The sequence below is a fragment of the Lissotriton helveticus genome, chromosome 4_1 (genome assembly GCF_964261635.1).
Source record: "Lissotriton helveticus chromosome 4_1, aLisHel1.1, whole genome shotgun sequence".
NCBI classification, from domain to species: Eukaryota; Metazoa; Chordata; class Amphibia; order Caudata; family Salamandridae; genus Lissotriton; species Lissotriton helveticus.
In genome coordinates, this window is record NC_136063.1 from 225,291,118 (window position 1) to 225,363,206 (window position 72,089).

Consider the following 72,089-nt stretch of genomic DNA (forward strand, 5'->3'; position numbering starts at 1 on the left):
TTGTACTGGCCTCATCGCAGACTGCATCTTCTCTCAGCCCTGGTGCCACTAAGTCTGTTTCCTGACATTCATAGACACTCTCTGGTTGAACTTTGGTGGCGTCTGAGTCTATGGACTAGGGGCTAGTTTTCATCCTCATGTAGCTGATACCAACTTGGTGGTAATAACGAGGCAGTAGCATTTCACTCCTCGATTTGCCACTTTAGGATGGCTACTGCCCTCTGCATCATGCCCTGGAGGATACCTGCCACTATCCCCAGGAGCCCTCCGCCACATGCAGCTTGGACATTGACAAGGGCCCGTTCAGTCCGCTTGGCCCTACCTCAGTGCACCGCAAGTCAACGTCCCGTGGCGGTGTGCCTGTGCAGGCAGCAGTGCATCCGGGGCCACTAACTCTGTGCAGCTCATGTCACGGACTCTGTCTACTGAGATATTGGATGGCCTCTGAGACAATAGCCTTGGGTCATCAACGCCATGTATATCGGGCCCTGCGCTGTTCGCTGCCTCCTGCCTACATTGCGGTCCACCAGCGCTCACACATCAAATCCAGTCTTGTCCGACCCGGACGTTGCATCACCGCAGGAGGCACACACCACCACTGCCAGGACCACCCCCAAACACCAATGGCTAGAGTCGAAAGAGTCTTACTGCCAGACTATCATAGTTGCTCACACCTGTTGTGGATCCCATCATCTGCCTGATACCCTGCTCAGCACTCCAGATGCTACTAACTCAGTGCACCACGAGTCATCGTCCATTTCTGTTTTAGTTATGTGCTGTGGAGAGCTCATGCAGCAATGTCACCTCTGGCAGTGTGGGAGACCTGGGCCGATGATGAGGAAGATGATGCAGGTGTGACACCCCCCACTGCAGCTGCATCAGGAATAACCCAAAGGGACTCAATCCTAGACATTTTCTTCACATGAGCGCGCTCAGCTCCAGTGCCCCAACCTCAGTGCATTGCAACTCATGAACACATCTGTTCATTAGGTGACCTCTGTACTTGTCCGGCTACAACCATGATGCTCCGACAGCAACCTACAGCTACGCTTGCGCCACCACCAGCTCTCTGCACCAAAATGTGAAAAACCCTCAATACAAATAATTGAACTTCCACCATTAAAGTTTCGCCGCAACCCTCGCAGGTGCTGCGGCCAACGAGAACACCTTCAATTCCGCATACAACCGCCGCAGAGAGTCAAAAATAATGATCCCGACCACCGGAGCTTCTCGTGACCGGTTAAGCGTTGGCCGCCATGTTCTCCCTCCTGTGTGGACGTGTTTGTGTGTGCGTGCAGCGGAGGTGAGTCAAGCTATCCTGGCTGAAGACGGCTGAAAATCCAAAACCGGTCCTAAAATGCTTGATTCTGGTCCAGGGAAGACATGGCTTGGCAGTTTGGGCTTGACTGTTCCCATGAGGCACAGGGTCAAGACTGATTTGCATATGGCCATGTCTGAACTGGGGTGGCTTGGTGAGCAAAATAACGATGGATTAAATCCAGATCTGTGACTGGGGGTGAAGGTTTTGCCATTGTGCAACATTCCATCCATCATCTTGTGTGTTTTGCTGTTCACCCTATGTGGGAAGTGTATGCCCAGACGTGGGTCCCGTGCTCACTAAGCCACTGGAGTCAAGCTATCCTGGCCGAAGACGGCTGATAGCCAAATACCTGTCCTAGGATGCTTGATTCCGGTCCAGGGAAGACTTGGCTTGGCAGTTCAAGCTGTACTGTTCCCATGAGGCAGAGGGTCAAGACTGATTTGCATATGGCCATGTCTGAACTGGGGTGGCTTGGTGAGCAAAATAACGATAGATTAAACCCAGATCTGTGACTGGGGGTGAATGTTTTGACATTATGCAACATTCCTTCCATCATCTTGTGTGTTTTGCAACTCTCTAAAAGTCAGACAAAAGCTGTTAACTCAAAAAATAAAATAAAAAGGAAGGTAAAAATAGAGTCATAAAGACAGTTTAACGCTAAACTTGCACCCTCACTAAAAGATTACTTTAAAACAACCCCCAGTACATTGATTTTAAAACCTGTAGAGTTTAGCCCCATTGAAATTGAAACGGGCAATAGTAGCGTGTGTATGTGCTCCACATTTCCAGAGGGCATTTTAAGTCCTAATAAATACCAAGCTTTAGCAAATATGGCAGCAGAAGATGGCTCGAAAGATGTTGTGACTATAAACCATGAAGATGGGCTAAAATCCACTGCTGATGGCACTCGATTCGAGGTTAGTCAGTATGTTGTGAAGGAAGTGGGGAAGGATCCCGCATATTAAGATACACTAAGCTCTTCAGTTTTAGGTCTCTTACAATCCTTAACGGTTCAAATGAGTAGTAGGTTTCAGGTGTCAGAGCAAAATCAAGCAGACATTAAAGCATTCTGCGAGGAGATGGAAGATAAGTTAGATTCTCTGACACTGAGAAAGGCGGCAATGGAAAGTAAGGTCGAGGAGCTTACCGCTAAAGTCAGCGAGAATGCTAGAGACCTCTCTAAGTTGAAAAAACAAGAAATAGGCATGCAGGACAAGCTTGAATCAATTGAAAATTGCCAGTGAAGGAATAATTTGCGACTACTCTAAGTCCCTGAAGGAGCAGAAGGAGGCGATGTAAAAGGCTTTGTAGTTAAATTGATTAAAGAAACAATTAAAATTGACTGCACAGAATAGCCTTTAGCTGCGGACATTCAGAGGGTGCATAGAGACCCGTTTAAACTTAGCCCAAATAAAACCAGGCCCATAAAAATCCTGATTCACTTTCTGACTTATAATCTAAAGGACAACATTTTAAATAAAGCGTTAAAAGTGAACACACTGTGTGCGGAAGGATTTTCGTTTCAAATTCGATCTGATGTCTCCTCTATTACAGCTTCAAAACAGTGGGAGCTGGGGAAATTAATAGATCTTTTTAAACAATCAGGTGCAACAGCTCAGTTAAAATTCCCCGCAACCTTAAAAGTGATGTTTAATAACAAGATGAATGTTTTTAGAAGAGCTGAGGAAGCGGAGGCATTTCTACAGTCTATTTCCAATCAAGGTGGCAGATCAGTTCCTCGGCAGCTCGCATAGGCCCAAAATGGATGATCAATGAATAATGACCAAATAACTAATGACTAATAATGTAGACGCAGAGAGGTGTATATATTTGAATTCTTCATTATCCCAACCACAAAGGGAGTTCTCCTAGACCAGAGTAGGGCCATAAGAGATGGTGGGGGGGGTTCTCCAGGGGAGCACTTGGAAGGGCAAGGGGGATTTTGGAGTTACGGCACTGGGTGAGGTGCATAGGGAAAAAAATAAAAAGTAAAAATTGTCCAAATTGCCATATCACTTTTCATATGATGTCTCATAGTTATTTGAGGAATAACAAGGATGGCCATAACTGATTCAGTAACATAAGAGTGATGTCCTGGAACTTAAATGGTCTTAGGGTGAAACCTAGGTTGGAAAGAATACTTCAATATATTAAGGATGCTGCAGAGCAAATTTTCATCCTTCAAGAAACTCATCTTACTGAATTGGAAATGAAGGATTTATGTAAAAAGAGGAAGTGGATTTGTGAAGTAATATGCACTTCACAAAGCAAAACAACTAAGGGAGTGGCTATAATCATTAAAGTTCCTGCATTATTTGTGGAACATTTTAAGGCAAATAAAGGGGGTAGATGGGTTATTGCTAGAATAAAATGTCATACATATTAATTTATGATTGCAGGGTACTATGGTCCTAAGTTAGATGATTCTCTTCCCTTAAAAGATTTACTAGCGAAATTATTACCTTTTCAGGACCCTCTAATTCTGGCGGGCGATTTTAATTTAGGTTTGGATCCTGTCTTGGATAGGTCGGTAAATAGTAGATCAGCCCAGAATCGTAGGACGAGATCGTTGCTAAAAAATACAATGAAACATCAAGGCTGGATGGATATATGGAGGGCAAGGATGGGTATCTGGAGGGGATGCACCTTTCATAAAAAAAAGTATAATCATAAATCCAGATTAGATTTTTTCCTAATTAGTACAGAGCTGAGAGAATGGGTAAAGGAGATAAGACACGTAGGGGGCCATCTTTCAGGTGTAGAGACAAAATATCGAGTTTTTTTATCGACTAGACATAATATCGAGCCAAAAATATAGAATAGACATAATATCGACTAGACATAATATAGACTACCAAAATATCAACTAGAACATTTTAATATCGAATAGAATGGACATAATATCGAATCAAAAATATAGAATGGAGATAATATCGACTAGACATAATATAGACAACAAAAATATCGAATTTTGGGTAAGTTAATATTCATTTTTATTTTTTGTGTAATATAATTCTGTAGCGGGTTGTGGGTTTATAGGGGAATAGGGTGGGAAGTAATTTAATTATAACTAATTAAATATGTTATTTTATTTATTGTTATTTATTTAGAATTAATTGTTAATTAATTATTAATTCGTAATTAATTAAAATATAATTGGTAATTAATTTTAATTGATTAATGGATAAATATTTCACTGGAGTTGGAATAGTAATTTTTACCCCTACGCTATCCAACGCTTTCCCTACTGTTGCACTGTTTGGAGTGGGAATAGTAATTTTTACCCCTACGCTATCCAACGCTTTCCATACTGTTGCACTCGCTGGAGTTGGAATAGTAATTTTTACCCCTACGCTATCCAATGCTTTCCCTACTGTTGCACTCTTTGGAGAGGGAATAGTAATTTTTACCCCTACGCTATCCAACGCTTTCTCTACTGTTGCACTCGCTGGAGTGGGAATAGCAATTTTTACCCCTACGCTATCCAATGCTTTCACTACTGTTGCACTCTCTGGAGTGGGAATAGTAATTTTTACCCCTACGCTATCCAAAGCTTTCCCTACTGTTGCACTCTTTGGAGTGGGAATAGTAATTTTTACCCCTACGCTATCCAATGCTTTCCCTACTGTTGCAATCTCTGGAGTAGGAATAGTTATTTTTAACCCCTACGCTATCCAACGCTTTCCCTACTGTTGCACTCACTGGAGTGGGAATAGTAAATTTAAACCTCTCGCTATCCTACGGAAAAAATATTGTATATGTTTTGTTAATAATATGTATATATATATATACATATACATAAAACCTGAGCACTGAAAACTGAATGTGGGCTTCGACTCTGGTGTTCCAGTATACGACTAACACGCCAGGAATTGTACATATATATATATATATATATATATATATAATAAAAAAACAATTTTTAAGTTACAATAATTATTTATTACGTTTATTTAAGTATTTTAAGTATGTTTAAATTAATTATATTTATTATTATAGTACTTTAAAATAACTTTTAAGATATTTTAAAAAATCGATATTTTGACGGTCTATATTTTTTCCTATCGATATTTTGGAGTCGATATTTTGGTACTTACCTGCTTTTAGATAGGAAGTTGATATTCTGGCATTCTATATTTTCACCACGATATTTTGGTAAGTCGATATTTTGACTGTCGATATTATGTCAGTGATCCCATCTTTCAGATCATATACAAGTCATATTATCTCTCAAACTCCCAAGTAATCCGATTAAAAAGAGATGGACACTAGATTGTGTGATTTTGTTAGATCAGAATGTAATTACTAGTTTAACAACTGACACAGTAAGCTACGTTCAGACTACCTTGGAAACTGCATCTATCTAAATAGTTTGGGATGCTTATAAAGCCTTCTTGAGAGGTAGGCTAACTGCCATTCAAATCACCAGACAAAAGAAATATAAGGCAGAAATAGGAAATATTGAACGCAAAATTCAGGATCTAAAGAATGAAGCCACCCCTCAGGAAGATGCTTCACACACACTTAGATCAGAGCTGGTAGAGCTGCTAGATGCTAGGCTTAAACAAAGGTGGGAAGCAAGTAAGCTAGCTAATTTTGAATATGGAGAAGGGTGTGGCCGCCTTCTAGCTTGGAAGACTAAAAACGAGCAGGCCAAAGCTAACATAAAAAAAATACTTTTTGAAAATACTGGGAAACTATGTAAAACGCCGCGAATAAAAAGAAGCTTTTTTTGGCCATTTCAACAAAGTTTATCAAGAGGATTTAACATTACAGACCAAAAGTATAGAAGCGTGGTTTGAGAATATTTCCTTCAAAAAAATCACTGATGTAAAGTCTGATAATCTCAATAGACCAATAAGTCAAACTGAAATTATAATGGCAATAGATTCAGGGAAAAAAGGGAAGGCAGCAGGGCCTGATGGTCTCCCAGCAGAATTTTATAGAAATTTAGGAGAGGTTCTTGTTCCGGTAATGGTTAGTTTATTTTCCCATATCTTTGAAAAAGGGGGGAGATTGCCACCCTCTTGGGATGATGCATTGGTAGCATTAATATTGAAACCAAATAAGTTGCCCCGACAATGTGATTCATATAGGCCGATCTCTCTGCTGAACTTGGACTATAACATTTTTACTAAGATGTTAGCAGAGAGAATGAACGGGATCATAACTAATTTAATACATGAAGATCAAAAGGGATTTGTGAGAGGTAGATGCATTCAGGATTTAACATATAATTTATTTAGGGCCATAGATATGGCATTTTTATACAAAACCCCAATGGCTATTATTATGCTTGAGGCCACAAAAGCGTTTGACCGGATTAATTGGTCCTATTTAAATTTCATTTTAAACAAACATAACTTGGGCAAAAATGTCTGTAGGGCAACCTTGTCAATTTATCATACTCCAACAGAAAGAATATTATTAAATAGCAACCTCTCCTCCCCAATACCAATTCAAAGAGGGACTAGGCAGGGTTGCCCCCTTTCACCCCTGCTTTTTAATTTCTATATTGAACCGCTCACTGAGAAGATTCGAAGGCATGACCACATACTCCTTTTTAAGTGTAAAAATTGGGGGGAAAAATGTCACTATATGCAGACGATATGCTGATTTAGAAATGGCCATTATATATAACTTAGCTGAGCAGTTTGGGAAGTTCTCGTAATACGAGATAAATCAGTCTAAAACTGAATGCATGGCATGGAATGTGGATGTGCAGCCTACCAAGTATTCTTTAAAAAAAGAAATAAGATATCTGAGTATCAGGATCACTCAAAATATCAATGATTTAACTGACACAAATTTACACAAAGCGAATAAAGAATTGTCAGAATCCTTAAAAAATTGGCCGCACTTACCTTTGACTTTAATCGGTAGGGTTGACCTGGTCAAAATGATGCCCCTGCCAAAATGTATTTTTCTTTTTCAAAACATACCTCTAGCATTTAAAGAAACTGGATTGAAGAAAATTCAGGCAAAGATAAACTCTTTTATTTGGGCTTCTAAAGGAACTAGACTCTGGTATGAAAAGCTACGACGGAGGAAGAACAAGGGAGGCTTGTGTGAGCCCGATCTGATATATTATTCATGGGTATTCCTATTAAAAGCAGGGAAAATGCATATGTGGGAACCAAATAGCTCAGACATAGGCACAATGTTAAAGGCAATGTTTAAAGATGTAATGGGTGGAGATCAAGCTTTTCTATATAAATTTGGAGATCCACGTTTTAAGTTAGGAAACTTCTCAAGATAAGTTATTTCAGTGCAATGGCTCCTATATGGGACACACCAGGGTCCCCCGAATGAACTAAAGATGTATTAGTGGCACCACATAAAGCAGCGGGGCTTAATTCAGGGGCCCAACTCATTTCAGAAGGCAGCGTGTTACCATGGGAAGCTCTTAAGAAAATACGAATAACCAACTTTCTAAATTCAAGTATATACAACTAAAAAGCTGGTCCCAGTCAAGCGGCTTTGCAGTCATTAACACAAATGAGATGGAGTCAGCTTTAAGAAAGAATCAACAGAACAAGAAAGAAGTGTCAAATTTATATTGGCTTCTAATTGAAGCCAATATAATTGAAGCCAATATAATTGAATTGGCTTCTAATTGAATTGGCAGATGAAGATTGTATCCTTCCAACACAACTGTGGGGAGAATGCTTGCCGGGTTCCAGCACAGTAACGTTATGGCAAATATCTTATGACCTACTATATTCTACTGTATATGCTGCCAATTTAAGAAGAACATTTTCTGTCTCCACAGAGTGTATTGGTCACGCTACAAGCTTTCCAAGTTTACGAAGGGTGCAGTTCCCTGCTGTCCAAATTGCCAGTTGGATAAAGCAGATGACGAGCACATTTTCATAAGTTGCCAAGGGGAACATCTTTTTTGGAGTTCAGTCACTAGAGGTATGACGGAAATATTTGGTTTCGAAATAGAGGTGAGCATCTTATTGATATTTTTTGGTTAACTTCCAAACCATGAGCTATTAGCATTGGATAAAAATAAGTTGCGTTTCTACCTTAATATATTAGCTCGGAGAGAAATTTGTAAGTGTTGGATCAAATCTGTACCTCGTATCTTCTTAGATTCGGGTAAATTCTATTAAGTATGTAGTTAAATTGGACACAGCTAGGATGACAATTAAGAGTGAAAAGAAGAAGCAGTTTTATATAGCATGTAAGACCTGGCTGGGTAATTGCTAATGAATAGAGAGTCATGTCCAATGATTAAGCCTCTACATGGAAATACTTTACTACTTGGGTTAGTCCGGATGGCCACTCAGTTAGTAGAGCGGGACAGACTGAAACCAAGTAGCTCTGTGTAAAGTGCTTCCCGTTTAGACCAGAGGGTTTACGTTGGTGCAAATCAGTCAGGGGTCCACAGTGGACATCAAATATCTCTGGAATTGTTTAATGGCATATGAGGACAAAAATATTTTGTTTTTAAAAACAAAAAAAAATGATGCTCCGCAGTTGTCTCTGTAATGCTGGTGTTTTCTGTTTCTGTTTTAATAGTGTTCACTTTTGTAGTTGTTGCCAGCATCAACAACTCCATGAGGGCTGGCTTACACTCACCCCACACACATCCAGCACTGGCATCACTGTATATGTGACCCTGCCAATAGAGGGTCCAGCGCACATGCCAGTAGCCTGTCACACCAACTATCTAAGTGTGTCTGTGTGGTCATAATGTATGCATGAAGGCCCCGGGCCCTACAACAATACATTGTGCTGTATACAGTAGATGCAACCATGCCCCCGCTGGCAGCGGGTATGATCTTGGATATGTAACTTTGTCATCAGCCACTCAATACCTAAGAGGAGTGGACCGGGCTGTCGTACGGTGGTCCAGCGTGGGTGTGTGAATGGTAATTCCGGGGCTCTGGGCGTAGTTCAGTATAGGAAATGTGCAAATGCATGTGCCGCAGTGTGGGTCTCCTTTGTGGGGTGTTGGTGGTCCCTCATGGGACTTAGACACCCACGTATGTGATGTAGTACAGCTACCATGAGCTCTGGCCCCACCTTCACCTGTTCGGCCACCTCCTTTTGGCATTCTGACACCTGGGTTTTGCATGCAATGTGTGTCTCGGTGGAGTGTTGGGAGCCAGCCGTGGTGGTGGGTGATTCCTGCTGCGTGGTCTGTGCAGGCACTGGGGTCTCCTCTATGTAGGGTGGGAGTTGATTGCCTAAGAAGTCCATGAGCTGTTGTAGTGCGTCGGTGTCGAAGGTGTGGTGGTCATCTCCAGCATCACTGATGAGTTGTCTGGTCTGCTCTGCTGGAGGTGTTTGTTGTCCCTCTGCAATGTGAAGGGGAGATGCATGTTGCCATTGTATTGACATGTATGTTGGTGCATTGTTTTTGTTTACATTTAGACTGTATGACAATGTACATTGTGACTGTTTGGGAGGTGCTGACAATTTGATGTGGGACAGTAGACATTTGGACTACGTGACGGATGTGAGGTTGCAAACGTACATTTCGATCTCACAGTTTCCTGCTATGTTAGATTTGATTGGCCTGTTTCTGCGCATGAGCGGACCCAGTTGTGTCCTCTGTTCTGCTGTGTCGGGGTTGCACTTTGTACCACATTGTGGTGGGATGTGCTGTGATGTGTGTGTGCTGCAGTGTGCCACGGGGATCAAGGACATGATCCTGGGTCATTGTGGGTGTGCAGTGTACTACACATCGTTGTGCATGTGTGTCATGGTCCCCATCTCCCACGTCCCCCAGTCCCTGGTCGTTACAATGTTGATGTTGTGTCAGGTCCTCTCGAGCTGTGTCCTTACTCCCACCTCCTTGCACCGTCTCCACACTGATGACTGTGGCCTCCATTTCCTCTTGCTCCTCCTGTGGTGCAGGACTCCCACCTCCTGTCGCCGTTGCTGCCTTCCTGTTGGCAGTGGGTTTGTGCTTGGTTTGGCTTTTCGCATCATGCCAGCGCCTCTTGGCCTCCTCCATTGACCTCCTCGACACTCTGATTGCATTCACGTTAGTCTAATTGTGGGTCAGTTGATGGTAGTGTTCTGTCACCTCTGTGACGCTGATCTGGCTTCGCTGCGGACTGCACGCCGTCTTCCACTTGCCCTTCACTGACCCCGAGGTTCCTTTCTGGTGGTCTGTGGGGCTTGTGGGGTTTGCGTAAGCCTCTGCACTAGGTTTGGGTGCATCCATGGTGCTAAGCACTTTGAATTGTTTTTGGTGTGTTCCTTTTGTTGCTTTTATAGTGCATTTTCCTGCCTGATGAGTGGAATTTGCAGGCTTGTTGCTGGTTTTCTTGGACTTTCAAAGTACTTTTAATCCCAAAGTCGAATTTGGACATAGTTTTATTTTGAAACCAGCATGTAAGACAGGCAAGGCTTTAAAATGACAACTCTGTGGTCCACATGACTTACAGGTAATCTGATATACTATACCGCAGTGTTGGGTCAGATAGAGATAATGGGTGTAGTTAATGCATAGAGGTGGGCTGCAATATTGCCTACTTCACTGTTTCAATATACATTTTTGTTTATCTGTTTGTGAGCATTTGTAGCCAGCCTACAGTAAATTCTTAGGGGGCTAAGGTGGCACTATGAGTAGATGTTAATTTTCTATAGCTAAGGAGCAACATATGTGTATCCCATCACATGCACATCTTATCATGGATTCTCTGCATGGTGAATAGGAGAAAATAATAGGACAGTCATAATTCCTATGTGGAACCTGATTCAGCTATCATGACCAGTAAGATGATGTGTAGCACTTCTTTAACTAAGGTGATGGTTTATGTGGCACGGTTGAATGATGACCATTCACATGTTTTTCTGTAAAATATTTTGAAGGAGAAATGCAAGATTACTCCTGGGGCTCTTTAAAATAGATAAATAATCAAAAAATTGTTTTGCTTCTCCCACACATTTTTTCTGTCTTTAGATTACCCAAACCTTCTCCCGTTATAAATATATGCAAATAACAGGTCCTAAAGAAGATGGAGATCATTGATATTGTCCATTGAAACGTACGTCGGCCTGAGAGTGTGACACCCCAGACATCAGCACAGCAATCGAGGGTTGATATTGTCTCTCCATTTTTGAACCATCTGTGCATGCAGTGTTGGTCATGCAGTGTTGGTCTGGGATGTGGTATGGAAGTATGTAGTATGCTAGTGATATGGCTGTGGGTTATATTTCAAAAACAGATTCATAATTGAGTCATGACAATGTAAGAGATAAAATGTTGAAAAGAAATTAAATGATGGAATGTTAATTCTCCATTTTTTATACATATAAAAAAATAAAAATTGAATAAAATATGAAAAAATAGTAATTAAAGTTGTTGTGTGGAGATTAGCATTTTTGAGGCCCTAGTTAAGAGCTTGGGAGAGTCACCAGTAAAGGAATATAGGTCATGTGGGAGTTGCTTAGTAAATTTTGGTCTTTTTTCTACTTCTCCCAGACCTTCAAAGTAGATATGTGTAGGGGGGTGCCTTCTCAGGTTTCTCCCATAGCCCAACACTGGATTGTCTTATTGCACTTAATAAGTGCTCACTTCAGTTTGTGACGGCATATAGAAATACTGTTTAAGCTCAAATTAATTGTAATTTGAAATCCTCTTTAAAGGTATGCCAGATTTTAATTACTATTCTGAAAATACCACTTTTAGAAAGTTGTAATTGTTATGCCTAAACCAAAAGTGCCTTTTGCAAAGGTGCAGGGTCATATGACTGTGAATGGCTCTACTGCTGTGGGTTGTGTAATACTTCCAGTCTTTGAAACAAAAGAGGTCAAGGTGTGGAGATAGAAGGCCTTCCTAACAGGATGGCTGGGGGAGAGTTGTGTTCAGCCCTGACAGTTTGGAGTTAAACCCAGGGGAAGAACTTACCAGAACCAGGGGGTAGGTCAGGGATTTCCCCCACACATAGGCTGGCACAGGTGTAAAAATGGGAGATTCAGGACCTCTCATCAGAACACTCTTGGGGTCAGATATATCAAAGGGTTTTGCCCATACTGTGTCTATGGGGAAATGTGTTGATACATATGGCCCTTGAACATGTGGAGGAATCGGAAGACGGACTGCCCTGCTTTCTGAAGAAGGTACAAATGTTTCGCTTTTTTGAGCACCTGATTGTTGAGCTTTTACTGTGGGGAGCCTCATAAGTTAGGACTCACCCACAATGAACTCATAATGAAAGAGACTGCATGGGGAATTTACTGGTGTCCCCCTGGCTTGACCAGGCCACTGTGGAGCAGCTGGAGTAAGGGAAACGGGGCTGGTTACATGCAGAAACAGGTGTACATGCGTGTGCACACGTGTAAGGGCTGCTCTGGGGAGATTCCTAGCGTGCTCAGTCCAGGAGCAGCTACAAAGTGAATGGTGTGGCAGGACTAATGCAGACTTGGATGGGGATATGGAATAGGCTTTATACACTGGGATGGAACATGCCAGGCAAAGTCTGTGTGTTTTACTATTTTTCACTTCATTATTCCCCTATGGGGGTGTTGAGCCCATGGGCTAGAGTAACTTTCATAAGGCCTACAGATTACAGACACGCACTAAAGTCCACTGTAACAGATGTGAGAAGGAATATTCTGCAGAGTCCAAAGTCATATTTGTACTGCTTTTAGGTCAACCAGAAATGTCACATTTCTCTGAGTCAGCCATAACCAGGGCCTGGCTCAGGGCTGACCTCAGCAGGACGGATTGATAACCTTTCTTCCTCAAGCTAAGGACTCCTCTCCACGAAGAGAACGTGGGTGGGGCTACAGGCTCATCCATCAGCAGCTATCACTGGGTGCCAGGCACCAGGCTGCACCAAGGAGGGAAGGCAGCGAGGGTGTAAAGGGCTTTTTCAGAGACCATGTGGCAAGAGACCCTGAACGACGGCATTTTGAATAAACCCAGAGGCTGGGAAGGAAGGATGGAGCAGGGACAGTGAAGTGATGTGTCGCTGTTTGATAGGACAAACAGAAACTTGCTGCCTGCCCCCTACTCAACTTTTAAAAAGTGCTTGCACAGGAAGAGAAGCTTTCTCTGGGGTGTGGTCTGCTGAGGCAAAGGGTGCTGGAGCCTGGAGCAATGGGCATTTGGAAGGAAGAACCCCCTGACTTCCTCCAGGATGCTGAACAGTGCCAGGGGAAGAGTCCAGGACCAGTGCGCAGAAGCAGAGGCCTCAGCGCAGAGAAGAAGAGAGGCCCAGGAGGAAAGCAGGCAAAAGGCTGGTGCAGGAAGCCTGTGAAGACAGCTCCCTGCTAAATCCCCCCTCTCAGAGACCCAGAGGACAAAGGAGAATGCTCCCAGGGGCTGGAGAGCGCCACCCGGAGTAAGAAGACGCATACATGGAGAAGATCGGACACCTAGGGCCTGAGATATGACCCCCGTAAGGTAGGTGACCTTTGATCTTTCATGGGACCGACGACGAAGCACGTGAGGCTCCGCTGCCGGTCTGGAATGGGCATCCGGGGTAGGCCAGGTCCCGGAGGCTGCCCCCAAATGAAGTAAAGTTGGGGCGTGAAGAGTGCAGGGGGAGGGTCCTGGGATCCCAACTCTGGGCCCGTGTGAGGAGGAGGAGTGCGGGGAGTGCCATCTTACCCCCGTGAAGAAGAGAAAGGGGCCCGGGACCCCATCCCAGGGCCCTGCTGTGGTTGGGGTGAGCCATTGCGCACCCCGTGAAAATGGGCCGAAGGGGCCTTGGATACCATCCCCGGGCCCCGAAGAAGAGAAAAGCTGGGGAGCGCCATTTCGCTCCCCATGAAGACTTGTGCAGGGGCCCTGGACCCTATCCCCGGGCCCCAAAGTCCTGGCGCGAAGCAAGGAGAAGGCGGGGGGAGTGCCGTCACACTCCCCCAAAGTCCGGCCAGGCCAGCACGATCCTCTGTGCCAGCTCTGCACGCGAGGGTGCTGGCCGGGCAGGGGAGCAGGCGGGGGCAGCTGGGGGTGGGCTCCCTGGCTGCCCTCCAACGCATGAGCAGTATGTGTGGTCCCGGGGTGGGACCAGGAACCCAAGAAGGAGGAGCCAGGGGCCCGGGTGGGACCGGGCCCCCAACAATCGGCAGGAACAGCCTTTGGTAGGCTCCCCGAGACGCATACTCCTCACCTGGGGCTCTGGGTAGGACCGGGCCACCCAGCAAAGAGCAGAAGCGCCACAGCGGCATCACGTCTCTCCCCAGCACAGCAGGAGAGCCGCTAATCCAATATTCATACAAAGGAGTACAAAGCGCACCACAATGCCTTGCAAGGCATTTGGAAATCTAATATTTTGGTGCCTGGTGACCCCCAGAGGAGGGGGGCACCCTCATGTGTGAAAAGACATGCAGAGGGAGCTGCAGGCGCAACGCAGCCTCCCCCAGCACAAAGAACAGTCCGCCCATAAGTTTCATGAGGCCTCTGAAAGAATAACCCCTCAAGGTCTCAGCCTGCATTTAAACATATCCTGGGCTGGAACTTTTTTTCTACAGCTGGAGGTGTATGGGAAACTGCATCAAGGAGTGAAAGGCTGATTTGGGGATGTCTGGAGAAGGGCATCCCCTGAAGGTAAAGAGATGTAATTGCACCCGTAGTGCATTTGCTAATATTATTTTTTTAGAGGGACTGAAGGTCACATGTGTAATGTGAAGAGCCCGTATAAGGTGAAGGCAAAGTGGGGTTATGTTGCCAGACATTCCTGCTAGTGTCTCTGGCTGTATATGCGTAATCCTGTGATTTCATCTGTGATCCCTTTAGGCGCTGTAATTGCAATGCATTCTAATGATCTACAAATGTGATGAGTACTGTCCTTCTAAAGGGATGCTTGAACATGTATTCTTGCTGCTGCGCTTAGGTGAAGAACCCAGACTGCTAGCCCTTAAGATGTAGAGAAGTATAATTCATGGTCAATAGGAAATGCTCAGTCGGGGCTATGTGTCACCAAGGCAGGGTTACCTATTTTAAATGCGTGTTGAGGTAAAGGGGTGAGTCGCCACTGGGATGGTGCCAGTGCGCAGGGCCCTCGCTCCAGTATATGTTCAACTAACTACATTGGGGGCAAGATGATGTGCATATACGGGAGTGGTGGTACTAGACCCCACCCCCCCTGCGGGAGGGGTGGAGATGTTATGCAATGTCACAAAGTAATTCCAACAGCTTATGTATATTGGTAAATTTTTGCATAGTATTGAGTAGTGTCTGTGTTTAATAAATGTACTCTTACTTTTATAAAGCAAAGTACAGACTGGACAATCAATTATTGAGTGTTATTGCTGCGCACCTGTAATGGCGATTATTAGCCCACACCACCTCCCTTGAGTAAGCCTCAGACTGCTCTGCGACTCTACCCTCTGAGAGTCAGGTGCTACAATTGGGTGTTTGGTTCCAAGGGAAGGACAAATGTAGTCATGTTATTTGTGCAGGCCTCACAGATGCTGCCTCGTTTTTCAACATTCGGCCTGCTTGCCTTGAACCCAGGCTCCTGAGGAGTGATTTCAAGGGTCAGTTCTCTCACATTTTGCTTGAACAACAGGGGCACAAGCTTCCAGAGGCCTCCTTGCAACCACCAAGCTGACTAGGACTAATTGGACCTGCCTGGGCTCTGCTGCTGACTTCTGCTGGAGTGAGTCCTGATCTCCAAGAGGTGCCCCTCAGGTCCTGGACTCTTGATTTGCATCAGTGAGTACCAATGTGTAGCTCCAACAGGATCTGCTCTTCATGTTGATAGCATCCGTCCCTGATGACTGTCAATGGGAAGCTCCAGTGAGACATGCTCTTCGCATGACAATGACACCCGAATCCGACTGCCAATGTGAATCTCCAGTGACGACTGGTTCATTGCACTACAGCAGTGACCGTCAAAGATGCCTGACATGCTCTTCCTCTTTGTAGTTCTGAACTCCCCAGGTCAGAGTAAGGCAACTCAGTGATTTGCGCTGCATTGCTTTACTCCAGATATATATGGAGCCAATCAGAGCCACGCAAAGTGGCCTTCAGTTGCTTCATAAGGATAACTTAAGATTTGTGTCACTCTTGCACTATGTTGCGTGGTGCAAGAGCAATCCAACCAGCTCAGAAATAGGCTCCGGAATCTCTCCCAGGAAGGTGAAATCCACACCTTAACTCCTGCCTCAGCTTGAATGGGAGTCATCAGCCAGCCAAATGAGTTCAAAAATCTATACAATACATGCTCAGCAGAGATCAGAGGGTGGCTGCCCTAAAAAACTTACAATGTAATGGGCAGTGTGCAGATGACTGGCCAACAAGCTCACTCCCTCTCTGCATTCCATTTCTGAGGTCCAGACAGAGGAATGGTCCCTGCACCAGTTAGTGAAGTTTGTCACCCCCGAGTGCAGAGCCACTGAACCGCTGCCCTAGGGCCCCTAGATCACGAGATAACCTTAGTTTGGGCTATCAACATCGCTAAACCGCCAATCATTTACTAAAGTATATGCTTGGTTCTTGTCTTAGGTGTTTACAAACATTAGATTTGTGAATAATGAGAGTTACAGTATGATAGCAAAGTATTGCTTTTGCTTGAAGGATTGTAAATGACTCATTTTTAAATGTACTGATAAATATCAGCCAGTGATTTGATAACCTTTTGTGAATCCCGTTGCTGGCTTTCTATGATTCCATAACTGCATTGTCGTGACATTGTGTTTTTCATTGCAGCATTTTGCCGACGTTTGTGATCATCTGGTGGTCTTGCACATAATAGGGTGTGCAAAGAGAGGGCCCTGTTTTTTCAGTTTTACCATTTTACACACCTTAAATTTTTGCCAGCTTCATGTAATTGGAAGAATCATAAAAAATGCACATATAGGTATATACATTGGGGGGCTTTGGGTCAACACTTTTCACCCATTGGTCTGTTACACTGTCATTCCTATTTTTCTTCCACCCACCACAGCATACATGGGTTTACAGGTCACTCCACTTCAGCCACTGTCTCTTTTGCACTGTGAGCAATACAAGGGTAGTCAATCGGATCACATCTGCCTAAAAAGAAATACACTTGGTGGACAGGGCTGAAGGGCCAACATTTTAATTCATCAAATTTTTTCATCTTTCCATTTTGTATCATTATTTTTAGTAATCCTCACATATTTTAACTAAGTCTTCAGATCACAGTAAATAAAATTCAATAGTATATTTTCCTTGTGTCACATAGAGGAGGAGGAGGATATGTAACCTAACGGCCAAAGCCGCTGACTTTTGGAATAGGGGAACGTGGTTCAAGTCCTGAAATCAGCTCTACCTCCTGTTATTCTGGACAAATTACTTAATCTCTTCATGCATAAAAAAAGAAAAATCTGACTTTATGTGATGTAATATGGTGCTTATATAAAGCCCTCTCATGTCCTTGAGCCAATTGTGTGCTATATGAAAACTGCAAACTAAAAAAATGTAAAATATTTCCAGTGATGTACATTAAAACTAAAATGTGATTCTGTACTTGTTCTAACTACATCTGCCTACTAGGAGGGAGCCATACTGTTTTATTAAAATGATATGTGAGGGTTATACTCTTTTTTGCTGCAGATTTATTGCAAGTATATGGCCACTATATTTAGATGGCAACATGTTTAATTTTCCTTCTTCTTTTAATTTGTGTGTCATTGTTGGGATGGAAATGCCCCCTGCATGGTAAACTGGTGTATACACCAGCCATGAATGCCCTACTGCATGTATATCTTATATCCTGACTTTTCGTTTGTCCCTGACTTCTTGCTAGTCAGCGTGTGTGGAGACCTGTCATGAAGGGGAAGTAAAGAGAAATGATGCGAGGAGTGCTGTAAGGTTTCTACAGTTCTTTATTTTATCAGCCACCGCTCAGTGTGAGGTAGCTACATGCTACATCTCAACTGATGCCCTTGCTAAATTCTCATTGCTGTTTCCTGTCCCTTTTTATCTCTCTTGCCTCAAGCTGAGGGCATGATGAGACAGCCGGCCAGAGAGCCCAACTCTGCACCTCTCCTCCTTTAAACATGGCACAACATTATTACAAAATCAGATGTCTTCAATAAGTCTGCAAGGTCTAGACACCCCTCTGCCAGACTGGGTGGTCAGCATTGGAGGCATTAGCTTTGTCCACCTATAGTCATGCAGAACTGGAGTTGGCTAATCAGGTCTCGCTGCTAAAGTTGAGAGGTCATCAGGTTCTTGACTGTGTTGGGTGGAACGGAAATGTAATGCATTTCGGGTTACGGACTTTCCGGGGTGAAACACTGTGACCATGCTTCCCTTAACCACTGTGACTTGCGATGGTTAAGAGTTGAAAAGGTTGTCTCCTTTCTTCTGTTGCTTTTGCTTGGCTACCACCCAGTAACCTGATTTCAAAAGTGCCTCCTGCGGCCTCCGTCTGAAATCCGCATGACCTTTAATTTTCATTTTCTTCTCTCGTCCATGGTCCTGACGACATCAGTGCTCTTGTGTCACTCTGACATCCACTGAGGTAACTTGGTGTGCATGAATCGCCCAAACATGAGTGTGGCTAGATTTTCTCCCGTTGGTGAGTGAGCAGTGATCTGGTATGTCCTCAGAGCCTGACAAACAGCTTCTTCAACCAAAAGGCTCTCTTTGGTGGCTCTTTACACACTTCGTTTGAGCATTTCTATAAACTATTCACCCATTCCTTTGACTTGCGGTTAGACCGTGTTTATGCATTGGTGTTTAATAGCAAGGCATTTTAGAATGTTTTAACTTCTCCAAGGGTGAATTGTGGCCCATTTTCAGACTGTTAATCATGGGAGAACCCCAAGTTGCAAAGATGTCATTCCAAACTTTGAGAGCCTTGGCTGAACTAGTGGAGGAGACCATCATAACCAGTGGGAACCTGGAATATAAGTTGGTCATTACTAAGAGGTATTTACCAGATTCTAGTGGGCCAAGGAAGTCGACCACTACCCTCTCCTACACTCCTACTAGTATCACTGACATCTCCAGTGGCAAAGGGCCAGCGACTAGCACTAAGCAAACGCATAGGTGGCACTTTCGAAGTTCTGTTTCCACCATGACATCTAGTCCAGGGAACCACAGTCTATCTTGGAGTGCCCTCTTGGTGGCAACTATCCCCTGGTGTCCTTAGTAGGCTAGGTCAACCGCTTGTTTGCAGTGTTTTAGGGATCACTATCCGTGACCCTCTCAGGATCAGTCCTTCACAAGTGACTGCCAGTTCATCCCTAATGTAGAATGCCCTGTTTTCCTCAGAGTCATCACTGCACTCCTTGCTGTGCTTCCACATGTTTTGTTTGATGAGGTGCCTTGCTAGGGTGTGGTTACTTGTGGCTTTTGCTTTTTTAGGATTGGAGAGAGCATTAGGTATGATTGTACTGGCTGTGAATAATAGGTATTTCTCAGCCATGCATGAATGTCTCTTTAACAAATCTTGAGGTTGCGGGGAGAAGTAGTCAGTGGGACTGTGCTCCTTGCCAGGTTTTTGGGCGATGAGCTAGTCATATTCTTGGAAGCGTATTTCCCACTGTTCAATCCTAGGGGGCATCTTGGCTATGGTATTCCCAAAGATGGTGTGGAGGGCCTTATGATCCATGATGATATTGAATTTCTTAACATACAAGAAAATGTGGAAGTGTTCATGTGCCCATACCACTGCAAGACTTCCTTCTCAGGTTGAAATTATGTTTTTTCAGTATCTGAGAGGCTTCTGCTGGCATACGCAACTATGCGATGTTGGGCTTCCGGGGTTCCAGAGGTTTGAGCTTGAATGGCACCAAGACCTACTGAGTTCGCATTAACCGTCACTGCAGTATGCAGCTTGGGGTTGAAATAAGCCATGACGGTGACCTTGGGCAGCGCAGTCTTTATTTGTTGGAAACTCTGCTCCCTGGGCAAAATTACGTCGGAACATGATAAAAAACGTGTACAAGTATTAGACGTTTTAAAAGAAAATTGTCTTTCTGTTAAACATAATAAATGTAAAATTGCTAAAGAAAATGTTACATATCCAGGCAATGAAGTAAGTGGGAAAGACGTAGAACCCAGGTCAGAATTGGTAGAAGCAATAAATAATGTATCTCCTCCTAAGATCAAGGATGAGACGAGGGCCTTTTGGGGCATTTTTGAACTTCATTCCAAATTTGTTAATAACTTCTCTAGCAAAACATAGCAATTTAGCAATTTCTAAACATGAAAAACTAATTTGAATAGTCTGATGAGGTCAAAATAAAATTCAGGAATTGAAAGAGGATGTTTGCAATGCACCACCCTTGCAAGGTTTAACACAACTCTCAGAAGTATTGTCACAATGGATGTGAGTGGGTAAACGATTGGGGGTGGTACTAACACAAATTGACTCTGATGGGGAAGAAAATATAGTTGATTTTGCATCCTGTTCACTCTAACCCACAGAGGTGAAGAATTCAATCATTGAACGAGAGGCCCTTGCATGCATATGGGGTTTGAACATTTTAAGCAATACATTTGGGGTACGCTGGTAACCTTACATAGAGATCGCAGAGTCCTACCAAAACTTTTGACCACCAAGGGATTGCATAATGCATCCTCATGTTTGGCACACATGCCAATAAGGTTGTTAGGATTCAATTATGAGGTTCTGTATGTACCTTTGGTTAAAAACAAGATTACAGATTTCCTTAGTCTTCTTCCATTATCACTAAAGGAGGCAACCAAAAGTGACCAGGAGGATGTTGTATTGCGGATATTTGTGAAGATAAAATCAAAATAATATTTTACAGGAGGAATGGATGAGTGTGCACAGAAGGATGCTGTTTTAAACCACATTTTGAAATGCCTGCTGAATGACAGCTGAAAAAAAAACATTTAAGCAAGAAACTACAAATTCTTTCAGAGTTAAGGCAAGAACTTTCCATCTTAGGGGCCGAGTACGATCTCGCTAGGAAGGCCTCTAGACGGGATCCAAATGAGCAAATCTGATTCAGAGCCTATGTTTCCGACCAAATCAGACTCCAATCCGAACAACTAAGTACGATGCGTAGTCTTGTTAGCGTCGACCGAATTGTTTCCAAACCCGATCCTGTCAGTCTGACTCGTTCGCAGCCGAACTGTGCCGTGCAATGCAGTTGGCACTTGAACAAGCAAGTTTAATGCACGATTCGGACAGCTGTATCGACTTAGTCTCAGCAAGACAAAACGGCTGTGGAAATGAGACTTCAGGGGGGCTGGGGTGGGCCCCCTTCACCCGGGGCCCTCCCAATCATTCCCATGGGAGTACCCATGCGTCCCCCCATTCCATGCATGCACAGTGTGGCAGGCACCAAGGGGTGCCCGCCCGCCACAGGGTATACGCTTTTCCCCAACCACCAACTCATTTTGCTACAGGAGCCTGTGTACGTGTTCAGTATACAGGCTCCCATAGAGTTCGATGGGATTCCGAGCGAACCAAGTCCGTCACTATAAGGGTGCATCAGAATCGGTTGCTCGGACTCGTGGAGCACAATTCGCTAGGTAAGCCCTCTTGATCCTAGTCATAAGGAGGGCTTTCCTAGCGAGATCATACTCTGCCCATTAGATAGGAACATTTTGAGAAATGGTTAATTGGTGTCTCCCTCAAGCCATAGAGAGAAACTACCAAGACATTCTCATAAGGAACAAATAGGTATTGTTAAAGCCAACTTTAGAGTGGCACACTTTTGTTGGTGGCTGGGTATGGGTAAGACACTTGAGAAATTGTTTAGAAATTTCAAGTTGTGTAATAATGTGGAGAAAACCCAGACTACCATGAATTCTCCTTCATGTCCAGTTGGTATGACCATCATGGGTCTGATAAATGAAAGCATAACACAGACATTTCTTGTTATTATAATGGATTATTTCTTGAAGTGGCAAAACGTTGTTTCAAAGGCAGATTCTGAAGTGATTGGGAAATCTGCCTAAATCTCTTCTTAGTGACAATGGACACAAAATTGTGTCTGATTTATTTAGGTCATGTGTTAGGAGGAATGTTTATCACTCATACAACTACATCTGTAACCTTCATGCTGGAAATGGGGCCCTACAGCGCTTTAAACAAGTGATAAAAACTTACCATACCGCTTGGTACTAATGCAAAATTGAATTGGAGAAAGGAGGTTATGGTCATGGTATGGAGTACAGGATAACTTCATGTGTAATGATAGTGCTATTTAATTCATAAAAAGCAGAACAAGGGTTACTAAAGACAACTTTTGGAGAGTAAATTGGTCCCCTACAGAAGTTAGGAAAAAAATAATTTGTGCTCAGGATGTGTACGAGGAGTATTATGATAATAACACAAGTGCAAGCAGTATACTGTGAAAATGGGCTGTTATGTGACGGGGAGGAAATCTAGCGTAGTTAAGAAAGGAGAATGTACATTTTCAAAACCTTTACAGGTAGAAAAGATATTGGGAAATGCACTTCTTATACGTAATGGTAAAGTATGGCATGTGAGCCATGTTTCCTTATGCAGGGAATGTGTTGTCATTGAAAACACGAATGTTAAAACAAATTAATATTGGCTATTGCAGAATAATACCAATGATGTAGGGAAAGACCCTGGCAATTTCAAGCCATACCAGACCGGGAGACCTACCTGCTGGACGCTCGACAGCGCCTGGGGCCCAAACGCTGTGGTCTCGCCGCTGCCACTTCACTCCACCTCGCGGCTGGCGGCTGGAGACTACAGCTCCCAGGGAGCCTAGCGCCTACTTCCTGCTGCAGCACGCCCGGAGGCGCTACAAAATCAGGACGCTCCCTCGGTGGAGCAGGGGGCAATTTCAAGCCATACCAGACCGGGAGACCTACCTGCTGGACGCTCGACAGCTCCTGGGGCCCAAACGCTGTGGTCTCGCCGCTTCCGTTTCACTCCACCTCGCGGCTGGCGGCTGGAGACTACAGTTCCCAGGGAGCCTAGCGCCTACTTCCTGCCGCAGCGCGCCCGGAGGCGCTACAAAATCAGGACGCTCCCTCCGTGTCGCGGGACGCGCGCGGGCGACGGCGGGCTGAGCCCGGGCAGAGGGCGGGCCATCTGTGGCCATCAGGGGTCAGCAGTGGTCGGGTCGGGCCACCCGCCCTTGGAATCAGGATGGGCAAGCGCAAATTAATCACCAGACAGGAGGAAGGTAAGAAAGCCAAGGAGCCCCGAAAGTCGGAGTCCATCATTTCCTACCTAACCTCTGCTGTAGGGGCTTTAAACGACCAAATAGCAAACGTTGAGAAGGAATTGGGACTAGATTTACTTACAAAAACTGTGCCTATTCGGAATGCTGAACTCTCACCAAGTAACGCTGCCCACATTCCTCTAGAGCCAGACATCATTGTTCTCAATATGCTCCAGGGTGTCCAGGATAACCCGGTTGCTGTGGACACCTTAGAAACAACTTGTCCGGGGTTGATAAGGCCACATGATGAAAGTACTAAAAATACCAAGATAGACACCACAAGGAACAAATCACCAACACAGACTAAAGGGGGAATGGCTAAAAACCCGGGCCTTGGGTTACCGGACAATGTTTTGGAAATTATGGAGGAATTGATTGAATCTCATTTAGAGCCTGTGCTTGTGAACATTGGCAAGGACATTGTGGACTCCCTGAACCTTTGTGTGGCTAACATTGTTAAGAAATGTGAAAATATAGATAATTTCCTGAAGGATTTAAGGGCCAATTTGATAGGTCCCAATTATGGCAATCTCCTACGTGTAGAACAAGCTAGGATTCCCAGACAGGATACAGATAATGATAATACCTCGGGTGAGGACTTGCAGAATAAGATTGGATGTCTTAACAAACAAGTACTGATGCCAGATCCTACCCTGGGGGTTCAATGCCATTCCTTATCAAATGAGGATAAGCATTTAAAGTCTTTAGCCAAAGATCGACATACCTCACATCTACCCAGATTGCACCTTCCCCCACAAGCTGCCCCCCTAGTGGTGGTGTTGTCTGGTATCCCCCCCTTAAAAAATGGCACTGAGGAAAAGGAGATAGATCTTCTACACAGAACCAAAAGGTGGTGCTCACAGTTCAGTAGTGGGAGCACTGACATTTCTACGAGTATAATCCCTGTCAGAAGGGTTGAGTGGGTGGGGAAACGGAAAAAGTCCATCCCAGGTGATTGTGTGGTTGTAAATTTCAGTAAACCAAACAATGGAGACACCCTGCTGTGGGATGGTTCAGAGCTTGATGGATTAGGCATCAGGCCACTACCTCTGGGTTATTTTTATCCACCCTCTCTCCCATGTACCACAGCAGGTCGACACATAGCTCCCTCGACATATGGGCCCATAATGAATGATAACAAAACCAAAAACCATTCGTACCAATCACATCATGCATCCTTAAGGGTAGCAGAATTAGGCACGGTTAAAAAAAGTGGCACAGGAGTCAATTCAGATATAACATTATCGAACAGATTTTCTGCTCTATATAGTTTAGATACAAATGATTGACAACTACCCCATAGTAATATGGACTCGCCCAGAAATGTCAAGATCGCCCAACCCAAAACCTCTGGCCTGTTTAAAATAATTAGCTGGAACGTGGCTGGATTAAGTAAGAAAGTCAGGGATGACAGTTGGCTACAATACGTGAAACAACATGAAATCATAGCCTTACAAGAGACCTGGGCCACAAGTGATCTCTTTTACCTAGATGGGTACTGTAGCTATCAAGCCAAGGCTACCCCCGGTCTGGGCGGGAGATCTAAAGGTGGTCTATATATTCTAAATTCACTCAGACTCCCAGGTTCATTTACTGATCTAGGACTGCTTTCAACCAACCTACAAGGTCTAGAATGGTGTCGTCCTAAACACCCAAAGATTCTACTTTAGAATTTTTATAATGCGCCAGAGAAGGACACACATCACATACACTTGAATACACTGGCCTCTTTTTTAGATCATTATAAAGCAACACAAAATGCTTTATTCGACGTAATCCTAATGGGAGATTTTAATATACACCCCTGTGCCTGGGACTGCTTGGCTAAACTAAATACAGGTCCACCTGGTTCAATCTCTACCCACTTCGAACACTCGCCCCAGGGTGAGTTGTTGGAAGAACTCCTTGCTAATACCAATTTATACGAAGTTGAAGGTTGCGGTGGGGAGGAAAGGGCCCCGACCTTCGTAGGAAGAGAGGTGGAGACTGTAATCGATTATATTTTCGTTTCCCCTGGCATAGTTTGTGAGTGTTCCTCTATTGAGATTGCAGCCTCAGTTTTTAGTGATCATAATGAGGCGGAAGGTAAGGTGGTTTTAAATTCTTTTTCCAATATTTGTGCTCAACTTAAACTCCAATTGAAATGTAAAAAGAAGGGGGATGGCCTTGTCCAGCCAAGGTGGTTTGATGAGACTGCTCAAAAGTCCATAAAGATCTTATCTATGCATTAAAGGAAAATCCAAGAAATAGAGAGCTGGTGGCTGCACTTAGGAAAAACTATAAATTAGCCACGGAGAACTGTAAAAAATGCATTAAAAAGGAGGCTTGGGAAGACCTCTTCTCAATTGATTTACTTAGAGACAGCTCAAAATTTTGGGCTGTAATTAACCACCCTTACTTTACTGATACAAACAACAAGGTGCTGGACTCCGTGATCCCTGACGAGGCATGGGTTGCACACTTCAGCAAAATATATGACAGTGCTGAAGAGTATATTTCTATAGTTAATCCCATAGAAAATGGAGCAGCCTCCTCTTTAAGCTTCAATGAATTGGAAGTACATAGGGCTATTACAGAGATGACTAAAAACAAGGCCCCGGGCCCAGACGGTGTGCCCGCAGACCTTTATAGGTCCCCTGTGGAGTTTTGGACTAAAACACTCACAAATATATTTAACTCCACAGTCATCTCGGGGTTCCCCTCATCATGGGCAACTTTATCTATAATACCCGTATTTAAAAAGGGTTCAAGAAACGACCCTGCCTGCTGCAGGCCGATCTCTCTGATTGACTCTGCTGTTAAAATCTTGGGCAGAGTCATTCTGCAGAGACTCAGTGACCATCTGGAAGAGAGGAGGGTCCTTTCTGATTTACAATATGGGTTTAGGGCTGGAAGGGGCACCCTAGATCAATGCCTAAACCTCCATATGTTAATAAGCAAATATACCCTGGCTAAGGAGGGTCATTTATATATGGCATACATGGATCTTTCGTCGGCTTTCGACTTGGTCAATCGATCTAAACTTTTGGCGATTTTAGCTAACATAGGGATAGACCCATCTTTGGTAAATTACCTAGCGACCCTGCACCAAGATCTCCGTGCCTCTATCAGAACTAATAGAGAGGGAGACACTACTAGCATCTTGGCACCCCTCCTATTTACCTTATATATAAATTCCCTCGAATCTGCCCTGAAGGGGTCCACATCTGATGTCCCCCGCATGGGGGAGTACACAGTTCCGGTGCTCCTCTACGCGGACGACGCAGTATTGTTAGCCCGTACTGGGATGGGGCTACAGAGACTCCTGGATGATTTTGGGGTGTTCATGTCTTCCCTTGATTTACAGATTAACAACAAAAAATCGCATGTAATGATTGCAGGGAAACGTTTAAAAAGTGTAAAGGTAAAAAAGTTCCTATGTAATGATGAAGAAATCACCAAAGTTCCAGTCTTTACCTATTTGGGGGTCTTGTTCGACGAAAAGGGTACCTGGAGGCCACAACTAAACGCTAAAGGCTTAGCTGTCACTAGATCCACTTCTGCTCTACTGGGCTTTGCGAAACGGTTAGGCTCACGTCCAATAGAAGCACTACTGACAGTTTACAAGTCAAAAAGCCTTTCTATCGCCAGGTATGGTGCTTCATTATGGGGCTACCTACCACAAGACAAACTACAGGTGGTAGAAAATAAGTTTCTCAGATCCCTCTTAGTGGTCCCCCAATCAACTCCAGTGCTTTCAGTTCATACAGAGTTGGGTCTAGGCTTCATCAGTGATCAATTACAGCTAGCTCCTTTGATCTGTTGGGCCAAGACCTGGCTGAACCCAGAAATCAGTCTAAATCACTCCATTCTAATAGACTGCCTAGCACTGGATAAAGCGCACAAAATTCCATGGTTGGTCTATATTAAAAATATGTTTTATAAATTGGGTAGGCCTGAATTATATTCCGCCCAAATACCATCAAGAGAGTTGATGTGCAATGGATTAAGAATAATTTTCTGGAACGTAGGGTGATGGAACGGGAGGAAGTAGAGCTCCAAAAACAGGGAGTAAGAGCCAATTATATACTACAGACTACCCCGAAATAGGAACCCTACTTGTCCATTGTGTCTCGGCCCTTCCATCGTAATCTCCTTGTAAGATTTAGACTGAATATTATTCAATATTCCTTGGGGAATTACCCAGTATGGGGTAAATTAGATCCTTCTACCCCCTGTAGCTGCGATAATTTTTCTGAACAAACCCTGATGCACTTTATTATGTTTTGCAGCCACTACGAGGAATATAGGAAACAGTTTTTACTACCTATTCTGAGAGAAGCAGGGTTTATACAAGTTCGACCCGCTCTCCGCTACCTACAGCTCCTAAGTAGCACTAAAGTAATATTCGGAGTTGCAAGTTTTTTAGTTGCAGCTACACGTATTAAGTCTAAACAATTGAAGTCAATCGTTCCATGATATGCATTTAAATCTACTGACCATTAGCCGTTCTGATGATTTGCATTATTGCACTATCCCATGCAATTATATGAAATTGTTCTCTTTTATGCTCCTCCTTTTTAATTAAATTATTTACATGAAATGTTTTTATCATATGAAATTGTTATTTGTATATTTGTGCAGGAAATGCTTTTATGATTTTAATTAATCGAATAAAGCTTGTATTGACTTGACTTGACTTGACCCTGGTAATGTCCAGGAAAGCAAAGATGTAACTTCCTATTTACTACAATGATCACCTTCCTCATTACTGTCAGAAACGAGCATTAATCCTCTGCTCAATTAAATAGCTAATAGAATGTGTATGGAACAGGTCACGGAACAGAGGGGATAGTGCGAAAGGTTTTGTTAATGCCTAAACAAACTGTGCAGACTCAAATATTATATACATGAATAACGTTTGCTATGTTATGAGATTATATCGCTCTCCACCAAGGGTACTTCATATTCTTTCATACAGAAATGTGTTCTTTTTTTGTGTTATCAAGATAGTAGGTTCTTCTGTTTGATGCACACCAATATATGTGCGATTTTTGTAATAAGGATTGTTGGCTTTTATTACATTTTGCTAGTAATGTAAGGGAGAGGAAAGTGGGTATTGCTTGCTCATTATAGGATGCATCACATGCATTGTGATGTCAATTTAATGTTGAAGTTGTAATTAGGAAGCAGCGGAATTCCAATATGGGCATTTAGAAAAGGAAAGGTGTTGGAAGAGGAGCTAATTGTATACTCTTGTTCCAGGTTCCTACAATAAAGTGTTTGTACAATTATTGTGTTTTTGTCTTGAATGATTACACTATAATGCATAACGCAGCCTTGTGTTGCCTTGCATTGAGAAGGCATTCGATGGGCGGAGCATGGGCATTCCCATGCATCCACCCATGGATTTTATTGCATTTCCAGATTTACTAAAGCTAGTAAACCTTGGTATGCCTCAAAAAGCTACTCCTTTCCCAGTGAGGCATAACCAAGAGAAATATGTTTATTTCTCCTTGTTACTTCTTCACATTCTGAAACACATCTCGAAAGAGGAGCATGACTCTAATGATTATTTTTGTGCAGGTAGTTATGCCTCCCTGCACAAACAGAATGCTGCCCATAATGCAGGCACCCTTGCACCCCCATGCGAGAGTGCCTGCATTGGCGCTAGGCAGCATCATCCATGCCAGCCCAGAGGGAGAGTTCAAGAGAGCCATATCTTAATCATATGGCACTTTGCAGCTGTCTTCTATTCATGCAATGCAGCACAGCAACTTGCCCAGCTGCCCTTCGTTGCTTAAATTTTAAGTAAATCTGCCTCCATGTATGTAGGCTCAGGATGCAAGATGGGACTTAAACCAAACTTGTCTATGACACAGTACTTCATCCAAACTCTTTGCATAAGGCCTCCAGGGATTTAAGTGAGTTCTATTCAAGCAGGTCTTCCACCCTACTATTACCATAAGAGGACTAAATAGAACAATGTGACATGACACCACGAATCCGGAGGACCATATTCTAGCAGAATGAGACCCCAATGAAGAGGTGCCAGCATATCCCCACTGTCCTGTGTGCTCCCACCCACTCTTCACATGTAGGCTTGACCATTGGGAGTGAAGTACTATTGTTAATGGGATGTATGTCATACAGTCAATGGCCTCTGAAAGTGGCTGCGTCACGGAGCATGGTATGTTTAAGTCTGGGTCTCCTTCCCGCCCACACAAACATCTATATTATATTATTCATCAGTAAAAGAAATCGGGGATGGAAATAGGCCAAATACCCAGGAAATAATAAAATGTTGGTGCCACCACCATCTTGACACTTGGTCCCTATAAAGATAGTTTTAAGAATCACAATCCGGCACTGTTATTCACATGTTTCGTTAGAAGAAGTAGCATGTTGTACTCATCCTTGTCCTCCTGTATCCTATTGATAAGTACCCCCGGGTATTTCTGTTTGATGTCATCCATCATAATCCCGGTCCCTCAAACATTGCCCTGGGATGATGGACGGTGTAACTCTTGCTCACTTGATTTTTGATGCCTGAAAAAAGGGAAAGTATAAAATCAGGAGAGCATCTCCAGTAATGTGAAAATAGGGTCATAATGGTTACCAAACATATCATCCATATATAGCAGCAATATAGAACATCCCCAATAGTGATCATTGTTTTAATATATACACATTAAATAGGCCCTGTAAGTAGTTCCCAGGCCAACAATATTAGGAGAGGGGCAAGGAGCAGTCATCGCTCATGCCTCTAGAGAAGGAAAAGGAGTCAAGAAGGAAGCCTTGGCCTTCAGTTGGGGCAGATGAGTCCATAAACAAGCACTTCACCTTAGAAATGAAATAATTGTCTAAGTCCACCCTCTCCAGGGTACTAAAGAGGTATCTCCGTTTCTTCTGGTCGAACGCCTTTCTCACAGATTATCCAAAGAATGCTGGAGAGGATTTGTAAGAGGTTCTTAAAAGAGGGTATAGACGCAAAGCCCACAACAGATTCACGAATGAGCCTAAGGATGACCTTCCTCAAGAGGTTCACTGGTACCTCTGGCAGGTTATTCATGTTGGGGTTGCTGAGAGAACTAGGCCTCCAACTGGAAAAAAGCAGTGGGTCTTCACCACGTTTGGGTATAAGAGCCTCAGTGCTTCCATCATTCTAAAAACCAGAATAGATGTTCCCATGCAGTCTCGAAACCTGGCTCTTTGGATGACCCCAGCACTGAATGGAGCCACCCCCTCCCCCTCAGCGCCTAGAGACCCTCACGGTGAGTAGTTGCGCTCTATCGACCCTGATTGATTGTATGAGCAAGTCTGGTCTTAGTTACATGTCTAGCACTCTCAGCATGGCATTTTCGAAATCGACGTCTTGACATGCCTTTGTAGTGAACATATTCACAATACTTGTGTAAACAGGTGTGAGAAAACTTCACATTTCAAAGTGCACACAGTAATGCTATACTTTTAACCTAGAAATAGATAAGCAGTATTACTTATATTCAGGAATAGCATCTTTAGCCCGAACAAATATAACTTGCTTGATAACAACCGCGTATTGACTTACAGATAGCAATTCCGCACTAGTTACACATAATGTACAGTTACTGTATATCATAATTCATCTTCAATACTGTACCATGGAACCATAATGCCGCTTATACATCAAAGTTGCCCTCTTGTTACTATGGGACATATTTATCAAGCAAATTCCCATTTGCGAATGCGAATTTGCTAAATGGAATGTATTAAGCAAAATGTGGTGCAAAATAAGGAATCAAATTTGCGATTCCTTATTTTGCAATTGCATTTAAGGAATCCCAAATTTTGCGATTCCTTAAATGCAATGTATGTAGCAAAAAAATATAGCAAAATGCCCTTAAGGAATCGCAAATTACCACCAACTTCTAGTTGGTGGTAAGTTGCGAATTACTTGAAAAATGCAAATTTTTGCATTTTTCAAAGTGCCATGTGACGCACATACATGCCCTTAGGGTATGTATGTGCGCCACATGTGCACCCATGCATATTTCAGGGGTGCAACAGGGTGTCCTTTGGACACCCCTGCACCCTTAAAATTATTCTCAATTTGCGAGTAGCAAATTGCGAATCGCAAATTGAGAATAACTTCCCATTCATTCCTATGGGCTTCCTGGCCCATAGAACTAAATGGGAAAGTATTCCTTAATTGCGATTCGCAATTTGCTAATCGCAATTAAGGAATTTTAAGTAATCGGGAAAAAAAATCGATTTTGTACATACATACCCATTTGCGATTCACAAATAGCGATTTCCTAAAAATCGCTATTTGGGAATCGCAAATGAGTATCTTGATACATATGGCCCTATGTACTTTATTGCAGAACTGCTTTATGCTCAGGTCAATATAAAACACATATGGCCTAATTTTCATAATGCAACAATGACAAGTGATATATTCTGTATTTCCTGTTTCTGATGAAATACTTAAAAGCATCAGACCCATTTATATCGTGGATTTTTGTTGGGACGTGATGCTAGTCATTTGTGTTATTTTGGGGGGCAGAGAGGTGCACAGACAAAATGCGGAACAATTAAAAGATTGCCTTTGCTAGCTTATGGAATGGTGGAGCATGGATGGGAACAGAGGCTGAGAAATACTTCATTAGAAAGGCTGACGTTAGGAGGCAAACATACAGAAGAGAGGCGTGGGAAGGGCGGTGCAGCACATTTATCGGTTAGAAAACATCTTTACGCCTCCACTAACAATATAAAAAAGATCTTCAGTATAGCAGCTCAAAATGGCCGTCGAGGGCAGGTGATTCAAACACCGCACTGAAGAACAATTTACCCAAGCATCAGACAATCAGCCATTTCACGCACGGGTGGCCAGCGATAAAGCCTGGGATAAGTCGAGAGATTGTCGCAACTGACCAACAAGGTGTTTGCAGAGATTGAAGAATGATTGACAATTTAACTAGCTTCAGCCTATATTGCAATAGCAGTCATTCAGCAGCAGCTATTTACTGAACGGGATGAAACTCCAAGATGACAAACTGCCAAACGCGTCCATGCAGGTGTGAGGAAAATCACCCTGCTGAAATATTTTAATGTTTGCAAACAGATGCATGTAAAGAGGCATGCATTTCCTTCAGATCTCGAAAAGTGACCCATGCGCACATACCTTTCTTCCCAAGGCCAGCACTACATGAAGTGGTGCTTTTTTATCCAACGATATTTCAGTGGAAACACTAAATATTTCTAACAAACCTATTAACACACGGGCTTGCATTCAGTGGTTAATTTGTAATATAAAATGTGCCGAGCCTCTCCTCAGGAGGCAGCGCTAGGAGGAGAAATGTGATGGTCAAAATGCCTCCTGACTAGAGCCCCTGCACTTATTCTGGAGAAGACTTGGCCTAACGGTCAGAGCTGCCGATTTCGGAACTGGGGAACTGGATTCGAGTCTCGGCATGGCTCAACATCCTGTGATTCTGGGAAAAATCATGTGCCTTGAATATGAGTGTATCCTTAATTGGTGGTATAGGCACCAGTGCTAAACATTAGGTGCCGGTGCTGAGCACCGGAAAGCACCTGCTCACATTAAGCACTGCTTGCATTTGCGTTCTGGTAGAAATCACATTCATTAATGTTCTTATTATTTATTCGTAGTTAAGGCTACCCTAGGAGAAGGTTCATGAGCACAGTCATGTGTTAAGACAGAGTTGCATGCACCTCTAGGTAGAGGCTGCCTCATAAAAAGGAGTAACACAGCGTAGATGGGACATGAAGCAGTGACCTCGTTTTAAGAACGTGTTATAAATAGGTAATCATTTGCCGAAATAACTTTTAACAAAAGCTTTCCACACTCAGGAGAGGAGTGATTGCCACCACGTGCTGCCCGATTGTAACTCCCTGTTTTTTAGGGATGTTTTTTAGGTCTTGCCTAGCAGTGTGCATGCACTGCTAGGAAAAAGACCTTTAGCCATTGATGCAGCTTTTGCCCTAAAAACGTGCACGCATTCCATTGCCTTTAATGGCAACGCGTGCACGTCTGGCAATTCCCTTGCGGGAGCGAGCTTTGACACCATGTGTTGGTATTTAACTTGCAAACATATGGTGCCCCTGCTCGTTCTCGGAAGGGAAACAGGCGCAGGCTCCCTCCTGTCTTCTCTCCCCCTGCTGCCTCATTCTTTAGCGAGAGCAGACCTCGTTAAACAAAGGAACTTTCATGGATACAAATATTTTATATTGATATAAATCACAGAAATGAATCAATGGGGATTTTATCCCCATTGATTCATTTCTGTGATTTATATCAATATAAACTATTTTTTTATGAACATACCCTTTCTTTGCTGTGTGCTTTCTACTTTTTAAATTTTAAATAATGAATGTTTTGATACAAAAAAAGTTTTTCTGATTAAGTTGTTGGGTAATCCTGAGGGTACACTGGGTTCAAATGAATGGACTAACAAATAGACTAAATAATTGAGTCAGATTCTGAATAGATTCCCTTGTAGTCACCTTATACTTTGATTACGAATTGCCCAAGCCTACAAGGGTTGATTGGGTGTCCACGTCTACATAGACTGTTACCATTAGTGGCATCCATTTTCATGGAAGTTCCTTATGTCAATAAAGACCCCTAGTATCGTAGGGCCACCGGTTACTCATGATTGTCCTCCCTTATGCCAGGACGTTCCTCCAGTATGCCAGCGTTTTGCCACAGGTGCCCCATACCACAGACTTGCTCCAGTATGGCAGCACCATCATTTTCCACAGATGCCTCTTTGCCAGGTATTACTTCTAGTGTGCCAGTGTGTTCCGGGTCCTGTGACCGACCTGCAAGTGTTACACGACGTTCTCACTCCCTTACGTGAACTCACTCATTCATATTTACTTGAGCTTATGTATTCATTATGATTCATTATGATTCGCATTTACTTTTACGTGCACTCAGTTATTGTCTCTCTGACTCAGTCTTATTCTGACGCAATCATACTTTCTCACTCATGTTCACTCACTACCACTCCCTCTCATGCTCAGTCTGGATCTCATGCACTCACTCATTGGCACACCTTTATTCACACTCACTTATATTTACCCTTAGTGTAACACCCCTATACTTTCTCACACAGTGACTTTCATTCGCTGTTAAACTTACTCGTTCTCACTTATTTACACCTCGCACATTCTCACTCCGTTACGTTCACTGTCACTCACTCTACCTCAGCCACACTGCCTTGCACTCTGTAACACTCCCTCACAATCATTTTTATTCTTACTCACACATTTCTGTAGCGTCCTGCTACTAATAATGACAGCCTACGTGTGTGGTTTAACAGAGCCTTTATTCTTGCTTCTGACTCCAACCCTGTCCCTACTCTAACTAACTCTTCCTTTGTCCGCTCCTCCTCTTCCTGTCTTTCCCTAACTCCACCCACCAATAAACTAGAGTGCACACAATCTTACATCTCCCCCTTTGTTAGCAAAATAGAAAAGAAAATCTAACTTGGTCATTGTTCTTCAATTAACCGCACAGGTCGTCGGATATCGCATCTGGGTCGTAGGACTACACTCGTCCCAGAATCAGTTTCAGCATGAGTCTCTGCCCTCTGTACTGCAGCTGCATTACCAGATTCCTCTATGTCCGGTCTCTCAGTCATTTTGTGGAGGGCATCTCTGACGGTAAGAGTACATCTTTGGAAGTGCGACACATTCCTAGTAATTATCCTGTTCTCCGATTCAGCGGTTAACATTGTGCCCTTCTGTTGAGTAATCATAAGCGGTTCAGCTCTGAATTTGCAGTCAGTCTTTCTTTGCTGTTCCTGCTTGACCAAAACACAGTCACCTTCGTGCAAAGATGAAGACCTGGCTCTCCTCCGAGTGTCAGCATAAGACTTCATTTTGTCCTTGCGCCCTCGGTCAGCCACCACTAGCTCTTCGTGTGTTCGTGTCGGCGACACCGGTCGCAAGGCTCCTTCCCATATGGGTATGCGTGTTCTGATCGGTCATCCCAACATGAGGGTGGCAGGACCTTTCCCTGTGGTGGCATGAGGTGTTGTTTGATATGCCCTCAAAGTCTTGTTGAGAGCCACTTGTAAATCTTTCTTGTCACATGTGGCTTGCTGGAATGTCTTTTTCAACGTTGCCATAAATCGCTCCACCATGCCGTTGGCCTGAGGCCAGAGGGGAGTGATCTTGCGGTGTCTAAAGTTCAAATGCTTTGCAAACTCTTCGAATTCATGCCCATTGAAAGGGGGCCCATTATCTGTCTTGAGTTCTTTAGGAACACCCCATGCCGCAAACACTGCTGGTGGCACCAGTGGAGGGTACAAATTGAACTATTGGAAATCTGGAGTACTCATCCATTATCACTAGGACATATTTGCCTGACTGAAGGGGTCCATAAAAGTCCATGGCCAGTTCTTGCCATACACCACTAGGTAGATTTGACATGTGTAGGGGTGCTGGAGGATCTCCTCAATTAACCAGTTGGCACTGGGGGAAATCTTTTAGGGTGAGTTCCACCATCTGGTCAAGTAACGGAAACTACACTCGCTCTCTGAACGCGCTTTTTGTAGCTACCACTCCATGATGACCCTCATGGGCTAAGTTGATGATTCCCTGGCGGAGTTACATTGGGATGACAATCCGTTGGTCCCTCAGTAGGAGCCCCTCTGAGGTGGCAGATAGTTCTTCGCTCACATGTTTGAAGGCCTGCATTTCTTGACGTGCCTGTGCGTCACACCCTTCTTCTTCACTGTCGTGGCGCCAGCGATTAGTCTGCAATCGACGCATCACCCTTTGAAGAATGTCATCTCGAGCAGTGGCATCACATATTGCCTCCAAAGGAACCGCCGGTGGTCTGGCATGGTCCACAACAAAATGAATGTACTCTTCAGCCACGGATGGACATGACGCCTGTGATGCATAAGGGTGCCTGGACATATAATCAGCTGGATTCGCTGATTTTCCGGGTTTGTGCACTATCGTATACGTGTACTCCTGTAACCGCAAACCCCAGTGCTCAATTCGAGGTGGCATTTTGGATCTGGTGTTTCCGAAAATGGTGACTAGTGATTGATGGTCGTCACTAGCGTAAAGTGCTTTCCATATATAAAAATGTGAAAGTGCTCGCACGCCCACACAACCGCAAGAATCTCTTTTTCTGGCTGGGAGTAAGCCTTTTCTGTGTCTGACAGACTTCTGCTGGCATAGGCCACAATGTGCCTCTGGTCTGTCTCGTTGTCAAACTGAGCCAGTATTGCACCCAGTCCTACTGGGCTAGCATCCACAGTGATCTCAGTCTTCCTCTTGGGACTGAAATATGCCAGGTTATCCGCTGATTCGACAGCCTGTTTAATTTCTCTGAAAGCCTGGTCGCATTGGGGAGTCCGGTTGAATGGCTGTCCTTGCTTGGTGAGGGATCGTAACGGGTGACTAATGGTGGCATAGTCCTTTATGTAGCTGGCACAATAACTTGCCATGCCCAGAAAAGACCGAATGTCACTCACATCTTGCGGACTCTTGGTGTCATTCAAGGCTATCACTTTTTCAGGATGAGGCTTCATTCCAGCTCTGGAAAATACATAACCAAAGAATTTGAGAGTGGATTGATGAAACTCACACTTGTCTTTGTTGAGGGTAAGGTTGGCCTCCAGGAGGGCATGGGACACTCGGTGTAGTGCTTTGTCATGTTCTTGGATATTTGAGCCATATATCAAAATGTCATCACTATAATTTAGTGTGTTTGGTATGTGCTGGATGGTCTGACGGATGGCCTCTTGAACGATCTCCGCAGCAGACGAAATGCCGAAGCTAAGTCGCTTGTAGCGGAAAAGACCTAAATGGGTGGCGAATGTTGTTATGTACCGTGACTTTTCATGGAGTTCCAGCTGGTGGTACCCTTTATTTAAATCCAATTTGGAGAAGACTCTGGCGCCATTTAGTGATGAGATCATGTCACTCAAATGGGGTCCTGGGTGACGTTCCCTCTCAATAGCAGTGTTGGGGAGCCTCATATGTACGCACAAGCGCACCTTGTTAGGAATGCCCTTCTTTGGCACTATGACTACAGGTGACACCCACGGTGTTGGTTCTTCCATCCTCTCGATAATGTCCGCCCGTAGCAACTCTTGAATCTCATCTTCCACCGCTTGTTGAAGGTGGAAGGGCACTCGTCTAGGATGTTGTGCGACAGGAGGTATCCGTTCATTGATGTGCAGCCGGATCTGACACTTGTTCATTTTTCCAAGGCCTGTAAATAATTTGGGAAATTTGTGTATGATGTCCGGATCATCACTTACTCTGTACAAGATCTCAACCAGGCAAAGGCGCTCCGCAGTGGGCAGACTGAGGAGACAATCCACTTCTGGACCTTCAATTACGTGAATGTATGCCGGCACAGCAGTATCTTTGTGCTTGAGAGTTGTTGTGAATTTCTCCAGGCAACGAAGAGGTCTTTTTGACATCCACGTGAATACTCTTACATAAGCCGGGCTCAGTGTGGGTGGTGGTTTCATTTTGTTAGATTCAGTCACAGGTATGTAGTTCAGTGAGGCCCCACTGTCTATTACGAACTTGGTCGGGTGAGTTCCTACACTTATGTCTAGTCTGGGGTATCTTTTTAGTTGATCTGGGTCTGCTACCATGCAGGCATACTCAACAGTATATCTCGAGTCCCGAGATGTTGACCTGGATCCTCTAGAGGGGGACCTCCTCTCCCACTGAGACCGGCGAGACTCTCTGCTGGAGCGTGAGGAGCCAGACGATGACTCTGGTCGATCCTGGATGGCCTTCACATGATGCCGCCGGGTGTCAGGACGAGACGACCTCGACGTCTCCTTCATCCTTTCCTTTCTATATTCTCCACACATAGCTTCAAAGTGATTTTCTCTTCCACATTTTCGACACTGCTGACCGAGTGCTGGACATGCATCAGTGTGTGGAAAGTCGTATCCGCATCGATAGCATTTGCGGGGGCGATCTCTTTTCTTGTCTCCACGGCGAGACTCATGGCATCTGCGCCCTGTGTAATGTTGGCGGGACGATGCCCTAGATGTCCGATGTCGGTCTCGAGAGTGTCGGCGGGTGTCCTTGACTTGCACACGATGCAATTGTTCACGCCTCTCACCATGTCCTGTCTCCATTCTTTTGGCATGTTCTTCTGCTTGATCACATCTCCTCAATCTCATCGAGAGTGTGACCTTTCCGTAGCAGTCGCCTTCTGAGAGTTTCTGACTGGCATGCTTCAATTATCCGCAGTCTTATAGCGTCCTCTGTGGGGAACGTGTCAAATTCACAATATCGAGACAGTCGTCTCAATCTCATTATGAACATACTCATTAATTCCTCCTTTTCTTGACGAGCTTGGTGGAACATGTACCTTTCATAGTCCACATTTCTCTTATGTAAAAATCTCTTGTTCAGGGCATCTCGCACCTTGACATATGATCAAGTTTCAGGAGGCGGCAGCTCCTTGATGACCTTATTGATTTCTTTCCCAACAAGATTGCGCAATGCAATTAACTTTTCTTCGTCATCCGTGACCTTTGATCCCTTCATATAGTCCTCAAAGTCCTCCAACCACTCTTCCCATTGAGGTCCCATGCCTCCTCCAGCTATGAGGGCCAGTGGTTCAGGAGTAGGCAGGTATGAGACACTGGACGTGCCTGGCGTGACTGCTGCCACATTCGCTGCATTCCAGTGCTTGTTTGCTCTTACTATTGCCTTTGCTCGTGCTTGTTGTCTTTTTCCTTTGTTGCATCTACTCGTGCTTGTTTATTTTTTCCTGTGGCCTGACCTCAAAATGGCCGCTCAGGGATTTTATAGGTGATGTCTCCCGGGTTGCCTGACTCTAAGATGGCCGCCGGACTGGAAATCTCGTTCTCCACGAGATTTGGGTTCATTCACTCGTCAGGCCCACGTGGATTCACTCGGCACTCACCGGCAGCTGATCCCCCATGCAGCCCCGCCTCTTCACTGCTTCAGACGCTCCTAGGACACCGGAGCGATCAGGTACGATCGGGGTAGGCTCCCGACTTCGTTTCTCTCTTCGCGTGCCGCTTTGCACGCATCCGGGGTGAGCACCCGATTTTGGCTCTTCCTTTCAGGGGTTTAGGGGGATGGCAGACTGCACCATCCCACCCTCGTCGCCAGCTGTAGCGTCCTGCTACTAATAATGACAGACTACGTGTGTGGTTTAACGGAGCCTTTATTCTTGCTTCTGACTCCAACCCTGTCCCTACTCTAACTAACCCTTCCCTTGTCCGCTCCTCCTCTTCCTGTCTTCCCCTAACTCCACCCACCAATAAACTAGAGTGCACACAATCTTACATCTTGCAGTCGTTCTTTCACTCTTATTCATTCAAACTTATTAACACTGACTGTCCCTCATTCTCACTCACTGCTTGGTCATTCTCTTATACACAAATGCTCACACATAAAAACCAATTCACGTGTTCTCTCACTCACCACTATGTACACAATATTCACGGTATTTTACTTCTCCCCACTTCCAGCGGTTGTCCGGTTCCAGCTTCTGATGCTCCAGTTTTGTTAAGCTATTCATTATTATTGTAATATAAATAAATAGAAAATAAGTAGGGCAGAGCCCTAATGCCCAGGACGTGCCGCCCCTGTGTTCTTGCCACTGAATCGCAGCTGCCAGCCCTGAATGACGTCACTGGTTCTGCTGCTGCTGATTCTTTGTTTATGAAACACATATTATATCTCTCCCGTGCTCTGTAGTGGGGGAGAGGGGTAGTCAGAAGTCCACGGGTGCAACAAGTCTGATTTTAAACAAGCACAGCACAAACCAAGTTTTCACTACATTGCCCTGGAGGGGGCCCGCTCGTTTCAGTTATCGAAGCAGCTTTCACTCTTCGCAGATGCTTTAAAACCATATTCACCACATAACCGAGGTTTCTGGTGTTGACTAATACTGTATTTAGCCTCCGGGAGGAACTAAGATGGCGGCGGTTTCCACATGCATATGAATCTCTGCTTTGTGAACTACACACTTTAACAAAAAAAGTTTAATTGCCAAGTGGATCAAAAGTTGTTCACATTTCTCTGCACATGGGGCCAGCACCAAGCACTTCGCAAACGTTAACCTGTAATTTTAAAGCGATTTTTTACTGTGATCGGGCATTTAAAAAGGTGACTATTTATGCATAAAGGTATAAAACATTGTTTGAAAATGTTGAAATATTAACACAGCAGATTCGGCACGTAATGCCTCACAATTCGCCCCGCCACTGCTGAATTATTTTGTTGGCCCTATTACTGGGAGTACATATCTGTGAACCGAAGTTGGAAATACTTTTCGAGTTTCTTTGTGGGTCTCTTCTGCCAGATGACTGTTGCAATCTAGTTTCCCCCCATCACCTCGACTCTAAAGAAATGAGGCAATAGCTGCCGACTTTGAATGTGGGGAACCAGGTTCGAGTCAAGGCGCGGGCGCAACATCCTGTGATTCTGGCCAAATCACTTAATCTCCCCGGGCCTACCAAAAAAAAACAAGCATTGGCATAGCAAATAGGTCTCGCCTTTGGGACCTTATAAGTGTTTAGCCATGCAACAGTTGATGTTGTTGCACCAAGGATATTGTGCTGGATATCTAAACACTTATAAGGTCCCAAAGGCGAGACCTATTGGCTATGCCAATGCTTGTTATTACCTCTTTAAGGGCCTGATGTACAAAAAGACTGGTCGCAAACTAGTCGTCCATTTTTGCACACCGCCATTGCAATACTTCTGATGTACTAATCATTCACATCGCAAAATACACTTTCAAAGCAGGTCGAAAAAGTGCCTCATTTATAATTATGAACATTGCTAATTCCCCCCCGCCCACCATGAATGCCTGTGAATGCAGAGATGGAGGCCTGCAACCAAGAGCAGACCTCTATCCATGCATTTGCATCAACTTTAGGTCAACATTTTTAAAGAAATATCCCATAAAAGAACGAGTTTTTTATTTAAAAAAAACCAAAACGTTTTTAAGGTTGTGTGCAGGGAATCACATCGAGGAAAGCATGTAGTGGTCCCCTGGACCACTCTTTGCTACACTTGAGTCCACCCACGACATTCATGAGGTCAGAACTGTTCCCCAGAAATGGCTACGTCTTTGCAAATGGGTTACCACTCCATGTCAGGCATCAGTAATATGTCAATACTCTGTGATCACAATTGTGGTGGCATAAACTGTTAAATAGTGTTATAATGAGCCATCAGGAGGTGGTGCCCTTTTCATTACCCCTTCTCGTTGTGATTTGGACTGAGCTGCTAAAAGATATCCTGCAAGTCAAGCTTTCTGGACAAACATTACCCGTTGTATATTATGACTTGTTTTTCACAGTTGCCAAACCTGTGGTTTTAGAAATAACAGGCTTTGCAACCTCAAAAAACACATGAATATTGCCCCTAGGTAAAGTGATACCTAGTGCCAACACAGGTACCCTTGTGCCATTGTGCAAGGGTAACTGCGTTACAAATAGGATTATTTTGGAGGAGGAGGGACATCTTCCTGCACAAATATAATCCTTAAAACAAATTCCCCTTTCTACACTGCAATGACAACCATCTAAGCCACACACATATCAGAACCAAATACATCAGTATTGGTATGAGCCAAGATGTGATGCCCAGGGCATATTTCTGAATGGAAAGGTGAGTAAGAAACACCAATGCTGATATGACACATGCATATACAAAAAAGTCTTCCAATTAAGAAGTGCTCTGCATAGGGGATCAAGCCTTGCTTCTTAGATATACAGTACTGAAAACATTTCCTAAAGATTCCAGAGTATGGAGAAAGAATAAACACCAAGTTGAATGTCTGACGCACATGAAGGAAACCCAACAAAGAAATATAAATTGTTGCATGCCACACAATCACATATTATCAACAAAGGAATCAATACAAAATTATGTCGATTTACATATATGAAATTTGCAAAGTTTGCGCCGACTTTACAGCCGAGGGTAACACATTCCTCTGTGACTCATGTGCAAAACAGTCAATGACAAAATGTATATGCAAATATGTGATTCATTTATGTATATGTTTGTGGATCGTACATGGCACACAAGGTAAACCTAAGCCTGAAAAAAGTGATTGATCAAAGAGTTGCAACATACTTTCCAGTAAAATTTCACATAAACACAGGCATATAAATCATAGTAATACAATTGGTGATCCTGTTTTTAAATGCCTTTTTTATGCAAAGTTGAAACGCTCTGAGTAAAGGAGCAGTGTTAATCCTCTAAGGTTTTTGTTGCCCCTCAACTGAATGTGGTCAACAAAATTAATATGCAAACTGTGAAGCACATCGGGCTTTACAATGAATCTTAAAATGAAACCATGACGGTTTATTAAAAGTTTAAATAAATACAGAAGGCAAATTAAATGGTTAGAAGTCACTCAATTAGTTATTTAAATCAAATCATACCCTGAAGCTCAGAATTAAATGCAAGAAATAAATAAGCAGAACCAGGTATATAGTTCAGCTCTAAAGAAATAAATCAAAATGATCAATCAGAGCTTAGACCGCATGATGCAGCGTTCTGAAGGTCAGGGGAGAATAAGCCCAAAACCCTCCAGAGGGGGGCTTTTTTAGAATGTGTTATACAATGGCATTCATACAAGAGTCACATGGTATGAACAAACAGGTGAAAAAAAGAACCGTCTATTACATCACATTATTTAGCATTTTCCCACAGATTCACATCACGCAATTCCCACCCTGCTGCACTTGCAACACCTACATTGTTAATACAAATGTTGCTACTTAATATACAGTAACAAGGACTCATGAGAAATCACTTTGTGGCGAGGCCTTGGAAAAATTCACTCTTTGAGCAACAGCGTGCTTCTGAACTGCAAAGAAAAGAAAGATTGTTCTTTCGGAAAGAGGCATTCTATTGCAAGAACATTGTTTACAAAGTTGTTTGTGTATGAATTGCCTGTAAACAGGGTGAGACAGAAACGGAAAGAAGTACGTGATGAAAGATGGCTGCAGCCATTACCAACCCTTCTAGAAACGAGGCCTACGTTAGCTGTTAGCATAAGCACAGTTCCCTCAACATAATGTCTTAGTTTCAAATACATGTTAATGCTCTTTTATTGTGTCAGTGCTATTATACATATCATTATAAAACCCCTCATGCCAATTAAAGATTTAAATTTAAATAAATAACTCATTCACTTTCTCAACCATGTGCTATAAAAAGACCTTACCATTGAGATCTCACCTCCGATATTGCTGCTGGCTGGCTGCCGCACATTGCAGAAGAGAAAGACTTAAATCTGGGTTCGCCACACACATGGTTAAAAAACTAGGGGGCACATGCATCAAGCTATTTACCTGTCTCAAACAGGATGATTCGCAGAATCGCCCCTTTGCGACTGGTAAATAGCCTGTTGGTATGCATCAACCCCAAAGGCATACACAAAATAGGTAATCTTAATTTTGGCGATAACCTACTTTGCAAATGCAGTTAGAGAATCACTATTTGCGATTCCCTAAATGCAATGCAAGAAGCATTCTCGGAATGTGACTTTGTATTAAGAAATTGCAAATCATCATCAACTTCAAGTTGATGGTAATTAGCAATTCCTTAGAAAAATGTACAGAATTGCATTTTTCTAAGTGCAATATGGCGCATACACATCCCCTTAGGGCATATGTATGCGCCACATGTCCACAAATATCATTTTTTGGGGTGCATCAGGGTGGCCTTTCGGTAATCGCAAATTGCGAATGCTTTCTAATTCATTCCTATGGATCTCAAGGGCCATAGGAATGAATGGGAAAGCATTCCCTATTAGTGATTCGCTATCTGCGATTCGCTAATAGAGAATGTGTAGGATTCACAATTTTTTCGGCGAAACCTACATGCATAACAAATTGCGATTCCTTAAAATCGCTATTAAGGAATCGCAATTCCTTTACTTGATACATGTGCCCATAAGACCACAGCCCATGTACTATGCAATATTGAAGATAATTTCAGTCTCAGTGTTTCAGCAACACAGTGTGCCTGCACTGCCCCAGCTTTCCCCTCATTTTCTTCTGTGGTTTTTGCTGTTGCTTGCAACATCTCTTGCAACATCTCTGTAAATATACACTCATCAGACGAGTCTTTATTTTTCTTTTTTCTTCTTCTTTGCAAAAAGTTGTCTCTATTGTCCTGTTTTTCCTTAATGAGAAGATAACCTCAGTATACATTTTCCTTACTTTCATTCCCATAGATGCAAGGTGGAGTTCACTACCTACGCCCATGCTGACATTCAGATGTTTGCCATATGAGTGTGTAACTTTGCAAGATCTGCACAAATTGACTCCGCACACTTAAATAATAAATATCACAAAGTCATTAATGTTATCCACAGCGATCCAATATCTCTTCAGTCATTCTCCCAAGAATTCCAAAGTCAGGTTTTCTTCAGTAGAAAAATTCTTTATTTTCACAAACACTTTTAAGATCAATAGCCAACGCATTTCGTCCGTGACCGGACTTCTTCAGGGCTACATTTAAAAACATAAAAACAATATATTTACATATGAATTGAATAAACCTATTCATAATTCATCTATACAATATTTTCATTCAATTAGTGAGTTCATTTGAACACCAGACATTGGGAAAAGCATTAATCAAGACCTGCTTTGGTTACAACACTTCTTTTCACACGGGAGAAAAATGCAAAAAGAAAAGAGCGAAATAGTTGTCTTTTCTATACTCTCTACAGATCATTAAACTGTTACAAGCATAAGAAAAAGAGATCAGAACACCAATGACAGACAGTTAGTTTATGTCTAGGAAGTCTTCTTGTAAATCACATTTAAGAAAATTACATTAAAATATATACATTATACAGATTTTAAATTTCCAATCATTGTATACCTTTATCTCAAATTCTCTATTTATGATGCTGCACAATGGTCTTCTACCTTGAGATATAAATATTCTGTGGAAGGATAGTACAGTCTTAGTCATTTATGTAGTCTTTATGCTACAACATTTAGTTAAGCCTTTTTTCTCTCATTCCTTCTCTCACATGCACCATGAACAAATTTATGAGCAATCAAATTATACATCTTTCTTCAAATGAGTATTATCCATCTAATGATTGATGGATTGGTATATGTGCATAACATGTATATTCATTTCTCAGGACAGATGGTCAAATTAAAATCATCCTTAGTAACACTTATCATTGAAAGAACCACTTTAACTAACCTATTCATTGCCATTAACATGGCAATATTGTATTTTAGCAATGGATATTCAATTAAGTCACTTACTTCCATATGTTTGTTTGTTATCGCAATCCAGGTCAGTCAAGTTTCAGTATATATTTTTTTTTGAAATGTCAAAGTTTTATTGAAAGCCTACAAAGAGGGGAGAGAATAAATAAAATATTTTTGAGAGTTTGTCTGGAAAAACATCTTGGTTTTCCAAAATTGTCTCCTCCTCCCTCATAGATCAACTAGAATAGACATTGATGGTCCAGTAAAGTTGATCCTCCAAAAGAGAAACGTACAAAATGCCTATTTAACAAACAATCTCCCTTTTAGTTTAATGGAGAAAGTCACACTGCGAGTAAACGCTAACAGATTATATTTAAGTTATAGCGCAGTAAAAGTCATAATGTGCAATTCAGTAGCTGCTAGATAATATAAAAACTATTCTCACAATTATGTGCTAAATATGACATAATGTTATCAATCGACGCCTATATATATTGATAAGAAAAAAGGTTGAGGGTTTTTTCAACTTTAGCATGATTATTCCTCCAGCCTTCCATATGTCAATTGAACCAAACGGTGAAACCCCGTCGCCATCTTTATAAAGTGATGTAAAGCTTCAATAAAGGAGCGAGCCAGCTGAGTTTAGACACTTTCTCCTTAAACACCTGGCTATTACCACCACCAAGGTCTCAGCACATATCAAGGCTAGTAAACGTATAGCCACCAGAACAAGTATAAGTCAAGCCCTCTAGCAGGAATTAAATAGGCTAAGACACCTTGATAAACCTGCCTTGCTGACCGGATTGCCCGTGGATTCTTTGCCTCTCCTCCAACGCCTCGCGGGTCCCGCTTCGCAGAGGGGCACTTTCCTTTCCTTTGTGGGCTGTTAGCTGCTGCTGGGGTAAGACAGGGGCTGAGGGCTGCGAGCAAGAGGGCTGGGACTACATTTCCCAGGAGTCCCAGTAACCCCGCCCGTTCCACCTGGGCTGCTCTCCCTCCCCGCCCCGCCCCCAACGACCGGGTGAACAAATACCGGCTTTCACTGCACTTCGTGGGACACCTTGATAAACCTGCCTTGCTGACCGGATTGCCCGTGGATTCTTTGCCTCTCCTCCAACGCCTCGCGGAACCCGCTGCGCGGGTCCCGCTTCGCAGAGGGGCACTTTCCTTTCCTTTGTGGGCTGTTAGCTGCTGCTGGGGTAAGACAGGGGCTGAGGGCTGCGAGCAAGAGGGCTGGGACTACATTTCCAAGGAGTCCCAGTAACCCCGCCCGTTCCACCTGAGCTGCTCTCCCTCCCAGCCCCGCCCCCAACGACCGGGTGATCATCGTAATAGCTATTTATTAACGTGTGCATACCGCTGCGCGGGAGCACGCGGGAGCTCGCCGGGAGAAGCCCGGGACAAGGGCGGGACCGTCTGCGGCCGTCAGAGGCCTAAAGAGACTGGACTGGGCCAGAATCCCTGGTCGATTACTAAACGTCCTAGGACTCTTGTGTGAGTGCTTGCGGGGTTATACTATATTATCAATCATTATGTCAATCGAAATACTAACCCCGGAGTTGGTTGGCCCTGAGAAACCTGTGAGTTTGATAAATGGGAAATTAGATAACTACTTTAAGAAAACTCTTTTGGATTCTCCAACCACCGCCACCCTTGAAGAACTTCGGGCTGAGCGACGGCGGTCGGTTGAAAGCCTAAAGAATAGACCATTCCCGGGTTCACCAGTGTTAATTAGCTCCACGGGGGACGGAACTCTTACAGAAAATATCTGTACCCCCTCGCAGGACAGCATCCCTCTAATATTTAGAGAGGGAACATCTATGAGTGTATTTGATCCCTTAGGCACTACTAGTAAATTGCCAACCATTGCTGCCACTCCTAGTACAACTAAATCTATTGTTATAACCAAAGCACAAATTACCCCTATTCCTAAACAATCTAAAGCAGTTAAAAGTAGGGCAAAACAAGTCACACCAGTTGAAATTTATGGCCCTCCTCCGACAAAAAGGCGTAAAAAATCCGACCTTCCAAAGAGGAAAGTTAATCATGCAGACTTTGGCATTAAAAAGGACGACAGTATTAGGGGAGAACGGGTTAAAGTAACAGAAAAAGGAAGGATAGTTATATCACCTACGCATTCATGCGTAACCCCCTTTATAGACCCTGTTATCTCCACCGCCGACAGTCCCCCCGCGGTTGTGATGCTACAGGAACCACCAAATGGTGCCCTGATCGATAGTATAGAGTCTATATTGAGGACCCATACTCTGGCTATCGTAGACAGACTCAAAAAACTAGAAAATAGACTTGAGAAGATAGAACATGAACTGGGAATCAAGATAGGGATTAATAAAGTGATGCCTAATCCCCTTATACCAACTCCGATTTTACTTACCTCACCAGGAATTCCCGATATAACTATTATACCTACCCCTGTTCAGACTACCATCTTGCCTCAATCTTCAAATAATATGAGTGGAAGCACACCAGGGAGTAACCCTGTTGTACTTAAAAGTAAACCCACATTGTCCCCGGCTGTAACGTCTAATGGACAGCCGAATAACCTTGGTCAAGCTCCAGGGATTAAGACGAGAGTTAGAGGAAACGAGTGGCCGGCTCGAGGTAACTATAATAAGGGCCCCCTTCCAGAACTCCCACCAGAGGCTGTACCCTTTGTAGTAGTTCTTACTGGGGTACCAGAGCTAGAGAAGAACAAACGGGAGGGCTTTGCCCAGCTGAAAAATAAAATATCGCACTGGTTAAGTCTACACAGACCTATTGCAAATAATATCAATGGAGAAATTGTCCATGTCCGCCGCCTTCCTTGGCTGGGAGGAAGACCCAAAGATATTGAGGGAGACATAGTGGTCATTAATTTTAGAGATCAGAATGCTGTCCATTTTATACTTAACTGGCATTCTGACCACGGTAGTAAATCTATTACCCCTCGTCCCCTAACATATTTTTACCCTCGCTCGGTGGTGTTCCCACCCAATCATCCATCAAGGCGAGCTCCTCCCCCCCCTTATTGAGGCAAATGCTCTCAAACCCATATCGTCCACCTGTCTACAAAAATGGATCTATTTTTAACGACAAGCAACCTCCCATAGTTGTAGATCCGTACGGGTGGAATACTGTAGGACCAAGGTACAACTCCCTAACACACAGGAGAATGGATCATCTTAAACCTTTTACACCCCTAGATACCACCAACAGGTTTGACGTGTTTAGTGGCCTGGAAGATTGCGACTGATGCCATCGAGCCACAGGGGAGGGGGGTAAGGAATTCTGTGGAGACACAGGGGGAGATACGGGTGCAGACACGGGGGAAAAAGGCTCAACTGATATTAACCCACTCAATGGGTACAATGCTACTTGTAGCTCTGGGGGTAATACATGTAATTCTGGGCAGCTTCATTGTAACTCAGATATTCCTACCCCGGTTTATGGAAGTACAACTCCGACCCGACTGTCTGAAGACCCCGTGCCAGGGGAAGTAATTCACATTCATACCCTACCCCCACCATCTAGGGAGGCTGTTAGTTTAACAGAACGGGGATATAAGATGGCGAGTTGGAATATTGCTGGGTGGAATAATAAGATAGATTGTCTAGGATGGTTAGAATTTATAACCCAATTTGACATCTTGTGTCTCCAGGAGACTTGGGCGGCCGTAGATGTCTATCTTGATGGGTATGTTGCCTATAATTGCCATGCTCAGTCATCCAACATGGGGAGAGCCAGTGGTGGGATGGTGATATTGCTCTCTGTGAGGTTACCGGTTCGAGTGAAAACCCACCGGGTTGTTGGTCTGCACTCCCAGCTGTTGTGGTTACAACACAGGAATGGGCGAAATGTTTTAGTAATAAACCATTATAACAATGTCTTTAACCATTCAAAAACATATATGGTTGATGAACTAGAAGCGGAGGTGGAAAGGCTACATGGGCGCAGTGATGTGTCTTTTGATATTCTGTGGGGCGGAGATTTCAACATTCACATGTGCCCATTTACTGGCAAAGGGGTGTGTGGGTATGGGGGTGAGGTGGGGGAATATCAGACCCATTTTCTACATTCTGTTTATGGGGAATCTCTAAACACTCTTATGCTTAAAATGGATTTATGCATTATGTTACCTGGCGTAGACAGTGAGGGTAACTCGGTACCGACCTTTATTGGTAGGAATTGTGCCACGGTTATCGATTACCTCATTGCCTCCTCCAGTATTACAGCCTTGTGTTCCTTACCCGTAATAGTAGACCCAGCCTTAAGCGATCATAACTGTCTAACAATGTATCTCTCCTTATGGGGGGATAAAGTAAAGGCGTCACATGGTGCAGTGACAGATGTAGTTCCACATAGACCTAATGGCCCTAGAATTAAATGGGGTAGGCAAAATGAGGAACGTTTACTATGTACCATTGTGTCTGCCTGTATAGATGAGGTGGAATGCTGTCTTGAACCCGAAAAGGATAATGCTGATATTCTAGCTAGCTTCGACATCATTAATAAAAACATTGCACAAATTTTAACTGGAAGAAAACCAAAGGGCCCTAGGATTAACGGGGGATGGTTTAATAGGGAATGTACTAACTCCTTACAAAAACTCAAAGTTGCTCTTAAGGGTAAACCCAGGGATAAGGAAGCAGTTAAAACCCTTAGAAGGGAATACTCAATTCATCTGAGGGATAGAAAACAGGAACTAAGGGAAGAGGCCTGGAACAACTTGACTAAGGCAGTGGATCTTAAGGATGCCAAGCTTTTCTGGTCCACTGTCAATAGTCCCTTCCTCCATAATGAAGAAGCCCCGGTAATGTCTGCTCAGGTGTCTGAGGAACAATGGGTGGCTCATTTTACTAGCATTTTTAACCCTGAAGGACTAGTTGTAGAGGGTGATGGGGAGACCGTGGCTTTTATCCCCCTACCTCTTAATATCACAGTCTCTGAGGTGGATGCCGCCATCCGGGCCAGTAAGGGGGGAAAGGCGCCGGGCCCTGATGGGGTACCCGTTGACCTTTATAAAGCCGAGGTTTCTATCTGGAGTCCATTGTTAACAAAGGTTTTTAATGCAGCTGCAATGATTGCGGCCCCACAGATCTGGGGGGAATCAATCATTATCCCGGTGTATAAAAAAGGGGAGAGGGGTGAGGCAAAAAACTACCGCCCGATTTCTCTCCTCACTGCTTCCCTAAAAATTATGAGTAGGGTATTACTGAGTCGTCTGGAGGAATGGGTAGAAGATAAAGGGATCCTTGCGGATTCTCAGTATGGATTCCGCAAGGGGTTAGGCACCATAGAACAATGCATTAATTTAGATCTTATTATATGTAAATATACAAGGGCTAAACAAGGCTCGTTGTTTCTTTGTTTTGCCGACCTGACCAGTGCCTTCGACCTGGTTGATCATGGTCTTCTGTGGTCAACCTTGTTGGACATGGGTGCTCCAAAGGATATTATCTATTTTTTGGCCCAACTTTATAGGAATCTGACGGCTAAGATACGCTACGGGCAATCGGGGGAGTGTACACCCAGTATCAAAGTAGGTTCTGGAATTAGGCAGGGATGTGTCCTTGCACCTCTTCTTTTCTCCCTTTTTATAAATGCAATTGAGTCGGAACTACGGACCATCAGTGCAGATGCACCGACTGCTGACGGCCTTTCCATCCCAATATTGCTTTACGCGGATGACGCGGTTCTGCTCTCACAAACACCTCTTGGGTTGCAAAAACTTATGAATAAATTTGCAGATTTTATTAATGGGAGAAAATTAAAAATTAATAATTCAAAAACTTTTATAATGCCCTGTGGGAAGAAAATTAAAAACTTAAGGCCCTTTACAGTTATGGACCAAACTATAAAAGTGGTGGACAAATTTTGTTATTTGGGTATCACCTTTAACAGAGGGGGGATGTGGACACCTGAAATGATTAATGTAAGAGCCAAAATGGCCAAGTGTTCTTTTGGCATATTTAAGTTCGCATCCAAGTTAGGCTCAAGACGGATACCAGACATGTTGTACTTATATCGCCATAAATGTGTTGCTCTGGCCCTATATGGCTCAGGAGTGTGGGGCCATTGTAATAACAACATGCTCCAGGTTGAGGAAAACAAATTTGTCAAAAAACTCCTGTGTTTACCATCTTCTGCCTCAACAAAGCTGATCCATCAGGAGGTTGGTCTAGAACATCTATCTGACTTGATCAGATTAAGACCCCTGTTAGTATGGAGATCTATATGGATTAAGGAACAGACTGGTTTCACAAGAAAAATTATTTTAGACTGTCTTCATATGGACAAATGTTCCCGCATCCCTTGGCTTAACTATATTATTCGAACATTTAGTGATGTTTTTAATCTTACTGTGCGTGATAACCCTTTTTGTGTTTTAGATATACCGAAGAGTGAGCTTAAACATGAATTTCTGAGGGTTAGCATGGGGAAGCGTAACGTAGCTATTGCCCAGTTCTCTACACATGTTTTTTACGACAGATACACTAAGGAAGAAATGGGGCTTTCAGGATATCTTAAATTGGTCACTATCCGATCCCACCAATATATATTGACAAGATTACGGATGGGGATTGTTCATTTGCTTGTCGCTTATCCTGTAATAAAGACTTATACTACTGCCCCCTGTCCGTGTGATGGGACCACAAAACAAAGTACGGAGCACTTTTTATTGTTATGCCCTCTTTATCTTCACCTCCGAAAAATATATCTGAAACCGCTTTTCAAAAAATATAATGTATCCACTATTGTATCGGCCATGGGGCTTTTTTTGGACTTGATTCACAGGACATCTGTTTTTTTACTGCTGTATTTATTTTAAAATCGATTTGTTTGAGGAAAAGCACCCTTTTTGATATGTGATTAACTTAAAATTTGCTGTATCCTCATGTTTTATCACTTATGTATGTATGTACTTTTATGATCATTAATTAATGATCGAATAAAGTTTTTGAATTTGAAATAGGCTAAGAGTCAACTCGTGGCACATCCAAACCGGTCACTCACCGCGAGTAAAGTATCGGCGTTCCGTGAAGCATGCGGTCGTCTGGTACAATGAGTGATCCTTGGTAGTGGTTTTTATACTATCCTGATAACTAATCAGCCACCAATTAGCAAACTTAATTGATAATTAGTGCAGAACAGATCAGGCAGAGATGACGTCTATACTTGAAAAAAGGATCCGCCATCTTTAGATGGTCAAAACACACGGCGTCAACAGACAACATTTGTTAAAACGCAATTGTAAAACAAAATAAGCAAAAATGTTGTAATATTTTAATAATAAACCATCGTCACTATTAATCTGTGACATATTCTACATTTATCGCTCGACGTGTAATTTGTTCATTTGATCGTTTATTAAGAGTGGTCTTTAATTAGCTAAACGATACTCGCATCAGAAGATGTAACATATATCGCCTGAACAACTAAGATGTTCTTATATCAGATCGCGGTAGTGCACACATTTCAAAGATAGCCGGCAAACCCACTCGATTTTAGCCGCCATCTTTGCCTAGTCAAAGGCCCATACTTTTAGTGCGGTGAGCTGTTCAGGTGTCATTTAGTATAAAAAGTACGAGCTAAAGACAGCCTGAAAACCGACTCAATTTTGGCCGCCCTCTTTGCCTAGTCATAAGTCAATACTATTAGTGCGATATGCACTTGAAGTCAAATGTAATTTATTCTAATGCCCTAATCAAAGGCATATTCCCAACAGTACGCATCAGCAATATAGCGTAAATGCAATAATACAATAGTAAGACGAATTCAAAACGCACTCTAATAATAGGCAAAGCGGTAGTCCGGTACACATACAAATCAATTCACTCGATATTGACCGCCATCTTGAGATGGTCAGGGTCAAAGCTTATAATCCAAGATATGGGTATATAATATATTGCTAGGTATACAAATGACGGTCATTCACCCAAACTATTCATAATTGCTGGATAAACTTATTTTCGCCAGTCTTTATATGTTATAGCCATTGCCACTCTAGTGTCACTAATATTGTCCATACATTGATGTTTTGAGTGACGGAAAAAGGGTTGAGTACCTTAAGAGTCACAAGACAATTGGTCTTACATCAAACAAAGTGCTCAACACATACGTATAATATTTAATTCTGAGAACGCCTTTTATTTGGCTCCAGTTTTACATATAACGGAACAGACGAATGTTAACAAGAAGCATGTCGGCACAAGTTGAAATAAGATAATAAAAACATCCTGAACCATGCTGTACCATGCCCCTGTGCGAATTCCCAGTTACAACTACTAAACCATAGTAGTGATAGTTCTATTTTTTGTATTAAGATTGCTCTTTCCCATACCCCTCATAGCGGTTTCAGATCTATTGAGGACCTGCAGGATATAAGGTCATTAAATGATTAAGACATCAATAAAGTCAAAATTAGCAGATTTATGATCTCAAATATAAATAGCCAAGAGAAGATTTTTAAGGACACATATGCCTACAAAAAATGATGAAATTCATTATTTATGTTCAAACCCTGGCTCACCGATCTCAATCTGCAAATCCAACGTGCCTCTAATTGCCTAAGATGAATTGTCCTATTGCCACCCCGTTTCCCCACCGGAACTTTATCGATCGCATGAAATGTTATATCTTGTTCCAGTGGATGATTTTGCAAAATATGTTGGGCCACCGGGCTACGGATATCGTTGTGTCTTATATTCCTAAGATGTTCCTGGATGCGTATTTTCAAACATCTAATACTACTGCCCACATAGATCATTTTACAGTTGCAGATAATTACATAAACAGTAAACGTACTGTTGCAATTTATGAAAGAGGTAATCAGATGTTTTTTAGGACTGTTGTAGCTAAAGCTAGTTGTCTTATTTAGTCCACACTCACAGACTGAGCAGTTGCCACATGCAAAAAAAACAGCCGGTTTCTCTGTTAACCATGCAGATCCACTAGGTTTCAGTCGGTTAATGTAACTAGGGCAAAGAATATTTTTGATTGTGGTGCCCTTTTTATAAACAACTTTCGGTTTTTCGGAGACAACACCTATTGGCAATGTGTCTGTTCTCAATAGGTGCCAGTGTTTCCTTAAAATGTTGTAAATGTGGCTACTGTACATCCCATATTCAGTTATGAAGGCGCATTGGTCCATAGATATATTAGCATTCTTTTTAGGTTGTTTAACCAGTGTATCACACCGTTTCTTTTTTCTAACCTTTTTTTCAGCCTTCATGATGTCACTTTTTGCATATCCTCTAGACACAAAATCATTCTTCATTTTGTCAATTGTATTTTCAAAATTGACCTCTTCACTGCAATTACGGCGAGCACGTATCATCTCGCCATATGGGATGGCTGCTATAGTGTTTTTAGGGTGACAGCTCTCAGCATGCAAAACGCTGTTGCACGCAGTTGGTTTCTTGTACATATCACTTTGAATCGTACCATCCTTAACATAGAGTTTAAGATCTAGGAATACAATTTCACTTTTTGAATAGTTGATGGTCAGTTTGATGTTCCGATCATTGTTGTTCAGATAATGAAAATAATCGATCAATCCATCAATGCTGCCCTTCCAAATAAGGAAAACATCATCGATATAACGGACGTAAAAGATTATATCATCCATCCACTGTGTAGTGTCACGGCCCCAGGCATGCTCCATCTCATACAAACCCATGAAAAGGTTTGCATAAGATGGAGCAAACCTGGAACCCATGGCCGTCCCTCGCTTTTGCAGATACCAGTCATCTCCATGCAGGAAGACATTTTGAGTGAATATCAGTTCTGCCATGTTCAACAGCATCTCAGTATGTTCAAGATGACATGTATTGCGTTTATAAAGGAAATGTTTAAGGGACCTGATTCCATTCTCTAATTCAATGCAAGTATATAAGCTTTCCACGTCCATGGGTACGAACGTCAAAAGATCCTCATCCCATGTTAGATCTTCTAATTTACATAGCAATTCTCTGCTATCTTGTAAATAGGATGGTAAATTCCGTACAATGGGTTGGAGGAAGGAGTCCACATATTCAGCTTGGTGTTCAGTCGGTCCCCCATTGCCCGATATGATCGGCCTACCAGGGGGAAAAACACCACCCTTGTGCACTTTGGGAAGTGCATAAATACAAGGGTAGCACGAATCTTCTGCCTTTAGGTACCTGAATTCAGAATCTGAAATCAAGCCTGACTCCCTCCAATCGATTAGTCTAGCATTGATGGTACATTCAATGTCTTTAATTGGATTAGTATGTAACACAGTGTAGCAGGTGGTGTCACTGAGCTGTCTAAGTATTTCGTTCGAATAGTCCTGAAAATCCATAATGACGATATTACCGCCCTTGTCAGCCTCACGGACTACCAAGGACGGGTCATCACGGATAGTCTGTAAAAAGAGTTTATCAGCTTTGCTGACATTATAGGAATGTCTGCATCTATTGTTTTTCAGATGTGTATCTTCTAGCTTATATAGGTCCTGTGTTACTCTGTTCGTGAACTCATCAATTGTAGTTTTTGGACAAGGTGGCATAAATTTTGAACGATTTTTCAGACCGCTATCAACCGTTGTATCCTCACTGATATCAAGGTTACGTGCATGTGTAACCAGATCCCCCACTTGTTCATAGTCATCTAACGTAGCAATTGTATGCGAAACATCAATCTCAGCAATTGTATATTCAGAAACACAATCAACATTACGAACAGGAATATGGACAACATTTTGTTCTGCAAAATATTTTTTTAATTTTAGCTTGCGTGTGAAGCGAAAAAGGTCAACATGCACATTATCCAACATTTGTTTGTCTGTTACACAGAAATTTAAACCTTTGCGCAAAATAGAAATTTCTTCAGCAGTAAAGACTTTTGAGGACAAATTAATGACATTCATATTGTTCTCACCTATATGTCTTACTTCACTGTCCATATCATGGTTCACAATCTGCATACAACTGTCTACTTGTTTCCCATTTTTGCCTTTGTGACTGACCTTGTGTTTTTGGCCACCCCGCCTGGTTCTTCGTTTGGCCCTCTCTTTTTGTTGTTCCCTAGGCGGTATCTCTGTACCTCCTTTAAAAAATCAGACTCTTGATTTGAATTAAGAGTGGAGGTACTGGTGCCTTCACCTGGGTCAGTTTCAATTGAAGAGACAGACGAGACAGACGTACTGCTCGATGAGATACTTAATGCTCGTGTCTCTGGAGTCGGTGCTGTGGTACTTTTGGTCGCCACATCATCGAACTTACTTACTTTGTTGTTTCTTGCCTTTGAGATACAATTGATAAGCAGCCAATTCCTTTTTTAAAATATCATAATTCTTTTGAGTTATGTCAGGTAGATTCATCCCACTAATTTCTTTTTCAAGAGCTAATATTTCCTCTCTTATTTTTTTGCCTCTCCTTTCTGCATTACGGATCAAAATGTCCATCATTTTGAAGGAAGCTGAATACAGTCCCTCTTCCCATTCACCCAACAGATCTAACTCCAAGTCCTCATAGTTGGGAAAAATGAGGATACGCAATCCTCTTGGTATGCGTTTGTTTTCCAAATATGTTTTAAGTGTCGCACCATCCCACCATTTAGCAAGCTCTTGTTTGCGTAATTTCTCAAGCTTGATGAATTTAGTCTTGAGACTATCTTTCTTGGCCGGGGGTGCTGTTGGAAGTAAGTGACTTAATTGAATATCCATTGCTAAAATACAATATTGCCATGTTAATGGCAATGAATAGGTTAGTTAAAGTGGTTCTTTCAATGATAAGTGTTACTAAGGATGATTTTAATTTGATCATCTGTCCTGAGAAATGAATATACATGTTATGCACATATACCAATCCATCAATCATTAGATGGATAATACTCATTTGAAGAAAGATGTATAATTTGATTGCTCATAAATTTGTTCATGGTGCATGTGAGAGAAGGAATGAGAGAAAAAAGGCTTAACTAAATGTTGTAGTATAAAGACTACATAAATGACTAAGACTGTACTATCCTTCCACAGAATATTTATATCTCAAGCTAGAAGACCATTGTGCAGCATCATAAATAGAGAATTCGAGATAAAGGTATACAATGATTGGAAATTTAAAATCTGTATAATGTGCCAAAGGTTATTTTAATGTAATTTTCTTAAATGTGATTTACAAGAAGACTTCCTAGACATAAACTAACTGTCTGTCATTGGTGTTCTGATCTCTTTTTCTTATGCTTGTAACAGTTTAATGATCTGTAGAGTATAGAAAAGACAACTATTTCGCTCTTTTCTTTTTGCATTTTTCTCCCGTGTGAAAAGAAGTGTTGTAACCAAAGCAGGTCTTGATTAATGCTTTTCCCAATGTCTGGTGTTCAAATGAACTCACTAATTGAATGAAAATATTGTATAGATGAATTATGAATAGGTTTATTCCATTCATATGTAAATATATTGTTTTTATGTTTTTAAATGTAGCCCTGAAGAAGTCTGGTCACGGACGAAACGCGTTGGCTATTGATCTTAAAAGTGTTTGTGAAAATAAAGAATTTTTCTACTGAAGAAAACCTGACTTTGGAATTCTTGGGAGAATGACTGAAGAGATATTGGATCGCTGTGGATAACATTAATGACTTTGTGATATTTATTATTTAAGTGTGCGGAGTCAATTTGTGCAAACCTTTGATTTGTAAAACAATTTCTTGTTTTTCGAAAATTGGGATCTAGGGGATTGTATCCCAGACTACCTGCACCTAAACACACACACACACTAGGGATTTTGTCACCAGTGCGGGCATAATAGCCTTAATCCCCTGTTCTGGCTTGATTTTTTTTTAACTTTGCAAGATCACTTATTTCCTTCTCAGTCAGCACTCCTCTCATCCGTCTTTTTCTTAATTTAGGTATTATTAGAAACTCTGACATTGCACAAATGAATACCCTAGTATATTGGATGCATCTCTGATCCACGCCGGAGCTGATCGAATATAGGGATTCTCTTGGGGAACTGGTGAATGTGAACAATGCTACAAGGGTCCCTTTTACTCGAGTTTGTATCCAGTTGGTTCAAGAAGCTCGGTCTGCAGAGACTATGGAATGACCCAGGAAATATTTGTAAAGCTGAGGCTGGTTGACTAAAATCCCTCTACTGGGTTTATATCTGCAAGCAACATGTTGTGAGCAGGACAAAAAGGCACTTAACAAATCAGTTTCTTGACTTCAAGACCAATCCATGCTTCAAACTATTCTTGGATGCTATTATACCACCTTTAGCCAAGAGCTTGCATATGTGCTTCCATCTGGGTAATTTACCCTTGAAATCACTTACAAGCAGATGGAAGAAAGATCAGACTTCTGACCTGTGCCCAGCCTGTGATTTGGTTTCAGAGACAGAGGAACATTTTAGGTTCTTTTGCTCCTCAGACCTAATTATATGTGCTATCAGCCGCTTCTTGACAAATGTATGGTACAAGCATGCTAAGTCATAACTGGTCCAGCGAACAGTGGGTTTTAATATTAGCAAAGCCATCCCAGCACTGTTCAGGGGGGATGTTTGTGGAGTAAACTTGAAACTCTGCACTTTGTAAACTTAGAAATTTCTGGTTTTCCATTGTCATATTGTTGAATCTACTGGCCTTACATTGAATGCTAAGATGGTTATGCTCTCCGAATAAAGTACCTTTGAGGTAGTGAGGTCCTTGCTGTCCAGTAGATACTTAAGAAGATGTAGCAGCTAGAAGGCTCCTTGATGCGTCATGACTTTTTTTTGTTCAAGTTGCTCGCAAACGATTCATGTTTGGATTTCTTGAAGCAATTTTTCTGCTCTTTAGTCTTAACCTTACCTGGCTTCTTTCGCTCTTCTTTTGCTTGCCCATATACTTTGGCCAAGCCCTTGGAAGCCTATTTGTGATGTTCAGTTCTTTTCTCTTCCAATGAGTATTGCCTTGAGGGGTAATCCCCACGGTACGATTCAAATTTAGAGCCAGAAATTGTTACTGGGAGTTATAGATCGTATTTGCAAATCCAGACGTTCATCAAGTCATTTCCACGAAGACTAATCTTGACATGGTGTCGGTGAGTGCTAAAATTGCAACATATTATGCAGAGTGTTAATGATGGTTGCTGGTCAAACTATAAATCTGCACTGCGGTCTTGCAGGTTGCATTAGAGAGGAAGACAGGAGCTTGCATATTTCTAAAATTGCCGTATTTCTGTTATCACTATTTTTTCATTATTTTTTAACTGTTGGTTTACTGTACTGTTACTCAAGGTCACCCGCTTACTTGCACTTTCAAAATGTTACCTTCACTACCCGCTACTTTGGCGTGGTTAGAACTCCCGAACAGCTACTGCGCCATTTTGATTGAGGGAGAGTCAGGCTTACTGCCATCTTCAGGCGCCATCTTGGGAGGCGCTCTAGTTGTTCTAGATGCTCGGCAGATCCCACAGCTCAGCATATTTAAGTGGAGGAATGCAAGCGTGCAGCGCGCGCGCCGATTGCGCGCCTGAGGCGTGCCAGAGGCAAGCCCGTCTGCAAGGTGCTCGGTGCCGGCAATGCCGCCCGTTTGGAAGTTGGTCAAGGGCGGCTAACCTATGACAGAGAACGACTTCTGAAGCTGGGTAAGACAGAATGTAAACCTACCTCTGCCATCGCCCCCATGAGAACTGTTGGAAAGACCCTTATGGGTGGGCTGATTAACAGCCGGTCACTTGTTAAGCACTTTACAGAGGTCTCAGACCTGATTGAGGATATGGGGCTTGATGTTCTGTTTTTAACAGAAACATGGACGAATGCAGAGTCTACTGTTGAATTGGGATGTGCCTGTCCCAATGGCTATATAATTCTTCCTAAGCCTAGAACCACGGGCAGAGGAGGGGGAGTGGGGTTGATTTTTAAAGAGGAGCTGGATTTCAGACTTCTACAGATTGATGTAGTAGAGGGGATAGAAATGATGGGGTTCTCACTATATTCTTCTAGTGGGAACATATTTACTGGATTGCTATGCTATAGGCCTCCGGGTGGTGCCACACATTATCAGAATTTTTTTGATAGCATTCCTAATATTACGTTAGCACACTCCAGAATGATTTTTTTAGGAGACTTTAATCTCTGGGAAGACGGGAATGTTAGTAGCCAATTGCGAGATTTGAGGCATGCATGCACAAACCTGAATCTTTCCCAGTTGGTGGAAAGTTCTACATATCAAGGGAGGCATGTTCTGGATTTGTTATTTTCTAATCAGGCCACAACTAGGGAATCAAACATAGTGCATCAGAACTGGTCGGACAACTATCTAGTTCATTTCAGTATTGGGACAGTGCTCCTCTAGTGCCGACCTACTGACGGTCCCCAGGTTTAAATGGTCTAGGTTAGGAGGAAGGGCATTTAGTGTGGCTGGTGCCCGTCTGTGGAATGAACTCCCCCAGAGCCTAAGACAGTTCAACTCCCTGCTAGAGTTTCGCAGGAACCTAAAATCCTGGCTCTTTCCCAAGGTCTAAGTCCCTGTCTCTTCTTCCTGTTCTTTCTGTCATGACTTGTTTCCACTCTGGTCTTGTTTATTAGTCTGAAGCCCCAGTATACCACTAGGGTGACAGAATGCCCTATATAAGTTTCAAACTCAATCAATCAATCAATCTGGTGAAGCTCGATGTGTACTCGTAAAGGTTTAAAACTTGCTTACACCAAGATGGCTCAGTAAATTAAATGGTCTCAGCTAACATCTGTCTGAGGCATGCAGGTCATAATTATAACCTGCAGGTCTCAATTATGATTTTTGGCTAAGGTGACCCAGCATTTCATACGTTTCAACCTCTACTTGTTGATACAGTTAAATTAAAAATAATTGTAGGTGTTTTGTCTGCTGATACCATTGAAAAATAGTTAGGTGAAGTAGTGTGGCTCACTGGTTAGAGGCGGCAGACCCGAGAGCAGAGGACGGCCCGGGACCAGGGTTCGATTCCCGGCGCGGCAGGTTTCTGGACCAGGGTCAGCGGACTCGATAATTCTCTCGCCTCGGTGCCCACTCTGATCAGCGTTCACACTCGGCAACTCTGGGCATTAGCTTGCCTCAACTTCACTAACAGCCCCACCAGACCGCCGGGGATGCCTGGTCTCACCCTGGAGATACCCATTAAGGGACCATCTCTCAGGGAAGCCAGGAAGGGTTTCGCAGCGGTCGAAGCGCCTTGGGACCCTACGGGTAAGTAGTGCGCTATATAAAATGCCTATACATATACATACATACATACAGGTAAAGGCATTGAGGGCTAACTCTTATTCCAATAAACCTACAGGGGTCTTGGCTGCAAAGCCGACATTGGCATTCAAGTTTTATACTGCTGTACAATCTTAATATTTCTACCTACACTGTCAGGAAGGAAACTGTACCCAAGTGTCCTTTCCATTACATCACTTGTTATGGTCCTGCTGGTGTTCAAGAATCACTAAATTAGTGTTGTCTTATTTGGCCTTCCATAGGTACCTCAGTAGAATCAGACACATCTCCATGATGCTGGCATCCAAATCTTCTTTGAGATGAGGAAGCACAGCAGCATCCCAGCCACTGGCTATGCATTGAAACAATGCATACAGTGAAAAGCAGTTTAAAGCCCATTGTACAGTGCACTGGATAGGCCAGTGGTGGAGCATAAGTGCAGAGGACACTAATGCAAGAAAAGATCATTTCTCCCATCCCCTGTCAGTAATAAATGTCAGTCTGGGTGATGGGCATGCCTCTGTGAGACAAATGGCGGAGTCGGGCACTGCACGTGGAGTCGGGCACTGCATTGACACATTTCCTGCAGTTAACAGTAGGATTTGCTTAGCCTAATAAAAACGTGTCTTTGAGGTTGGTGCTTAAACCAGCTACTTTATACATAATTTTGTTCTGTGAATGCAATCTTCATATTTAGGTTTATTATGCCCTTATACATTGTTCCATCAACTTAAAGAACAAAGGGTTCAATTTAGAGTTTGGTTGACAGGACACTCCCTTGTAAGGGTGATGGAGTATCTTGTCTGCTAAACTGTCAATCTTCTGATCCTATTTTAAGACTGTGAGCAGTCTAACAAGCTTACGGTGAAGGAGTAAAATTTTCTTAATTTGCCTAAACCATTTCCAATGGCCCAAAGGACTATGTGTCATTAGAGGTAAGCTATCTGATTATTCGCCCTATTTAGAGTGGGCAGTCTGATGGCTTTTTTCACTGTCCATCAATGCCAGGAACATACTGGCAATGAAGGACAGAAAAAATAGAAATGTGCCCCCTACCCCTCCCCCCCCCACACACACACATATACACTCACAAAATAGAAGGTTGGGCCATTATTTTTTTTCCCCCAAAAATCAAACTCCTACTTTGAGAGAAATGTGTCAAAGAACGGTTCATGACCACTGCATGTTCAGATGCTGCCAGAATATATATCTGTTTACTTTGTGGTTTGTTAACCCTTGTAAAGTATATTTTCCCGTCAATATTTTGTATTTTTGCTGTATTCCCGCTGGTGTGTTTAAGTAGCAGCTTAGTAAGGTATGCTTACAGTATTCCTGCTAAAAATCTCTGAATGACTGATCAAACCGACCGAAATATGGACGTTCACCTAATCTTTAACAAAGACGTCCACAGACTTAGAAATGGCCCTATAAACTAGAACGCATTTTTACACAAATATCTAGAGAATGCCCCACATTTACTAAATGCAGTACCCACAACAGATATTTGCTGCCATTTACAGAAAATAGCAGTTATCCAGCAAGTGTAACTTACAAGGCTGGCAAATTGCTATTTTGTGATGTCCTCACAACACCTTTCTTCTTTGAAGAAAAACAGCCAGTTTCAGTGTTATGTCAACATGCCATACCGACGACACTCAATTTTCACTTCAAATTATTGAAAGACATCTAATTGAGAACTGCTGAAGACTGGTAGGAGAGCCTATTCTACAGTGATGTTCTACCACATGATGTGATGCATCGACTGAGATGGAGTAGCTTCTGGCCATAGGTCACAAGGCCATAAGAAAGTGCTTGTCTAATGGCTATTTTTCTCTAAAGGAAAAACCATATCTAGGTATGGCCTATAATGCTGCAATAGCCATGACACCACTTTATCACCGTCTTCTCTGAAACTCATCTTCACAAGTATTCTTCTCCATCCCCTTGGACCTTTTGGAGGCAACCAAACCCAAGTCCTATTTGATGTTAGTATCCACACACATCTCTAAAACTAGTGTTCTGGGATGTGTGTCAGGATCTGATTTGATTTTAAACTTTGTAAAGTGCTTGAATATCCTGCGGCGTCTTGGCGCTGCTTCTTATCAGACAAAGTCCAGAATGCTACAGAAGATAGGAGTATTGCTATTTAGATAGTAAAACGCCAGGTTTTCAAGGGTTTTCTGAAAGACCATAGTTTAGGACTGTGTTTTTATGTTTAAAGGAAGTTTGTTCCAAAGTTTGGCTGTTCCTGTAATTAAATTTCTTCCGCCCAAGTGTGCCCTCTGTGCTCTGTTGACTAGTAAGAGTTTACTAGTAGAGGACCATACATTTCTAGACAGTGAGTACCATATAAAACGATCCTTCAGAGAACCTGGGCTAATGCCATGCAGCATCTTGAAGGCTAGAAAAATAGATTTAAATGTGATACTTTTGTCTACTGGGAGCCAGTGCTGTTTGGTCAGGCCAGGGGACACAAACTGATAATTAGGGATTTCCAGAAACAAGCGACGCACTTTGTAGCCGCTGTAACATTTGCAAATATTTCTTTGGGGTATATGCATAAAGGACATGTAGACATAATATAAGCAAGGTTTAAATTCTAAACTATTTTTTATGATAGTCAAAGTCCTTCATTTGATGTTATAAAATGTTCCTGTTGTGGTATCTGCACAATGGAATTCTATCAATAGATGATACCGCATGCTATAAATACCTATAAATGAGAGAGCTATTCCCAAGATTGATTTGTTCTCGGTAGCACCAGAAGAGATCACTGACAAGGGTATCAGGATGATGAATGCTGTCAGCAGTCCCTCATTTTGATAAACACAATTTTTGACTGCCTTGGCAAATTAGAACAGTGTTTTTTACCTCTCAAGGACATTTTATATTTGATGACAAAAGAACAAGCAGAGAGACTTAGGGCTTCGCTTACTATATTTTGACACACAGCAGCCAGCCTTCCTAGGAAACCAAGTCCTAACCCTCAAATTTTATGCCCTAGTCTGCTGGACCCGGTAGAGTCATTAGCGTGAGGGCTGGTCACCCAAGTCAGAAGTTAACACTAGTTAAATGGAAATTCTGGTTTTGCTGTAACTGGACACCAGTAGACCAGCAGCAAATGGTTTTTGGCTGGACTTCAACCGACCTCAAGGGAAATCCACCCCTGTGTCTAAAGTCACTCCACAATGAATGTGGACCAAGGAGTTGCCCCCAGAAGCCCTCAGTCAGTGGATCAGTATCATGTTGCTTGAACATACCTTGAAAAAACAAGAGACAAAAGGCGTTTGGCAAACAGGAACAGTTTGGTTAATTAAACAATCTGGCTTGGAGAACAGTTACAGGCATAGGGTCTGAGGACTGTCTCAACTTACAATTGACCTGTGATGGGTTTATATACAATTCATTGAATGCCATAAAAAGTTCCAGCGATCCTTCTATGATAAGGAATGTGAACCACTGCCTTTGGAGCCGTAAATTAATTTATTTGATGGGAATACAGGTGGGCCTCGACCTTTCCAAGGACACAAAGTGGCCAGTATGTGAAGTGTCCAGATGTCCGGCATGGGGAACGCGTGATCACTGTGTGTACTGTGTGTGCTGTGTCCCGATTGGCTATATTTTCCTAACTTATGTGGCATCTGACTCTATGGTGTTTTTGGGAACACGGGTACCACTCCATCCATGTGTGCTTTATTGGAGCTAATCTCCCTGGGCCATTGTAATGTAGCTGTGCCTATCTGTGGGATTGAGCTGGGATTTCCTGTTTGAACGTATGTCTGCTGACTACATGTTGCCCCACCTGTGGCATGTCAATCAGTGTCCTCAGGCCTAGGTCTCAGAGCCTGCTTGACTACATATGTCTGAGTCAGGGTTGAAGTGGAGTACACAACAAGCAAATTCGCTAATAAAGATGCAATCTCATTTTTGTACATACATTTATTGTTCTTCATATTAACATCGACTTTTTCAATAATAACGTACCCCCTCTAGTTGAATTTTCAACTACACTATCTAACCCATACTTCATGACAATTACTTTATTGGGGACCTGTTGTTCCTTAAGCTCGACCATTACTGGTTTCATAGTTATTTGCATTCTACACAACTTGAGTACTGCGTTTTTACAGCAGGAAATCCCCAATTTTATGGATACCCACAAAAACAAGATCACAATGAAATCTGACAACAACGATGTGCACAGTCCAGAGATTCACTGGGGGAGCCAGGAGAACCAATTTGAGAACCACTTTGGCTCAGGGGCACCTGTCTCTTTGTAACTGGGGAGGTGCTTGGATGGCAAGAGTCATTTTCCGATTGCCTGTGTCATACAATGGGGTAAACGTGCAGCAGGACCCATCGATTTTGGCACACACCCCTCCATCCTTCACGATCATCAAGTCTAACACATATCGATGCTGCACCCCTATGAGGCGTATTGCTCTCAGTTCTTCCTTGATTGGATTAAGGCTGAGTTCAGTGCTGTTCATCATTTTAAGCATCTCACTTCTGGTTATTTGTAACCAGCGGGCGTTTGCTTTTGTCTCTGTGGTAAAGAAGGGTATAGACCCATCTGTGAATAGTTTGAAGTCTTCTGAAATGTCTTAGTATTGAGCCCAGCCAAAATATTCTACAATTAATTTTTTGCTAACCTGATGCAGCAAGGTTGTCTTCTTCCTTAGAAGATGTAGGTACAAAACTGACAGTTCTTCTCTGGGAATGACCAGGGTCGTGGTGAGAATGGTGACCAGGGAACAGAGTTAGGTGAACCCACTGCACTGGCAGTAAAAGTCCATCAGCATGGAGTTGCCCCACTACATATCCAGAATGTGCACAATTGTGCTGCAAATCTCATTCGAGCCCATTGGATGTGTTCCTTAAACTCTAAAACACAAGGAACACAATGTACGTTTCCCCACAATTAGGGGTTGTACTTTCCGTTCTAGCCAAGTATATCCACCCACCTTGGTATCCCAGATTTCCAGACATGGGGTAGTCATGCTCTCATTTGACCCTCCCCCATGTGACTCATTCTCCTTTTTTCCCTCGAGCTGGATGATCCTGCAAAGAAACTGCATGTTGGGGGTCTACTTGTTGTCAAAGAAGACTGACCCAGATACTCTAAGGGCCACTCTTGGACCAAAAATGGAAGCAGGAGCATATGTGTTTGTGCATTGCTTGGTGGGTTTCACTACCTCCAGGAATCTCTTCTCTTTGCAGTATCTGTCCCTTTGGTGCCCTTTATAGGCATCCAGTCCAGGTTGGTTTAGATATCGCTGGGCTCTGTGAAAAGGCATAGAACCATTGGTTGTTTTTCATATCGGGTCAGATTCTCTAGTACCTTGTGGGGTTCTACTTTGTTGGGTTGGATTTTGGCCCTAATTCTTCATAGTGAAGAAGGCATTTAGCTTTTTCGGGGGCTACCTCTTGTTATAAGTTATGTCTGTCTGTGCCTACTGCATGCAGTATTAGTGAACAGACATAACATGACCTGGCTGATGTCTGGTTGCCCACTGTGGTCATGTGCTACTACCAAGTGTTGTGCGAGAGTGTGCTGTGTATTGCATGTTAGGGTTTGGTTTGGTATTATAGTAGATGGCATAACAGAGCTCCCTGCACAAGCGCTTTGACAGAAAGGACTCAATTTGGCCAAGCAGGTCTTTAGCAGTGAATAGGTGAAACAGCAACCAAAATAGAAAGAGTATACACTGAAGTGCAATAAGACATAACGTGTTAATGACCATTGCAGGTCTTGGTATAGATCCAGGGAAGGTGTCTGGTTCTCTGGTAATTGGAGTTTTCCCATTTAACAGTTCAAACAAAAGTTTGCAATGTAAGTTTGCCATAGGGATTCATGCACTTTGGATTCATGCTGGGGTGTTGATGTGGCAGCTGGGAGATGGTGAACTTGAAGACTTTGTTGTAGACCTGTTGGGTAAGAACTTGGTTCATTTTTGTTAACTCAGAAACATTACATGTGTGCCGTAGTCTGTGATGCTGGTATTTCCCTTAGGAGTGTGTTATCCACACTCCACTAGTCTCCATTTTAGTGAGGCACCATGGGTGGCTCTGGTCTGGTATCTTATTGATAGTTCAAATTTAAAGGTGGCTTATCAGTAAACAGACGGATTACTCTCTTTTATGTGCCATTGGCCCCCCCCCCACCTTCATACCTAACTGGGTGCTTGGATTAGTGCAAAATATTTATGGAGTGGTCTCATGATATTAAGGATAGATTGCATCTGTTTTTGGTTAGGGTTCTATGGATGCCATCAGCATGTCTCTCCTAGGGTGTGTGCATGGAGGCACCGTCAATCTGGGCTGCGTCTTATAACCTACTCATGCGCTGGACTGTGCTAGGAGGGGTTTTGGAGCTGTTTAAGTGTTGTTCGTGGTTGCACCGTGCCCCAAGCTCACATGTTTGTATCTTTCAGTTCCCGGCATGTGGTGTGCCACACAACTCTCTCTTGTAGCACCAGATATCTCAACTCCGGCATTTCTCTACAGCTTTCTCTTGGGCTAACTTTGGGCTTCATTGGTTGGTTTTTGGGTGTTTTTCTTGGTCGCGCACTATCTGCTACCTCATTCATCTTGAGGCGTAGGGGGTCGGAAATTTGTTCCATGGCCCCCATGTACCCCAGATTATGCCGTCTTGTGGTGACCAAGGTCAGGGCCTACTGCTTTTTCCAGACGGTTCATGTGAGGCCAGGTGATTATGGGAAAGTATGGAAGTGTTCCTCCAGACTTCATGTGTCTCCTATAATGGTGGAAAGCACACAGCTTTGTTTAAATACCCCTCACCCACCAAAAGGACGCTTGGTGGCATGCTTCATCATTGGGGTCTTCTCGTCCCACTGCGGGACGGGGCATGCTACAACCTATGGCTACATGGGAGAACTGGTTATGAAAAAAAATTCTATGTGTGGTGTAGGAGTGTGAGTGGAAGGGTCAGAAGTGAGTGAATGGTGAAAAATTAAACAATACCTGGCTCAGTGGAAAAAAATAATATTAATGTTCCTTTGAGCTGGTATCGTTAAAAGTGGAGAATGAGATGGAGACATTATGCTTTAATGAGCTGTGTCTCCTGTGTCAACATGTTTCAAAGCCCCCCCCTGGCTTCTCATCAGGACCTAGAAGAGATCCCTTCTACACTCAAATCAGAACAACTGTGTATTTACATATAATCCTCACAAAGTGTCTCTATGTCTTATCTTCCTCCTACCCCTTTACCCTATCCCCTTACCCCTCCTTGCTCCATTCAACTTGTCCCCTATGTTCTTTAAATGCTTTTCTTGATACTTATGTAACGTTTAACTGATGTTAATTGCAACATTATTGTTCCTCATGTTAAGCATTCTGATTCCTTCGTGTCTAGCCAGAGCTATATAATAACTCATTATTTAAATATGTTCCCATTTAGTACTCTTTCTCTCTTTGTCTACTTCCCTAGCTCCTATCTCCTCTCCCCTGAATCTCTCTCCTTGCCTGCTACTCTGCCTAACCTCCTGTCCTTTGTGCCCTTTGACTAAGCACTCCTTCTTCCCTTGTTGGGGAAAGATCCAATATTTATACTCTGGAGTCTCAGCGAACCCGCTGAGAGGGTCCACTGCGCCAAGGGAGCCACTCACAGCTGAGGTATGGTATGACACCCCTTGCCAAAGCACTCCCTCTTCCCTTTTTGGGGAAGGATCCAGTTTGTAGGCCTTGGAGTCTCAGAGACCCCTCTGAGAGAGTCCACTGTGTAAAGGGAGCCTCTCGCAACAGAGATAGGGAAGTGATACCACTTCCCCTGGGATCACAGCTTACTGGACTTTGGATGTTGCTTTGACTCATCGACCAGTTTGTGTCCCCGTCGCTCTTCCCCTCCTCTTTCCATGCGGTGTCTCTCACCCTTCCCTCCTCTTTCCTGCCTTCATTATCTGTCTACTTCCCCTGCTCCTACTCCCCTCCCCTGAATCTCTCCCTTTGCCTGCTTTTCCCCTAACGTATTTGTGCTTATTGTTTAACTCGACCTTACAAGTAACTATGTTGCCATGCTCTAATAAATGTGTAACCTTTGTAACAATGTAACCTGTAACTATGATCTGATACTCATGTAAAGTGGTCTGATATGTCAGGGTCTAGCCAGCGCTATATAAAACCTTTAACATAAAATAAAATAAATAAATAAATAAAATAAGTGGTGCACATAAATTTAAAATGCACAGTATACTATACCCCAGTAGGAATATTGCTGGATGGGTTCTGGAAGAATAAAAACAGAGTTAAAATAACATCCAAACTGCACCATATGTGGAGTTGACCTGTAAAGAAAAGTGATATATGTCTGTGATATATTTTTCTTATCTTTATCAGTTATAATTGGTAATCAGCACTGTGTTATGTGGGCGAGATGGGACAATACAAAAGAATACACACACAAAACATAAAACACACACTCTATATCTAACCCTTTCCATGCTCCCGTCGGCAGTTGGCCAATGGGAGCACTACCTCGTGGGTGCTCCTGTCGGCCAATGGCCGGCGGAGCCCCACCTACTCTTTAGAATGCCCACACCGCGGCGGAATAACCGCCGCGCTTAAGGCGCTAAGGACCGCATGGTTGGCTTATCCATATTATAAGTATAACTGAGAGTATCTGTTAAATATAGCTCTCCTTCAAAAAACAGTTTATTGACAGATAAAAAATCCTCCAAAGTTTAGGCTGTTCACTTACCCTTATATCACCCAGGTAATGCCCCATGAGCCTTCAAAACGGGAAGGAAAGGGTACCTATAGTCACACACTGTTAAAAGAAATTGAAAAAGAAAAAGAAAAACTGTTGGTTTTGAGATCCTGGCTAATTGAGCAGCGTTTCACCGTTGCAAATCGTCTGGGCCTTACTTACAATATCAAGGTTACCTCCTCACCAGTACACTACCTATCCCCGGTTCCATGGAACATTGAGCCAGTGTGGGCAGTGTCCTTAAATACTGACCATAATTGACAGTTTTGCTGCCAAAAAACTGCACTAATTGGTACAAACACTAGACTGTCAGAAAATCCAAGATGGTGACCTAGAATGGCACCTCCGACTGAATGTGTTTGTTCCTCACTTCCATTTGATCGAGGATGTTTGTCCCCACTTCGTGTTGCTCAAGGGTGCCAGTAGTATAACCCTAGGAGCGAAAAAGACTAGTGCACTAAGTAAAGGGACACAAACTCTTCCAAACTCTTTAAACTATCTGAGCATAAAATGTGGACCAGCCGGATAATGAAAAAAAATATAATAATATTAAAAATAAAGTAAACCAGGTCTGGGCAAGTATTTACTAATGGTACATGTAATGGCATTTATGGTAGACATTGTACCAAGGGAGTGTGCAGCCAAACATGTGGGTTACTCCGAAGTGTTTCTTTCATGTTTCATAATATGTATGACAAAAAGTTGCTTCAAAAGATTTTTATGTAGAGGACATATAGTGGTAATAACACCTCTCTAAAGAAGGGTGAGCTCAAGATGGCAAAAGTGAATAGAGTGGAAAAACGTGTGGCAGGACATTAAATTCCACAGGGTAATGTACAAGCCACATTATTTCAGGGGTGTTTTTCTCCTGGCCCCAAGTGTTTAATAGAAGGTTGGCTAACATAAGGGTTCTGCCAAGTCATTTAAAGAGTTTCTATGCAGTGTATTTGCAGTAGTTTTCTTTACCCAGACATAGTGATAAAAGTAATGGGTAGATACAAATCAGCTAAATTGTCCCCAGGGGATGTGGTCATTCAGACCTGTAATGTGTGTCCCCAATCGGAACACCCACCGCTGTTCCTTCTCGGGAAGACCATGTTCACTGTTCAGTTGTTCGATACTGTTCCACTATAGGTCTTCCATTGTGTGTTTGATAGTCAAGTAGTGGGTAGCCATTTTTGTAGTGCTTCTTTTGCAACATACGTTGCTCCTGTACTCTCCTATGCGTGTCTTGACAGGTCTAGTTGTCATACCGACATATTCTATTCCACATGGGCAAGTGATTAAATAAACCACATTCTTGCAGTTGCAGTTCGTAAATATCCTTTGCTCCCATTCCGTACCATTCCTGAATTTTATACTTTTGCTTTTCTTCGTCAGGTGGCAAGTGCTGCAATTACCACAAGGACAATTGCAAAGGTGTGTTGTGGTCTTGTTTGGACCAGCAAGTCCCTCAGGCTCTTTTCCCTTTTGTGTGCAAACATCGGTTTGGGAAGGTTGAGGTTTCCGCATGCCAGGAGTCTCCAATGTTTGTTTACAATTTTTTTCACTTGATTGT